The sequence below is a fragment of the Lotus japonicus genome, chromosome 3, assembly GCF_012489685.1.
Source record: "Lotus japonicus ecotype B-129 chromosome 3, LjGifu_v1.2".
NCBI classification, from domain to species: Eukaryota; Viridiplantae; Streptophyta; class Magnoliopsida; order Fabales; family Fabaceae; genus Lotus; species Lotus japonicus.
Genome location: NC_080043.1, coordinates 80,448,872 through 80,520,960, shown reverse-complemented (window position 1 = coordinate 80,520,960; position 72,089 = coordinate 80,448,872). Strand labels below are relative to the sequence as shown.

General features: G+C 35.6%; 4 protein-coding genes and 1 long non-coding RNA gene across 8 annotated transcripts in view; 4 read left to right on the top strand and 1 right to left on the bottom strand.

Moving 5' to 3' along the window:
- Positions 1–13,308: 13,308 nt before the first annotated feature.
- LOC130746334 (non-specific lipid transfer protein GPI-anchored 1) lies at positions 13,309–15,425 on the top strand. The gene is made up of 2 exons (XM_057598927.1): positions 13,309–13,775; positions 14,956–15,425. Exons 1-2 carry the CDS (start codon positions 13,442–13,444, stop codon positions 15,159–15,161), a joined length of 540 nt encoding a protein of 179 aa, XP_057454910.1. The 5' UTR covers positions 13,309–13,441; the 3' UTR covers positions 15,162–15,425.
- Positions 15,426–25,913: 10,488 nt separating this feature from the next.
- Positions 25,914–28,238, bottom strand: LOC130742762 (uncharacterized). 3 transcript variants are annotated; one of them, XR_009021264.1, is made up of 3 exons: positions 27,551–28,234; positions 27,203–27,339; positions 25,914–26,204 (listed from the first exon to the last, which is right to left on the bottom strand). It is a non-coding gene; the product is annotated as an uncharacterized LOC130742762 (long non-coding RNA). The 3 variants fall into 3 exon arrangements; XR_009021265.1 differs by lacking the exon at positions 25,914–26,204 and having other exon boundaries at positions 27,053–27,339; positions 27,551–27,656; positions 28,124–28,238; XR_009021263.1 differs by lacking the exon at positions 25,914–26,204 and having other exon boundaries at positions 27,053–27,339.
- A 10,954-nt stretch (positions 28,239–39,192) lies between these two features.
- LOC130746333 (uncharacterized) lies at positions 39,193–42,247 on the top strand. Of its 2 annotated transcripts, none has more exons than XM_057598926.1 (6): positions 39,193–39,846; positions 39,969–40,101; positions 40,569–40,689; positions 40,815–40,851; positions 41,017–41,263; positions 41,686–42,247. In XM_057598926.1, the coding sequence occupies exons 1-6, from the start codon at positions 39,646–39,648 to the stop codon at positions 41,781–41,783; spliced, it is 837 nt and encodes a 278-aa protein (XP_057454909.1). In that variant the 5' UTR covers positions 39,193–39,645; the 3' UTR covers positions 41,784–42,247. The 2 variants fall into 2 exon arrangements, with proteins under 2 accessions (XP_057454909.1, XP_057454908.1); XM_057598925.1 differs by having other exon boundaries at positions 39,198–39,846; positions 41,680–42,247.
- A 5,402-nt stretch (positions 42,248–47,649) lies between these two features.
- On the top strand, positions 47,650–50,994 carry LOC130746332 (protein IQ-DOMAIN 17-like). Its single transcript, XM_057598924.1, has 5 exons — positions 47,650–48,383; positions 48,463–48,783; positions 48,873–49,118; positions 49,325–49,462; positions 49,559–50,994. Exons 1-5 carry the CDS (start codon positions 48,252–48,254, stop codon positions 50,408–50,410), a joined length of 1,689 nt encoding a protein of 562 aa, XP_057454907.1. The 5' UTR covers positions 47,650–48,251; the 3' UTR covers positions 50,411–50,994.
- Positions 50,995–71,782: 20,788 nt separating this feature from the next.
- Positions 71,783–72,089, top strand: part of LOC130746330 (probable L-gulonolactone oxidase 6) — a 6,504-nt gene continuing 6,197 nt past the window's right edge. The window contains exon 1 of the mRNA XM_057598922.1: positions 71,783–72,089. This exon is cut by the window's right edge and continues 457 nt beyond it. Within this exon, the coding sequence (XP_057454905.1) occupies positions 71,854–72,089 (236 nt within the window). The 5' untranslated portion in view covers positions 71,783–71,853.

The window sequence follows — 72,089 nt, the reverse complement described above, 5'->3', positions numbered from 1 at the left end:
AGCATTTGTGGGACGTAGGTGTGGAGGTGTATGATGGGTATATGGAAGAAAACTTCACATTGAGAGCAGTGGCGGATCCAGGACCCCGGGGTCAGGGGGTTTAAATTTTTCAAATGAACACATGGATAAAAATAGTGAGATTTATACAAAAGAAAGAGCAAAAAAAAAAAGCAAGGCATGGCCGCATGGGTTAAATCAGCAGTTTAACTCTTGCTGAAGGGGAAAAGTAGCAATATATGGTAACACAAGTACACGACACTTAAGCTAAGCATCATCTGAGATTACAAAATTTCCAAGTGCAAAAATTGATAAACAAGATTATAATCAAAGTGACTCCCAAAACAGGATGTTCAAATATTTTACATGATTGGTTACAGTAAATCTACAATTTCTAATCATAATCTCCTACAAAAGAATTTTATACATCATATAGATACACAACAACAACAACATCATCTAAAAAATCACAAATCACATAACCTATGCCTCTAATTTTCATCATCTTTTGTATGCTTCTCAATAGACACATCAATTCTCTCATACCTTACATCTGCAGGGTGGAGAAAAAACAGCATGTGATGGACAAAGTGCAGACAAGGATACAATTCATGGACAAAGTGCAGACAATGATACAATTCATAGATCAATTCTCTCATATCTTACATTTGCAAGACTATACAAACAATAGGACAAAGCTGTGATGGACAAAGTGCAGAAAACGATACAATTCATAGAGGCTTCAAATCCATAACTAGCTAAAGGAAGTGAAGGTTCATTTTTTTCTTTTTGTTTATTCAATATAAAAAGGGAGGAGAAAAAATAATACAAAGATCCCAATACCATGTCCCCTGCCTACAAAAATTCAATTCTAAGAACCAAAAACAAGTACAAAAGTGACGATGTGCCTCTAATGTCCTCAAAAGCCCACCCTTGTCTAAATAGATATCAAACCCTCCACTTGCCTAGATGCCATATCCAAAAGCTCTCTACCACGTATGGTATATTCATAACAGCAAGGAAGCTAAATCTACGAAATCAATTCCAACATTGCCCACCACTGGCACCACATTGCCAACTTATGCCTTACTTTAAACCCAAGACCATGACAGCACCCACACTCCTTTTGCCCATGACAGAAAGCACTTCCTAACCAGCCAAGAACAACATAAACAAAGTATCCGTGAAAATTAACCAAAATCCCAAAAGCACTTCCTAACCAGCCACACAAGACCATTGTTTGTTTATTTATCACACCCTCCATAACCAAAATCCCATGAAATCTAAAAACAGTAGCAAAAATCAGAAAAGCTCCAACCAAAAAACACTGGCAAACAGCGAAACCAGCTCCATCCCCATTCCCCCAATCAGCACAAAAATTCATATCAGATCACAACACACCCACAAAACAGGTGAAGAATCCATCAAAATTAATGGGAAAAAAAATCAATCAACATCAAAATAGGTGAAGAATCATACCCACGAACACAGATTTGCGATTCCAGACGTTGAACAGATCAATGGGGTGAGAAACGATTGGATCTAAAGAACTGGGTTCACCCATTTTGCTCAAACGAACCTCCAACGTTTTCAAACCAGCCTCGTAATCAACCCATGCTTTGAGCTTTTCCCCATTGTTTACAACCAGCTTCAACACGAAGCATTCGCAACCGCGACGGAGGCGAGGCTACCAACATCGATCCCATTCTTGGTGGCGTGATGTCGTGGTGGTGCACTGGTGCTTGTGTGTGTGCTTGACCTAGGTAGTGAGAGAAAGAGGGTGAGGAGTGAGGACTGAGGGTACTGAGTGCGTGAGAGAGAAAGAGAGTGTCTTGGGTGCAAATTAAAAATTTCAGGGGGTTCAAAAACAAATTATACAGGGAGGTAAGTGAGAATTTTTTCATTTTCAGGGGGTTCATCTGAACCCCCTGAGTTTAACGTGGGTCCGCCCCTGATTGAGAGCTATGTTGTTTGGTACGATTAATGATTTTCCGACATACGGTAATCTATCAGGATATAACGTTAAAGGACAGTGTGCTTGACCTATATGTGAGGATGGTACAACTACCATGCGATTGGAACATGGTCAGAAAAATGTTTTCCTTGGGCATCGTAGATTTTTGCCTGTAGGACATCGTTATAGGACGTGGAGAAAAGCTTTCAATGGGAGTGCTGAACAACGCTTAGATCCTAAGGGGTTGAGTGGTGTTGATTTATTTGCTAAGGTGAGTGGCTTGAGTTGTAAATTCGGCAAGAAGTTTCAGAAACAGCTTCCCAAAAGCGGATGGAAGAAAAGGTCTATTTTCTTTGATTTGCCATATTGGAAGGATCTATATGTGAGACATTTTCTAGATGTCATGCATATTGAGAAGAATGTTTATGAGAGTGTTATTGGTACATTACTAAATATGCCGGGTAAGACTAAAGATAACATCAAAGCGAGGATAGACTTGGTTAGTATAGGTATGAGAACAGAATTGGGGCCGGTGAAGAAGGGGAATCGTACGTACCTACCTCTGGCGGCCTATACTCTATCTAGAAATGAGAAAATTATTCTTTGTGAGTTCCTTGAAGGAGTGAAAGTTCCGGAGGGGTTCTCATAAAACATCAAGAACCTCGTATCAATGAAAGATCTCAAGTTAAAAGGTTTGAAGTCTCATGACCTTCATATTCTCATGGAGTATTTGTTACCGGTGGCTATACGTTCTATTTTGCCAAAAAAGGTGCAGCATGCCTTAATGAGATTGTGTTTCTTCTTCAAAGCGATATGTAGGAAGGTGATTGACCCTCAAAAGTTACCGAGGTTACAAAAGAAATTGTCTTGACTTTGTGTGAGCTTGAGATGTATTTTCCGCCTTCGTTCTTTGACATAATGACTCATGTAATTGTTCATTTGGTGAAAGAGACATTATCATGCGGACCATGTTATATGAGATGGATGTATCTGATGGAACGTTACATGAAGATATTAAAAGGGTATGTGAAAAATCGAAGCCGACCGGAGGGTTGTATTGTTGAACGATACATGGTAGAAGAAGCTGTTGAATTTTGCACTGATTACTTATCTAATGTCAATTCCATAGGGCTTCCGAAGTCTCGCCATTCAGAAAGAACAGAAGGAGAAGGAATCATGGGATCTAAAATATTTGTCGTACCAACCAAAAAGAATGGGAGCAAGCACACTTGTATGTCTTACACAACACCACCAAGGTTGAGCCATATGTTGTTGAACACAAGAATGAGCTCAAGAGTTTGTACCCAAATAGAAGTGACAGTTGGATATCAAAAGAGCATAATCGAACCTTTATACAATGGTTAAAACATCATATTTTTAACAAAGTTGATGAAGATCCACCTTCAGTTTCAGAAAGGTTAAGATGCTTATCTTATGGTCCGGGTATACAAGCATTTTCCTACACTGGTTATCTAATTAATGGGTGCACGTTCTACACAAAAGTCCAAGATGATTGAAGTGTAAGGCAAAATAGTGGTGAGTCTTGTTGCTTAGTCTATGCATATCTCAAGTTCTAACGACAAAAACCCCATATATGCAAACATGTCATACTATGGGGTGATTGAGCACATATGGGAGTTGGATGACACTAAGTTTCGGGTGTCGGTGTTCGGTTGTAAATGGGTTGACAGCCAAAACGGTGTTAGAACCAACGAAATGGGGTTCATACAAGTGGATCTTAATCGGGTGGGGTACAAAGATGAACCTTTTATTTTAGCATCTCAAGCCCAACAAGTGTTCTTTGTTAGTGATCCAGCTGACAAGAAACTATCTATTGTCCTTTTTACAAACAAAACAAACAACAACATTGATGATCAATATGAAGAAGAAATTCCTATTGTGGATGATCCTTTTGTTGGGATGTCACAATCACTCTAAAATGATTCAATAGGTGATAATGGTTACTTCATGAAAGATGATCATCAAGAGGGGATTTTCATTAAGAAACCACTTCGTTTCAATGTGGGACAAACAATTGTCCAACTGAATAGGAAAAGGAGAAGAACTAGAAAATGTATGGATAATTTTTTGCAAAATATTTCATGCATGTTCATTGCATTTTTATTTATTATTTGTGTATCTTCATATCCTACTATGCATTGGTGTTTTACTTGTGTGTTCTAATTATTTTTACAAAGAATGACTTCTTCGCTCAATGAAAGTGTGCCTTCCAATGAGAAGAATTTGAGTAGAGATTTTAAGCGTGGAATGGCTTGCGCAAAGAAGGTCATGAACGCAAAAGAAAAAGGAGAAAATTTGGAGGTAATATATTTTGTTTTTCTATTGGGCAAGTGTTGTACTATATGTTCTTAAAATAATATGTTTTGTTATGTCAATTAGATTGGATGGAATATTTGGGGTCAACCAATAAACCCCAAAAAAATAGCTTTGTTGAACATATTGGATATTTATCTCGTACAAATGTTCCAATAACGTTCAATCATTGGTCGACCACTACAAGCCTATACAAAGACAAGATTTGGGAAGAGATTGAGGCAACTTAACTTACCTTGACGCTTAGTTCAGATTCTGGTTTTTATTATTCTGGTTTTTATTAATTACTAACACTCATTTTGTTCTATAGTCTGCTTTTGTAGTTGCTGAAAATCGAAAGAAATTTGTCCTTCAAAAAGCCGGTACTATATGCAGAAATTTCAGGTCATCATTAGGAGACTGACTATATGACAGATCCTTATGGTAATATTGTTGCGCGTCCTCCGGCGACGTATTCACGCGTCATAACTGAAAGTGCATGGATGGGATTTGTTAAGCATCGTCAAACTGATGAATTCAAGGTAAAATCAATGTTAAGTGACGCAATTTTTGCAACTTGCCCAACAAATACATTATGTTAACTACTGTGTTTTCAAACAGAAAATTAGTGCATCAAATAGAGAAAGAGCATTGAATCCCGAATTTCCATACAGAAGATCACACATGGGAGCTGCAATTGCTGAACAAAATTTGGTATGTGTATATAATATGCTTCAAGTCTCCATTTTTTGTTCCCTATTTAAGTGACTTATTTTGATTAACCATGTTAATAATATAGATAGTAGAATCAGGATCAAATGAGACATATTTGCCTCGTTCTTGTATATGGAAGGCTTGCCGAGTGGACGCAAGAGGTGTGGTTGATAATGAAAAGGTTCAGCATATTTGGGAACAATGTGTAAGTGTAATAACATTGTATTAAACATTTGTGAGTTTGTTATTTTCTTACATATGTATACTGAATAATATTTACATGTGTTTGTGTCAGGAAACATTAGCACAATCACAATCAGAGGCAGATGACCAAGGTCATGATGACATTCTTGCGAAAGCAATGAAAGTGTCAGAGCACCCTGGTCGTGTTAGGGGTATTGGATCTGGAGTCTCTTAAAAGAATTACTTCAAAGTAAAAAAAACGGTCAAAGAAGGAAGACAATAAGTTTAATCAATTACAAAGCAAGTTTGATGCTTTAGAGAAGAAGTTGGAGCTGTTAATGCATGCTAAAGGACAGATGAGTGAGGACCAAGAGCTTGAATACTTAGCATACACCAGTGGTAGGGATAGTTGCACTCCGCTTGAAGTAAACACCAATATACCTGTGGTAATTATTTGTTATGGTTAATATGATTTGTGCTTTGAAATTTCATTTGTATCATAGTTAAGAACATTAACATATATATTTCTTACTATTGTTGTAGGCCCCCACCATTTGTAATTTATGTTTAGACCACCCGTGTTTTCGCATTGTTGCTAAGGGAACGGTCTATAACCTACTAGGTGATACTTTGCATAATAAACCACTACCTCCCAACCATCTCAGGGTTAGCATTGACGTTGTAGATGAAGATGTGGCAGCATTGCCCGTACCTCTAGAAGATTTTGATTTGCACACTGTTGGTGATGCTCTTGGTACTTTTGTGGCATGGTCAATCTACTTGATTCAAGTCAATTTTAAGGTATATATGTCATTAACTTTTTACCTATATATATATATATATTATTTGTTTGTAATTAAACAATGTTTCATCAATGTAAATTTTTAGGCTCTCAATTCCAATGAGAAAAAGAAATCAGCCAAAAACACCGATGAAGTCTCCAAATTGTTGCTCAAGCAACACTGAAAAAAAAATGAACAGAAGCATATACTTTATGAGCCAACAATATTCAATTATGAATGTACCGACCACATTGGTTTACCTAAAATCATGCATATTGTCAATCATGAGAATTATCTGCATCTGTGATTTGTCTATACATGAGGTGGTGTATCACTTAAACTATCATTCAACCAGTGTATTCTCATTTAAGGTTTTTATATGACACTGTCATGCTCGAACATCGTTGGAGAGAGAGGTTCAGCTTTTTGTCTCCAACACAAACTACTAAATTCTCCTCTGAACAAGTTAACTATATACATGAGGCCTTCACGGCAATGGCGCGAAGAGATAAATTGTTTCTCGCACCATTCAATGCAGGTTCAGTCAATTTTTTTATTAACCTAGCTATGTAATTGTTGAGGAGTAATTTGTGTATATTGAACTGATCAGATTTGTTTGGTTGAAAAGTTTGAATTATTTGGTTATATTGTCATGTGTTGTGGAGTTTTTTCATGTATTGCTTTATCTACAGGGAACATTGGGTGTTGATAGTGATTGATGTGTTTAAAGAAAGAATATACTATTTGGATCATTTACGTCAAGAGCTGACAGAACGCAAACAAATGAAGCTTATGTTTGATACTTAAGTACAAGATTTTGTTTATTTTTGACATACGATATGATAAGGGAAATTGTTTACTTCTAAATCTTATTTTTTACTTGGATTTATTAGGGCTGTGAAGGTTCATCAGTCAACTTCTGGTATGAGTGTACCCAAAGCAAAACAAAATTATATTCCGTGGGATATCATTGAGGTATAATATTAACTCGTTATTACCGTTTAGTACGTTTATATATAGTGGTATTGATGCTAAGTGCTGACAATTTGGAGAAATTTTATAGTATTTAGGATTGAATGCTACCTGTCCTAATTTGTCATAAGTTTGTAGTGCTTTTGTAGTAACAAGACATTGTTTGCAGAACTATCGCACTAATCTGTAAGTACTGGTAATCTTTGTGATAGAGTAGCTGCTAAGTATCCTTTGTCTCGTGATATAGCTGGCAACCTATAACTTATAGCTAAGTTAATGTAAAATGGAGTAGTGTATGTTATAAACTTGTCTATTTATTTACATGAAGTTTTCTATATAGAACAAAGATATCTAAGTTTACAGCATTCATTTAGTGTTTATTCTTTGGCTTCTATAGTGCCCTCGTCAGACTAATAGTGTTGATTGCGGATATTATGTGATGAAGTTCATGAAAGATATCATCACTCACCAACAACTTGTGATCCCAACGAAAGTAAGAAACTTTGATATGCGTTCGCATTGGATTTTAAAAGCTCTAATTTTAACTTAACTCTATTTTTATGTTGTTTTGTAGTATTTTGAAGATTGTCAGTTCGTTTCCTACAATGAAGAGCAATTGCGTGAAGTTAAAGATGAGTGGGCCGCTTATGTTTTTTACAATTGTTTTTAGCATTTAATCTATTGGATAGTTATCTATGAGATGGTGGTAGATGAAGCTAAGGACGTGGTTGAGATATTGTGCACTTTAGAAATTGCTTCGAATTTACGAAGCTTTTGATATTTAGATATATTGGTTTTGATATGCTGAAGTTCAGAAAATGTTTATTTTATGGCTGAGTTGATATCCTGTGTTTAGAAAATGTTGATCTTTTTTGTTTGGAAGACTCAAATGGGGAGAGTGGCCTTATGATTTGGAGACTCAAGACACATTTCTATTGCAGAAACTCATTTATGGGAGTTTTTTTTTGCTGTCATGGAATTACTGTCCATATGCTTGCTATAAGAACAGAGGTTCTGTTTACATGAGATGTTATTGTGCTTATATGCTATACCTTGTTTTTGCTTATGAGTACCGTTTGGTGATGTGTATTAATTTTGCAGTCTTTCATAGCTTTTAAAATGTGTACCCTTTCGGTTAAATTATGATCAATATATCTTCTTTTCAAAAAAAAAATGTTGATCTTTTGGCTGAACAAGTGTGGTAATTAATTCAGGGGCAACCAAAAAAAACATTAGAGCGGTTCCGTGGTGGAATCGCTGTAATAAATTACCAATTACAGCGGTCGACGGGCTGAAACCGTTGTAAAAGAAGACTCAAGTACAGCGGTTATTCTAGAGAACAACTGTTGTAGGTCTGTATTTACAGCGGTTTTATTAAATCAACCACTGTAAATAATGCATCTTTTACAGCGGTTCGAACCGCTGTTAAGTCTTTTACAGCGGCGAGGTCCACAGCGGTTCAGGACCGCTGAAAACCGCTGTAAAAGGCAAAAAAAAAAACCCGGCTGTAAAAGTCCTTTTTTGGTGTAGTGATATTATTCGATAATTCATTAGCATACTTCAACGATATCAACAATCGAAACAAGCATGCATCATTATCATTTCCGATCATCACAACAATTGCCAACACTTCGCCATCTAGCCTATATCTAATAATAGTAAGTTGCCCTTACCTCGAATTTTTGCTCGTTTCTCCTTCCATTTGCGTGCTCGTTCCAAACTTGAACGTTCCAACTCCGCTTGCTCCAACACTTAAGAAAAATACACTTACTTAGTCACTAAGCGACTCACGCAACACAAGAAAGGTTCCCTAGACTCCAAGAGGTCATCACTTAACCAACACCTATAAATCTTACCCTTAAAGGCCTCATGCCTCAACACCCAAACCCCAAAAAAAGGCTTACCCTGAAAGGCCTCTCATTTTCCTTAGAGTTCTTATTTTCTATTAGGATATTCATTGAGATATTTTCAGAACGAAAAAGCAACGCATGGTAAGTAAGGTCCAAAAGAGTTTTTCCTACTCCAAAGCATAAAAATATCATTTTAAAACTCAAGATATTATCATCTCTTTCTAAAAAACAAGCAACCTTTGCACTCAAAATGCCAGATTTTGCTAAACGGTCATAAATTGTACAACAATGATACGCATTCTGCAAATACAGAATGCCCGAAGTAATATAAAAGATTGTCGAACCGCAGAGATTGGGGAAGAATCAGTTTATAGCCACAAAGGTTACTTAAACCCAAAGAAAAGCAAAAGACAATTATAATTTGAGTGATTGGTTGTGAAAATAGAAAACTGAAGTAAGAGGTAGAAACAATGTTTGTAAACTTAGCATTTGGGTTAGTTTCACAAAAACAAGTATTGTTTCAAAAGTCAAGATGCTTATGAAATGGTTCATATTCTCTCTGTTGTTGATATAGCCTAGGTCTCTTTAAGCCGACGCTCGAGTTCAAAAAGAGCTTTCAACCGACTTCACAAGATCATTTTCTCATGAGTAACCTAATTGAAGATTAAGTTCATTTTGTTTCTGGTCATCAACTACTAGTCGTTGCCCTTATCCTAAGGTGCAAAATTCTCTAACAAACAAACCCTCAGTTCCCATTTCCTATACCAAATATTAATTTGCGCATAAAAAGGCAAAACAACTTGCATGCATTCAAGTTCATATTATCACAGCAGAGAAGGTTCATAGAAAGGAAACTAATTTATTCCATAAGATAAAACCAGAAGGTTAAAACAATAACAAGTAAATGATCCACATCCCAAATGCTAAAAGAAACTTAGCCAAGAATGGCTAAGGTAAACATATTTCTAACATGAGAAGGAACTTTGGAAGAGCTCCTAACTCCTTAAGCAAGCTAAACTTCATAAAAACTAAGATCCTAAGATATGATATATTATGATCCACTATGATTACAAAATGGGGTATTTGATGGTATAGTGCACGCACATGCGTGCCTTATCCTCGAAATGCCACTTTTCTGACCCTGCACGCATGTGCGTGCACACGCTGACAGCTTTGATCTCTTTTAGTAAAATGGCATGTGTGGCTTCGTTAACCGTCAGATTGAGTTGAAATTTTGATATGTTATTCAAAACTCATAGATCTTCAATATGACCGGCCGGATCTTCAAGAAAGTATCTGAGCTATGAGAAACATGCCACACAATACACAACTCTAAACTTCCATCAGCTCAAGTTCTAGTCATTAATGCACTTAAGGGCCTTCATGAGCTCTGTAACTCCTCTCCAACAGCTCTTTTGGACTTCATTGCTCACTTCTGAAAACTTATATCCTTTATTCTTTGTCAATCCTTTGTTACTCTTCTTAAATAGGATTCCCTTGACAAGAGAATCACCATCAAAGGACCTTAACTCAAGGGCTGCACATTAAACACACATCAAGTTATTCTTTGAAACTTAAAACCTCCTAACTAATGCATATAATGCCAAGAAAGTTCATATTATAAGTTACAAGATTCCTTCCAACAATGCCCCTAATTCCTCTAACAATCTAGACCAAGGACTTAAATGCAAAAAGACTCAATTACTATGGACTAAAATGCAATGAAAGACTCAAAAGGGACTAATATGAAAATGACGACTCTAAAATACTAAAAACACTAAATGCAACTAAAGGCTCTATTAAGACAACTAAAAAGCTAATAAAACCTAAGAAAAATATAAGAAAATAAAGGGAAAAAGACCATATAAATCTATCATCATACTTCGGTGAATTTTTAAATACATCATCCTAGAATCATCCACATTTTTTGTAAATCCCTATAAATTTTGAAGTCCAAATTCAAAGTACAAAATACATGAAAAATCTGGGAACAACAGCAGGTCGGGCTGAGTAGCAGCCGGACTGTTGCTCGAAAAAAAGTTCATATCTCGAGCTACAGAACTTGGAATGTCCTGAAACCAGCGGAAGCTCTTTTCCAGATGCACTCGACAAAAGCCTCAGGCTTATATGGTCTGCTTGCTTTATTTAATCAGAAATTCTAGCATATTGTTAGGGACGAAGTGGTCCAGTTTTGTCTTAATGTGTTGCATGGCAGAATTTCACCAGGTACAATTAATCAAACACTACTTGTTCTGACTCTAAAAATTAAAAAATTTGTTCATGCAAATCAAGTTAGACCGGTTAATCTGTGCAATGTGTTGTTTAAAATTATTACAAAATCTATTGCAAATAGACTTATGCTTGTGCTTCCTGATATTATATATGGCCCCCAAAGTGCTTTTGTCTCAGGGCGGCTGATCACAGACAATGCACTATTGGCTTATGAATGCTTTCTCTCAATGAAAAAGAAAATGTCGAGCCGGAATGGCATGGTGGATTTGAAATTGGATATGTCTAAGGCATATGATAGGGTCAAATGACCATTTTAATTACGTAGTATTTTTCAAAAAATTGGCTTCCTTGTCAATTGGGGGCGTTGGTTATGGATGAACACTGTTCAGGTTTAGGTCATGTTGAATGGCAACCTCAGGTTCCCTTTGATCCAGGTAGAGGGTTGTGTCAGGGAGACCCATTATCTCCTTATATGTTTATCTTATGAGACAAAATTTTCTCTGCTCTCATCTAGAGGGAAATTGTTGCTTCCAATTTGAGTGGTATTAAAATTGGTCGTGTTGCTTCTGCACCTGTTATTTCACATCTCCTTTTTGTAGATGATAGTGTTATATTTGCTCGAGCTACAAGAGAAGAAGCTTTGTGCGTGAAAAGCTTCCTTGCTGAATATGAGAAAGTTTCTTGCCAGGTCAATAATTTTGACAAATCCATGCTCTTCTGTAGCCGAAATGTGCCTTCCCTGTTTCATTGAGCTGAAAATACTTTTGGATATAAAGGCAGTGGATAACTATGAATGATATTTGGAGATACTAACTATCATTGGTAAGTCGAAGACCCAAATATTTTGATTTGTCAAAAAACGAGTTTGGAAAAAACTTAAGGGCTGGAAGGAACGATCACTATCCCCCCGGGGGGGGGGGGAGATAAGTTCTTATTAAGGCAGTTGTTCAGGCAATACCTTCTTATATTATGTCTTATTTATTTTACCTGATGGTTTGTGTGAAAATATTGAGAGAATGATCAGTAAATTTTATTGCAGTGGTGTTGCTTCCAGAAAGGGAATCCATTGGCTCAAGTGAGATGCTCTTTGCTCATCAAAATTGAATAGTGGCATTGGTTTCAGAGATTTCAAAGCTTTTAACACGACTTTAGTGGGGAAGATTTGGTGAGGATCTTAAAGCAACCAGAGTCTCTCCTAAGGCGGGTATTTATAAATGTTTATTTCCCATGTTTTCTTCTTGTTCCCAGTGGTAATTCGGTGGTGGTTTGCCACTCCTCCAGGCCTGCAGTTCCAGAATGGGGAGTCCGTTCATGATTTTATGCTACAGATTTTTCACATTGCAGATCCTGAGGTGATTGGCTTGTGTTTGACGTTCATGTATGTATTTGGGAGATGAGGAGCACAGTGCTTTTCCAAGGGGACAAACCCGTGTTTGGAGGCCTTGCTCTAGCGGCTGTCCAGCCTCCATGGACCACCTGAGCAGCGGGCGACAGCCCCTTCCCGTGAGGTGCACGTGATGACAACAACTTGATGGAGGTGCCCTGCAGGTGACATGATCAAATTAAATTTTGATGTTTCCTGGTGTGCTTCGAGAGGTGTTGGGTTAGGTCTAATAGCAAGGAATTTTAATTACTGGAGATGTAATGGCAGAATCTACGACGGGTCCTTTGCATGCTTCTTCTTCTTTGTTGGCCGAGGCATTAGCTTTTCGCTGTGCTTTCCAGAAGTGTGTCTTGTGACTGATTGTTTGTAGCTTTATGAGGCTTGGCTAAGAGAGACTCTTCTTATTTATATTTTCTGTTTTGCAAGATTGTTGAGACATGGTCTCATCTTTTCTCTATTTTCATTTGTCTTTTAATCGTAGATCAGGCAATTATGTAGCTGATTACTTGGCCATAAACTCTTGATCAAGTTTCTCAAACATGGTTTCGATTGAAGAAGTGCTAGAAGTTGTTTCTTTAATTCAGTCTGATGTACTTGCCTCTATAGCACATTGATTCTCTTTTAATATTAAGAACACTTTAAAAAGAAAATAAAAAGGTATAATAAATCATAGCCATTTGCGGATGGAGTTGCTATTACTTTTGTCGTCCCGATTTGTAGAACAAGTGCAACGTCCAACTAACTAAGGAGGTGTTGCATGCAATGCCCACATGGGCAATATTAACTTCCAACGCCAACATGAAGCGTGTCTGTTTCATTCATTGCATTTGACAGACTTTTCCACCTAACTCCAAACAAATAACTCTTAATTACACTCCAACTTCTACCTATTTATTTAACGCTTGATAATGAACATTAAATAGAGAAGACAACCACCCATTTTACTTATCGTACAGCTGTTCTCATTCTTGGGGTGTGAGCCCAATCGTACCATTAAAACACACACTCAATCTGGGTAAACAACTCAAACCACAGGATATCACTGAGCTAGCTAGCTAAGATGAATCGATTGTTGTTGATGATGATGGCGGCGGTGATGATGATGATGATGGCAGCGGAGGGAGGGGATAATCTGGCGGAGAAGTGCGGGCAGGTAGTTCAGAAGGTGATTCCATGTTTGGGGTTTGCGACTGGGAAAGAAGCGACGCCAAGCAAGCAATGCTGTGATTCAGCGACGGTGATAAAGGACACCGACCCTGAGTGCCTCTGCTACATCATTCAACAGACCCACAAAGGTAGCGCTGAGAGCAAGAGCATGGGTATTCGAGAGGATCGGCTACTTCAGCTCCCTTCCGCTTGTCAAGTAAAAAACGCCAGCATCTCCAACTGTCCCAGTAAGTTTAATTTCTTTCTATTACTCCCTATGCATATTATATACTCCTACATGATCGATCATGGACTAAAAATACAATATTAGCTTTTCATTTCAAAATTATTGGATGATTCCGTGCCCTGCTTCTCACTATTCACCTTTTAATGGAAGGAATTTTTGTAGTTAAAACCCTAAATACTCACACATTAATTAGATAATAATGAGCCTTGCTATATTCAAAAGACTCATTGATTACCATTAATTAGCATTTAAACAAAAACAAAATTGGCCACAAGGAAACTCACATATGGTTCGGAGGGTTGTCTAAAAGACTCATGAAGAAGTTTGGGTTAAATAACTCATCATCCAATCACATTGAAGATATCAATCACATTGAAGATACTCACTTATCTTGAATGTGATTGGATGATGAGTTATTTAACCCAAACTTTACTTGCGTCATTTAGACAACCTTGTAATTTTTGTCGAACAATTCTCATTTTAAGTTGTATTAAGTAATTTAGAATATTAATTAGATCTCAGCCATATTTACAAGAGATATAGGGGGAAAATTAAAATCAAAATGAAAAATTAGTTGATTTGAAATTAAATAAAAAAATCCCTTGATTTTAGTAAAAATATGTACAAATTGTGATTAATTTAGAATTTTAAAATAAAAATGTGATAAAAACTGCCCATCTAAATTAGTTAGGAGGATGTTGCCATTACTTTCAATTAGATGACGGATCACTTAAAGCGGATCTGAGTGATGAAAACTGACCTGATACATGGCCTGGGGGCTGGGGGAGATCCATCCAAAGTGACAGTGTTTATTTTGCTGATGAGTCAAGACAAGATAAATAAATGTATTTACTATCCATCATAAATAATATCCTCTCTTCATAAATCAATTATTATTTCAAAAACATTAAAGAATCAAATTTTATTGAATTCATTCTGATTTACCGGTACATCCAAACATCATCTCAACTAGTTAGAATTGATTTTAAGCAAGTAGAATCGATTATGGTTTCGAAACATACCCTTATTAAAAAATTAATGGTTGATTTTTTTTTTTGAGAAGCAAAAGAAATGCATTAAAAAATGGTTGATATATTTTAAAGTTAAACCAATAATATGAATTGTGTTTAGGATATCATTTATGTGGTCTCTGGATATATAATTAAATTGAATGTTAACAGAGCTTCTGGGTCTTTCACCAAGTTCTCCGGACGCTGCTATCTTCACAAACGCTTCCAAGTTAACCCCTCCTAGCTCTGCAAATACAGAAACTGCGACACCACAGAGCCCAAACGGAAGTGTGGTTAGAGCTCCTCCTATGATCTTCGAAGTGATGGTGATGGCTTTGGCCATTGTTCTCATTACAATTCCTACTAGAAACTCATAAATAGAAGCAGGATTGAAAGCCACCTAACTGCATTCCATGCTAGTTGGTGGGTTTGGTGGTCATTTTGGCTACAACTTAGTTATGTTTCTGTAGGACTTTTGCAGTCTTGAATTTATTGGTTTGCATTCTCTGCTCTTCGATGTTTTCTCTTATTTTGGAAACTGCCATCCTTAATTTGATTCTCTTATTGTGTGGACTTGTTTGCTTCCGTCCCCTAATAGATTGTTGATGAAAATTTAGAAATTTTACGTTAATTGTTGCTGACTTCGAGTGCCGTAAAAATGCATGTCTATAGCTAGCATTTATTCATTCTTACCTCATTATTTATACACTTCATTATTTCCACTTAATTTTCTGTCAATCAATCTCTCTCTTTCTTTCTTATCATATCACATTTCATTTTTCTCTCAATTATTTTTTCTTTTTAACTATATCTCTGATTTCTCCTTTCTTTCCCACAATAAGAGGTGTAAACAAAAATACAAAATATTTTTGAAATGTCTATTGAATAACTGAACCAATAGTTATTTAATTATTAATAAATAATTTCATATGAGGGCTTCTGGTGAAAGTGTTTGATGAATTTAGAGTTTGATCACGTGTGGTGCGTACGTAGAAGCATTTGTTAGGAGAGATCAATCTACTCATTTAATTTGATCTTTGAGTTTTGATGAATTAGTTTCATAATTGTAGAATGTGGTGATACTTTGGGAAACGAAATTAAAAAGTATTTGACGAGTCTTTCATCTACGAAAGAGCAAAATGACTTGGCATAGCACGTTCCCTGATGTGAAAAAATAAATAAATAAGAATTTAGACCCTTAATTTGTGCAATTGTTATTTAACCCTTAACTTTTGTAATGTAATTTAGCCAACTCATGGCACCTATCACAAAATCATGTACTCAGCCAACGCCTCCTCCGTCAAACCAAACCCTCCATCGCCATAAACTTAAATCCTGGGTCCCTTAGTTGTTGTTGGTTTACAAATAAATTTAGAAAATGCAGCTTGTGTGGGTAGGTTGGGAAACCAACATAATGATTCTCTAATCAAACAATTACTCAAGGAAGAGACTATGTTCCTAAATGCAAGTTCGAAAGACAATCCAAAAAGCTCTTAGCGATTGCTATTAAGAAGTTTTGACTAAGTTAACTATGAATTAATTGAAAGGATGAAACATAAAGGCTTGAAAGACAGTAAATGAGTTAAAGTGCAAAAAGGTAAAGGCAAAAGACAAATGTGGAAAATTTGTAGATATGATTGATTGTTGCGTTTTGTTTTTGTTCAAATAATTATTCCCTCAGTTATAGAGGTATATTCGGCTAACCTACAATAGTTAATAAACACCTGCCACTACCCACGTTTCTCAATCTGTACAACGTTTACAGATTGTGAGGTGTTAGTTTTTGCTTCTCCTAGACAGTTTGAGAGCTCACGAGTCCTCACAAAACCTTGTCAGACCACAACGGTTCCCAAAACCAATCATATTAATATGCTGATGATTCCTCTTCCTCTGCTCCGTCATCATTCTTCTCTGAGCCCAACACGATTCCAATTCGGGTGAATTTACCTGTCGTTTGATGGGGGCCAAGGAACCTCAAGAAATTTGGACGACCTAGATATTCTAGGTTGTTATTTAACTAGTTAAGTATTTGTCAATCGCGATAAACACAATTAAGTATAAGTTGAGGTAGTTATTGTGCCTTGTGTGTTTTATATAAGCGTATATGTTCACAACTCATGTTAGATGAGGTTATGTTTCCCATGGTATGTTTTTAGGACAATGATCGTTAGATTCGTTCACTTTTCTAAAAAGTTCGGTAACGACGCTTCGTCGTAGGAACTGCACAAAACTCTAACTAGGGTTTGAGTGAAAATTTGACTTCTCCTATGTCCTTATGATGATGTACGCTTTAGTATGGTGAAGAATGACTATAATATGTCCATACTTTCCTTTTGGAGCTCGAGAAAGTTTTCGGCAAGTTACCGAGTTGTGTAGAAACTTCATTGTGAAGAAAATGGATATGCACGAGGCAGCTCTTGATGCAAGCTGCAACAAGGAAAATGATGTCATGGGTAAGGGTTAAGATTTGTCCTTGTCATTTTGAACACCGTGACCTAAGAAAGCTTGACATGAAAAGAAAGTAATCTTGACATGTAAAGTAAGCAAGTCTGGCATGTAAAAACTTTAGGAAAACCTTCTCAAGAGATATCCTCTTGGATGGCCAGTTAAAGGAGCTCAAGCAGCTCAATTTCCTTTCCTTTCATAAAAAGGAAAACTTCCCCGGGTTCCGGAAATAAACTCTATCTATATTATAGTCAAAAGTTTCGGAATCGAACACACATTCACAATCAGAACTTTTTTGGGTTTTATTCCCGCTCCAATTTAGAATCAGGGCTTAATTAGTATCTTTACGGTGAGAAAACACATTTCTAATCTTCTGAATTATAATCAAGTTGTGAATATGATTCAAACTTAGCAAGACATTAACTATTTAGTAATTCCAAAAATCCAGGTCTTACACACCTCATTTGAACTAGACGCGGTCGTTCAAAAACTGCAGACCACCACACCACCCTCCTATTCGCAATGCACGGACCAACCAATCAAAATCTCTCCAACCCTCAACCACCAAAAACCTCGCCTACAAGAATGTCACCATACTATAAAACCACCACGCCACCCGACCAAAAATTAAAACTTCAACTAAAAATTTGAAGCAAAAAAGGCAAAAAATTGAGCTTCCCTTCACTAATTGGTCTTATTCAATAAGTGTTTTGGATGGGCAAGGTTGATGGGAGAAATTAAAGTTTTGGGGTGTGATTGCTTTGATAGTGATTGGTCATGGATTTTAATGTTGGGGGTGGGGTGGTGAGAAGAAGGGTAGGATTACAAGGGCTTTAAGGAAAAACTTCTTGGAGAAGATGGATTTTTCGGCGAGCCTGTCGAGATGAAGCTTACTGAGGTGGAAGGTGACGGTTGATGTGAGTCTAAAATGCATACGTTTTCCTATATTTTTCATGGATTTATTTGCAATGACAGGTCTAAAAAGGAAAAAAAAGGTGAAATACATAAGATAACAGGTGAAAAGAGGGAAAATTGGTGAATTTAGCAAGTTGTGTACTCTAAGAACCGTCGTAGAGTGGCTTGTGTTGATTCATCTCTGCTAAGAGAATGAGCCTAAATATGCTGACCACAGTCATGCTCATCCTGCTGAATTTAGTTGACCACGATCGTGGCTATGTCAAGCACGACCGTGCCAAGGCCAAAACTCGTGAAACAATGTCAGAATAACCTTAAATCCATTTTAGATGTCTATATAAGGTTCCTAGGTCATTCTAAATTCATAGTATACTTCATTCTAACCTACTTAGGAATACCTGCGGAAGTTGTGGAGGCAAAGGAGTCGGGAAAATTCAAAGGCTGATTGAAGACAAAGAAGGCTCTTGTATTGGTTCTTCTCATCTTATTTTATCTTGGATGTTAGCCATGAATATGATTTCTAAACTTTTCATGTTTTTATGATTGGTTAAACATATTTCTCGAGGTTGTGATGTAATTGATGATGTATACCTCGTTTATATATTTTATTGTCTTAGTTTCTTTTTATAATTGGTGTTTCTTTTCTGCTATAATTATATTGTGACATAATTAACCACAGTATACATCTTAGTGGTTAATTCAATCTTGGAAGACTCTTGAAAGAGGGGTTAATTCAACTAAAAAGAAATTGGGTGTAGGTAATTGATAATGAATTTCTCCTAGCAAAGGTTTTAGGATTAGTTTTGTATGCTTCCAACTCGCTTATGCTTAGATAGTGGAATATCTCTTAGGTACCATCTCTTGTGCTTCATGCCTATTTTTTTATATCATACTTGCAACGGCGGTTTACTTGTAGGTAGTGCATTCAGGTAGACAATTAACAATAACTTGATAGTGAGTTGATTTCTTAATAGGTATAGTTGACTTTCATAAGAATCATAGATATAATATATAAATTCGGGGATTTAATTCAATTACTATCGTAACCTTGAGGCTTCTATTTCTCTGATATCATAATTTCTTTATTTGTTTTCTTTTGCACAAACATCCAACTTTTTAGTTTCCTAGACACTGGACTCATTCTTTTATACCATGTATTTACATAGTCCATTGGGTACGATGAATAGGACTTGCACATCCAATATATTACTTGAGCAGTAGAGTGCACTTGTTCTTTTACGTGCATTACTTTAAGGAAACAACGACGATGGGGTGAACATGCGAGTCAGGGAAGTTGGTGTCGATATGGACGAATAGGATAAGTGAGGACTGTGAGGGAAGTGCTTGAACTTACAGAAGCAGTGAGAGTAAGAGGGGTGAACTCGGGCAAGCTTAGCCAATGTCAGAAGAGGAGCCTCAAGTCATCAATTGGAAGCGAGAAAGATGGTGATGAATTGCAACTGGTCTAACCCTTCGACTAGAGGACCTGGAGTTCCACCTAAAGAAGCATGTGTTGCGATAGCTTCCGAATCTTCTATTGGTACAATCCTAGTTCATAAGAGGTCAAAATCGGACTTAAGAATGTTATTCGGAGGGAATCATTGTTTCTCAATCAATCATGCCTCAATTGAATAAATTCACTTATTTCACCCAATTACCCCTTCTCGAGTCCCCCCCACCTCCACCAGTTGGACTTATGACTTACCTGCTATAAGAAGCTTCTCGTACCACTCCTCTTTTCCGAGCGTCCATCAAGCTCTTAATAGAGTTGGGAATGTGAAAGACCTCGATGTCGCATATAACAAAATCATCCCCAAGGATCATATACGTATCAATTATGCCCACATGGTCTTTCTCTTGCTGGCTAGATGACTACTATGGACAAAGATTACAACTACTCCCAGTCTCTGGTCAATCCATATATTGATGCTAGAATCGCTTTTCACTCCATCCATATCTAGAAACCCCTTCAATGTTTCCAAAGGATGGTCATAAAGGCGATAGGTAGAAATCTTCTGAATAAAGACAGGGGTCATAAAATATGTTGTTACTTGCTATACCACTTAGCAACCGGTATTTCTTGTCACACAGTACCAATCGTTACGAAATTCTCGAATAACTTCAATCGAATTACATAGAGTGATTCAAAAATCAAACGCAACATTGCGCGGATCAAGTGGCTTGGCTTCTCCCTCACATACTCATTCCCATGAGCAACTCGGTTGGCTTCGTGAACGAGAACGTTGATCACCCTCACTGAGCACAACATAATGAAGAAGAATTTGTACCATTTCAATCCCTATTCTTATCGAAGAGAAGAAACAAGAAAAACTGATATCTTCCTACTCGGACAATGGCATGAGAGTTGTGTGACTAAGAGAGAAAAAAAGTAATTAGATCAAGGAGTGTTAATGGAGGAAATGTGAATGCTTGAGCAGCAGGAGGTGTGAGGAAGGAGGAGGCGTAATAGTAAGTGTGTATGTGGTTGAGTGCAAATTTGGTCATTTGGGGAGAGGGTGTGGACTCTTGTGTGGCTTGTGCTAGGAGACAGGGGTGTATCTAGGGAAGGGCTGGCAGGGGTCATCGCCCCCCCCCCCCAAGAATTTTGAAATGTTTACCAACTATAGGTATTTTTTCGAGCTAGAATGAAGGAATTTGCCGTTCCAACTGAGACATTATTATTCAGATGTTTCCCGAGATCTTAATTTAGGAAAAATTTACAGTTTATCCAAGTTTTACCAGAAGTTAGTTGAAACTGGAAAAAGCAACAATATTTCCACTTGTTAATAGATTGATATATCTTGTTTTGACACTCCCTGTTTCAACAACATTTACAGAGCGATCTTTTTCTGCTATGAAAATTGTCAAGACTCGGCTTCGCAACAAAATTGAAGATGATCTTCTCAGAAATTTATTAGTGGTATATATCGACAGAGAAATTGCTGAAAAAATCTTTATTGATACGATAATATTATAATAAATAAATTCAATAAAGATTTTTTTAATCTTATATTTCGCCCCCCAACAATAAAATCCTGGATACGCCCCTGCTAGGAGATATTGTTATCACGGGGGGAGATCAATCATTGTTGTTAACGGCGGGAGAAGCACATTTTCGTGGCGAAAGATTAGGCATGGTTGTCGGCGGTAATATCATGATTTAAAAAATAAAAACTCTAGGTGCTATCTATGCTTATAAGTACTATATTAACCCTTCGGAAACTAAAAGGGGCATACACACAGACATTTATTGCCCACTCTATTAATGGTACTTTGTATTGAAAGGCAAATGCTTTGTCCCCTCTTAATAGTTAATAACTTAATATAGTATGTACCTATACACCGTTCAAATAATAGTTATCAAGTAAATGACGGAACTTCTCAGGCTGATTCGTTCGTTAAATCTAATCGCACTCCTTTCAAATCAAAACAATTTTTTTTAATTTAAAGGAATAAGAAAATCTTTTGCTTTATGTCTGTTAATTAATTAATTAATTAATTAATAATTGTTTCTGTTCATGAAATGAAATAAAGAAGTCAAGAGAAATTAAAATGCAAATATTTTCAAAGCAGGATCCCGTACGCAACTCTTCATTTACTAAATAGTGAATTAATAGCGATGTTTGTGTCCCTTTTTCAGCTATGCTTTGAATAAGAAAAGCTACTAAAAATCTGGGTTTCTTTTTTCTTAATATATTTATTTTTATATTTTTATTCCTTCTCATATTTATCTTTAACTTAATTAATGTTAGGTTGAAGGTTAGTATTTTCCCATCAACTTTTTCACGACAAAGTACCACCAGAAGGTCTATGGACCTAATTATCTTCATATATATAGGACATTACCACTCAATGCCCACCACAGATTATCCGATTGGCTTTGTTAAGATTTTTTTTTCCAAGGCCAATTATCCATACCCCATGGTTTAACAATTAAATCAGAGGTTTACCTTGAATAAAAGAGAATCTAATCAACTTGTTCCAATACCATCATGATTCATGACTTCAAAAGTTCTCCCCTTAATTTTAGCTAAAGAGGCTGGCAGGGAATGTGACAAGTGAATATTACAATATTATGATATAACTAGTTAACAACAAAATTAAAAAATATATATATTGACACATATAATTCTTTTAAGGAAGAAATGAAAATTCATGATCAGAAGAGAAAGAGGCTTGGAATTAATTAGAAGATATGACTTGGTTTAACTAGTAATTATTTGCTTCACATTTGCATCCATTGAGGGGTTTAAATTGAGATAAATCTCGCACTTTTCATGATTTTTGAAATTTTAAAAATCCAACTAATAGTGTAGATGCATAGCTACAACTTGCAATTACAATCGATGCTAAGTTGGAGGGAGCCACCTTCATGTGTCCTGCCGTATCTTTTGTCTAATATGAGTACTTAGTTTCTTCTAGTTTTTCTCATTTATTTTCCCGAAAGCAGAAGAATTTATTTAATAAATTTATTTTAAGAACATCTCTCAGATAATATTAAGAAAGATAACCCCCTCCATCAAATAAAACACCTACCAATCAATTAAGTTCCCACCAGCTCTTGAAAGCAAACACTCCCAAAACAGCAGGGGAGGACAATACTAAAGAGATAGAGCACATAATTAAAAGGTGTTTGATGTGGTACCTTGAGTCAAATTAAGGTGTGATACCCAAAATGAGTTAAATTAGTAGTAAAACTTATATATCCGTTAAAAGATTGATTTTATTATATCATAGTAATATAATGTATTCCATTGTTAGAGACGTAAAATTTGTTAATTTGTTGTGTTTTTTAACCTTTGTTCTTCCGTCAAATATGGTTATATGACGCTCATCGCCACCACCATCGTTCGTCTTCACTACTTGTCCATTTTTCATTAAAAATGAATTTTATGGAATGAAGTTAATTAAAAAGTAAAATAAAATTTTAAAAATGTAAAATTTAAGTTAAACAACATAGTAATAATCTATTAAATAACTTATTGTGGGTATCACACTCAAAAATATTTATGAGTACCACAGAAATTTACCTAATTAAAAACATGCTATAATAAATTATCCCAACTTTATTCCTAACAATATTAAATACTCTATTCTCTTTGGCTTTTATTTCCATGCACCAAAAAGAAAAATAAACAGTTGTGGACCTCAATTCAAAATTAAGCATGAAAATAAGTAAGGTCGCTCGCATGAGCCTCTGGCCTAACTCTCATACGGCTTAGGTTAAGTTAGATCTCTCAACTAAACAAACTAATTTTTAGCTTTTATAGATCAGTCTTTTTTATTAACCATGTCAGAATTTCAAAACATGTATAAAACTTTCAAGTGTAGGAGGTTGGTCTATAAAATTAGAAATTTATAAATAATATAATAATATTTATACTATTTTAATTATTATTATATTACATTTTTACTATTATTATATCTTCAATTTTATATTTATTGGCATATTTGAAAATTTTAACATATCAGCCTATGTAAAAAAATGAGCATATGTAAGTTTGTTTAATTTAGAGATAAATCCATTATTCTTTAAACAATTAATTAAAAGTAGGCTTTTAAATATGTTTTCTAGTCAGACTGGGAAAATTATCTTCCACTAAGCTACTAGGTCAGACTCACGCTAAAGTTTAGAAAGTAGGTCAAACTTAGACCCTAAAAAGTTTGATCTAACCCAACCTACTTTCATCCCTGATTTGAACTTTACTCCTTATTACATAACTCATACACATGAACTAAAAATTTCTAACGGCTGCCCCACTTGTACACAAGTTGCATATTTCGGCCCACCCATAGGGTAGGGCTTCTCCCCCCGGACGGGGCTCCTCGCCCCATATGAAGTTTTTCTCCCTTGAATGAAGTGTTTTCTCCTCACAGTAGGTGAGTCATCTTCTCTAATGTTTCTTTTTTTCATATTCAACTAGTAAGTTACCCGTGCAGTCACGGGTCGCGGTCGGTTGACCGCGATCGATTTTACTTAACAATATTTTTTAATTATTTATAATTAAACATAAATTAAATTAGAGATAAATCAATTTAAAACATGTGTATATATATAAACATGTGTCTTAAAAAATACATTGATATTTGAGTTTATTTCTAATATGAGTTCTTGTAAAAGTTGGATTAAGTTCAAAAAAAAAGTTTATGAGAAATTTATGACGTGTGAATATTTTTTCGAGTTTCTTTTCATTATTAATCTCTATATAATATCAGAATTTTTTACGGAAGAATTTCAAAAAAAAATTATTATTGTTGTTAGCATAGAAGTTTGCCCCGTTGATGATTGAAATTATTTATTTAAACATTGAAAATTAAATTTATTTTTAAATTTAATGTAAATTAATTATGTATTAATGAAGATATAACTAATATCTATATAAAAATTTATTGTGTAAGAATTTAAATAAGTTGTTATTTTAGTTAGCATAAATTTTTCCCCGTTGATTAATGAAATTATTTATTTAAATATTGAAAAGTAATTTATTAGTTAAAATAAATTATAATGAGATTATTAATGTAAACATTGAACATTAAGTTTATTCTTCAAGTTAATGTAAATTAATTATTTATAAATAAAGATATATCACTAATCTCTATCAAAGTTATAAATATAGATAGCAAAGACATTTTCCCCGTCGATTAATGTAATGATTTATTTAAACATTGAAAAAATATTTAATATTTAATTTTTTATGTAAAAATTTAAAATCTATATTTTTGTGAGCATAGAAATTTTCCCCGGTGACTAATGAAATTATTTATTTAAACAATGAAAAATAATTTTATACTTTAGTTCATGTAAATTTTTTTAGATACATCGGAAAGATAAATTGCACCCGCCAGGAATCGATCCCTGGACCTCCCCTAGTAAGGTTTTAATGAGGCCCTCTCTCAAAGTCCCCATGTGTTCATTGGGTGGGGTTTTTTTTTTTTCGTAAGTGTCTTGAACATGTACCTTGATGCTTGCCTATTTTTGGAGGCTTTTTAATAATATGTTATTCAGTTTTCAAAAAAAAAATCATTGGAATATTTTCTTAATTTTTACAGTCATGCAGATGAAAATATAAATTTTCAACTATCAAATTTCATTTGCTAAGAACTTTATTTGAATTTCATTCAAAATTTACTATTTTTTTATACATCGGAAAGTTATATTGCACCGGCTAAGGATTGATCCATGAACCTTCCCATCCCCAATCCATATGTCACCCACCTCTTACCACTTAAACTATCAAAGGGACTCAAAATTTACTATTTAGATAACATAGATATTTTCCCGGCTGAATAATGTATCAATACGCTCACATATATATATATATATATATAAATATATAATTTAAGTCAAATTCTCATTTCTAAACAATATAAAAAATAATTTTCCCTGTGCTTTATACATTAATAAAGTTTCATATAAATTTAGTCGTATAAAATTTGAATCCATGTGTAGTACTACAAATAAAATCTAATTTAAAGCACTATTATATGATGAAAAAAAAACACATTCATATTAAAAGGAAAATAATAGACTCTTTTTCATTAAAAATTGAATTAATTTATTAATTTATTTATAGTGATTCCCCTTGCACCGACCATCAGCAAGGACCCCCCACAACATTCAATGACAAATCAATCCACAAAATATGTAGCTCAGGCTTTGATTTATGTGCTAAACAGACCATCAAACAATCTTTACAGAAAAAAAAATTGAATAACAACAAATCAAAGTGTAATTCTTTTAGGAGACAAACATTCAAGTAAATCCCAATTCATTTCAATTTAGATATGTAGTACAACATCTTACAATTCCAAAAACACATTCTATTACAGCAAAAACAATACACTGAAAATCTTATTCTAAATTATATATCAGGCACCCCATGTACAAAAGACTGCAATTAGAGGATAAGCATTTTCTTAGTTATCGCCTACCCATCTCTATCTCTGCAGCAAGCAGTTCTTGTTGTGTTATCTTACATAAATATTAGAAATTTCATTATCTTCAACATTCCTTGTATCACTGCTAAAGGTTCAGGTATATGGTGGCTAAACCATTTTGCCTGCAAGTAAATATGGAGGAAACAAAGCAAGTGATGTATTGCAAGTTCTGCTTCGAGTCCAGAAAAAATTGGTTAATGATGAGCGAAAAATGTACTCACTTTGTATACAGAGCACAAGCTGCTAGTTTGCTTTACTATCATTGTAATGTAATGTAAGTTAAAAGTGTTATAGTCTTAAAGCTCAACTCAAGTAAATCTAAAGGTGTAAGAAATTCTTTTGTTTGGATGTTCAGAAAAATAATAAGAAAAAAATCCATTGTTCATGATTTTGCAAAGCATGTGAATCAAGTCCTTAAGAATTTCAATTCATGGGTAATATAAATTGCAAAGGCTCTAATTTTTCACCAACACCTACACTTTCTTTGGGTTTCTCTTGAACTTAACAGGTCATACAATAAAGGGGAATTAAGTCCAATAAATAGAATTACAATGTGTAGTCTGAATAATCAAAGCACAGCAAGGAGTTTCACCGGACCTTTCTATAATCAAGGGATTAAAATCAGTGACTTTTCTAGGTGTGATAGGAGCAAGCATATCAATTTTCAGAATTCAGAATACAAACTGAAGCTTGAAAAAGAGCTGACAATAGCAAGTTATAACTTAAAGAGGCATTAAGTATAAAATGTTCCAGAACTGGTGTTTATATCATTAGGGGGCTTACAAAATATAACTATTTGGTTGATAAAAAGAATTGAGAAAACAATAATAGAAAAAAGATACCAAAGAAAACCAAGGAGCTTACTTACAAACTAAAGCTCTTGTAACAGCTTGTGTTTCTTCATCAAGTTCAAGAACAAATAATCATGAACGGGAAGAAATTTAAAGAAAAATGGTAACAGGAAAAACACTTCACCATAATTAAGCAACAAAAAATATAATAACACCTCAACTTAAGGAAGCAACCTTGATACAAATAGGCAAAAATGCAACTATAACAGAACTTTCATAAGAAACTTACACACCTACTCAAATAGCTTGTGGTCATTAGGAGTACTCACCACAATTAGATTATACTTTCTAACTTAACTTGCTTCCTCCTTCATGCACTCACCAAGACCATGCTAATCATCTTAAAAAACTCAATTTTTCTCATATTGAATAGAAAGTATGATTTCAGAAGAACGTACGGCTCATCCTGAAACAAACAACAACACATATTAAGATTGTATTCACTAAAATAATGAAAAGAAGGTCAGACAAATTTATATGAACAAAGACAACATCAGAGAAATACAAAGCAATTTAGCAACCAAAAGCTTTGAAACAACAGAATTTCTAATGAGATTGAGTAATGAGTAGACACTTCAAAGCAATATCCATCAAGGTTACAAAGACATGAAGTGTACCTTACATGATCTGGCTACCTCATATGCAAATCCGTCTGTCCATTACCAGATGGAGATAGGGGAACAAAGCTTTAGGACTAAGAAGATGTGCATCTTCGTCATTATCCTGAAACCATCAAATTAAGTCACTAAACTCACAAATTGTTCTTACCTGTTGTTGCAACAAACCCTGCAATTTAAGTTTAAAATGGTATAAATTAGGATCATAAGATCATAACAAACAAATAAAAGATCCAGTTTGAGCACAAGGTAAACAATTTGATGTAGAAAATAACACATGGTCATAGCAGAATCCAAAAGTAGAAACCCTTTAAACAAAATCATGCTCAAACATAGTAATGAAAATGAACATAAAAAACAAAGGAAGACCCAAAAGCAAAACAAAATCTGAACCAAAATCCTCCAGCAAAATTAAAATTAAAAACAAAGAAATTTATGAAAGAAAACATTTACTTTCAAAAAGAAATGACGCACTCGAACCCATGAGCCAGATCGTAGCAAAGAGAAAGGGAAATAGAAAAAGAAAGGAGGGTTTGGGAAGAAAGAAACACCAACAAACAGAGAGAAAGAAACCTGTGTAGAGAACCAAGAGAGAGAAGGGTCTGCCAATTTTAGGCTACTTTCATGTCAATAATTTGAAATGGTTCAAAACTCAAAAGCAACTAATTTGGAGCAAACCATGAAAATTGGAGCGGGAACATAAAAGAAAAGGAAATTTTTTAAGCAAAATAAGAAGCTGAAAATTGGAACGGGAACACCAAAGAAAATAAAATATTTATAATAAGCAAAATTAGGAGAAAGTGACACCTGTCCAGCCAGGGTATTCTTTTCTTAGAGTATATTGATTATTTGTGTGCCACTAAAGCTGGAACACACACAATTGTAAGTTGTAACGTTGTCAGAGTCGTTTACTAAGTTGTGAAGTAAGAGCAGTGAGAAAAACAATTTTTCGCTCAAAATCATCAATAGATTAATTCAGGAATAAAGATGGCTCTAAGAGTTTGTGGCAACTCGATTAAGTACTTTTTTTATCCGTTAAATTTTCCCTCTAAGAATTTGATCATGAACCTTCCACTGCCTAACTTACATGTATCTCATCTTTTACCTCTTAAGCTATTCTTTGGGGACACAACTCAAGCAAGTATACATGTTTCTTAATTGACATATCTTGTAGCATTACAGAAACATTATTTGAGATTTTTCATTTGACATCCTTTGGTTTTAATTATTGACATACTAGAAAAAACAAAAAATTAAATTTGATTATTTAGCCCAAACTCCTATAACTTTTTTTTCCTAGATTATCTCAGAATCTTTTTAATCATCGCAGGCTATAGCATGCCCCATTACAATTACAGCATGACCCACATTAACCATGGTGAAGCTAAAACTAGGTTGGAGGATTCACCGACAAACTTGGATTAGCAACTGGCACTGGCTTGATTAGGCCACAGGTCTCCCCTAAATGTCGCAGTCCTTGTTGAGGCCATCATGCTATCTAGGAATATATAACATAGTTGTTGGCTAGGACCTTCTGATTTTGTGGTTAATTCTTCTTTTTTCCCTCCCTCACTGTAAATGTGTACAGGGCATTTCACTGTCTGGCCAAGATGAATATATATAATTAACTATGGTAAAGTAACATATTAAGGCACGTGAGATGAAAATTGAGCGAGTTAATCACGGTAGGTGCATGTAGGGTCAAGTTTGCAATGTGCAGGCAAGTTGTAACATCAAAATCAAAACTGAAGAGATTCAATAATTCTAATTAGATGGGTATAAAGGAGTTTAATTAGCTTTAGAAGAAGCCTCATCTTTTTCGTTGAAAAACAAGAAAGTCCAAAAGAATCGAATCTAAAAGTGATACTGATAAGATTTAAAGATAAGAAAAGGCTATTGCCTTTCTTTGATAAACCTTTCAGACCGAAAACGCTGGCTAACACAAACATTTATTCTCTTTTCACAAACATCCAGGTAATTACAGAGTATACATGGGGTGGTGATATGGAGATCTCCATACTGGGCTGTGGATCGAGAGTAAACCTCAAGTGAATTAAGGGCATATTTTTCATCCAAAATCTTAAGACATTGGATTAATGAGTCTCTCACTACTGCTAACACTTTCTTTTTCATCAAATGTGAAACTTTTTATTCAGACTTAATATCTCAAACCCAAATGACAAGACTACTCTCACCCTGCTTTAATCCTCCATGTGATTTCTTGGAGATTCCTTCTTTTGAATTTTTAGCCATTCTGATTAGTACTGGCTGGGGCAAGCAACCATTATGATGCATTTGATATTATAATTAATCAGAAAATGTAAGTTTGATTCTATGGCTAGCTTCCACAATCATTTGAGGTTTCTGATTAGACATTTGTATTATTAATATTATGATTACTATAGCTAGCCCTGTAATGTTTTGTAACATAGAAAAGTTAACCCCATGAGTTACGTATCAACCTTTTCCTCCTCTCTTCCTGAACATCACCTTTTTTTCTTCCTTCCTCTTTTCAATGATCATGGTTCAAGGAGGATTCCCACCACAAAGTTCTCAATAAAAGGGATACATAGCAAAGATGAGGTACCCTTTTACTGTCAACATTGATTGTCATTGTGCGCAAAATCAAGTTCATTGTCACACTCTCTGGGTCCTTGTGTCTCCATTGAATTCTTAAAAAATGTCAGCAATACTTTCTAACCATGTTTTTCACAATTGATTCTCATGCTTTTCCTCACAAAGAACTGCATAATCTAAGTCTTAGCTAGATTTGGACAGCTAAGCAGCAGAGCTTTTTGTAAAATAATTTTTTAGAAATTTTAAATTCGAGACTTTTTAGGATTTAGGTGAGGTCTAACTCACTATAAAAGCTAGCTTAGAGGTGATAATTGCTATATATGCTCTTATTTAGTTATATCTTTAATCAATGTGAGACTTAATTTCAACCTCTCACGTTTATAGTTGGACATTTGGAGCGTGTAATATGCAAGAATGAACACAATGGGCGACCTCAAATTAGGGGTGTACAAGACCCGACTCGACCCGCAAACCCGTCTCGGCCCAAGTCTTTAGGGTCGGGTTGAACCCGGTCCGATCATTAAAAGAGACCGGGTTTGAGTTGATCTTTGAGTTACCCGACTTCGGGTAGGGTCGGGTTCGGGTTGACACTCGGGTCACCCGGCCCGTCCCACATATATATTTTATAAAATTTTAATTTGTTATAATGATTAAAATGTGATACATGGTGCTCAAATTTATCTTACCATGTAGATGAGATTAAAATGTCTAACATCTACCTTATGAATTAAATAAACGTTTGTCAAACTATGCACACTTTCATGTTCTAACAAGATAAAATCATGTGTGTGTATTATGCATATGTGAGACAGATGAAGAAATGATCAAACAAAATGTAAACCTCAAGTGCAATAGATTATGAAAGAATTCGATCCTTTCAAGTTATTTCTTCCAAAAAACAGTTCCAACTTATAACTCTTTTACTATGTTATTATCTTTAAATTTTACAATTAGTATCAAATAGTCTTAAACTTATTGTCCCTCGGGCCAACCCGGTCTCGTCCTACATAAACTCGTCCTAAATTGGACCCGCATAATGTCGGGTTGCTTCGGGTCTTGGGACGAGTTAGGGTCTATGAATTGGCCCGAACAATATTTAGGGTCAGGGTAGGGTTAACCAAAACTCGTCCCAACCCGTCCCTTGTACACCCCTACCTCAAATATGACTAGTCTCCAATAAAAAGATCTAGAATAGACTCCTATACCCCTCTTAGAGTTTAGGTTAGACTCTGAAACAGTTTTTAAGGTAGAATTAGGCTTACCAATTTTAATAAACCCAGTGTCTAAGACCCCTATATATAACAAGGACCCCATAAATAGTGATTAATAAGGGAGAAAGAGTCATGTAATTACAATTATTTGGGAAGGGGAATTGAGCAATCCCTTTTAATAAGCATTAATGAATGTGTGGAGGGATGAATATGGTCGCTAACTTAGATGTATTTATTAGAATTCGAGAGATCTAATGAAATAAAAAACTAGATAAAGAGTTGAAGGTTTTTCCCCTACTTATAAATACTTTAATTAGTAGTCATGTCTCTAATCGACATGAGATTTAACACTCCCTCATGCCCAGAACATCTGGAGCATGGAGGTCAATGATCATCCTCATAACCTTGTCCATCATGAGATATCTTCAGAGGGTGATTTGAGTGACCCTAGAATAAATCTAGGATAGGATCTAATACCATATTAGAACTTAGAAGTCTTATTTCAACCCAAAAGTTAGCTTAAGAGTTGAGGATTATATTGTCTTCCCACTTATAAACATTGTAGTAATCATGTCTCTTATCAATGCGAGACTTAAGGGATTGAGCTAAGATGTAACATCCCGATCTGACGACTGGCCTCACGGTAACAACACGAGTCTTTTCAGTGCGCTTTGTCCTCACTCGCGCACTTCCCGGGAAAACTTCCCAGGAGGTCACCCATCACGATATTGCTCCAAGGCAAGCACACTTAACCATGGAGTTCTTATCAGTTGGGCTCCCGAAAAGAAGTTGCAACTTGTTGTTATGGGTAGTACAATCAAATCATATATGCCTTCCTCAACTGTATAGTCCATCCCTACACAGTCTCGGAATACCTCTTGTTCGGGTGTGGTGCGTCCCTCCACATAGAAGGCGATCAATCCTCGTCCTTCTCAGCTCAGGGCGTCACATAAGACTACATAGGCAACCCTAATGCAATCCAGTTTGCCAGCAAGTAATCCATAACAGTCCACATTCCCCAAGATTTTGATCAAGAAATGAGAAAAAGAAACCATAGAATATGCCCAAAACTCTATCGGCTAGCGCTAGTCTCGGTTATGACTTCGGTGAACTATGGTGACAAACAACCACGATCGACTAAGCATTTAAACTAAAAAATGCCTTGGGAAGCTTATCCCTTAGTAAAAAGGATTGGCCTCAAGGTAAGAAACATATTTTTTTTTTAGATAAGCCAAAATTGATATAAATGGGAGTACAATGGGTACTCCAGTCATGTGCCTTTATTTCTCGAGAAAGACCCAAACCACATAACTTCTTGTATTTTGTAGGGTTAATTCTCAAATTGGTCCATGCCTTTGTGTCGCCGTCTGACCTAGGTCCATCGCCGGAAAAATTATTGAAATAGTCCATCTTCTTTGTAAATCATTTGGAGAAGGTCCTCGCCAGAGTCAAGAGCTCCGGTGAGTGATGATTTGGATTGCTGACTGGGACAAGTGAGCTTACATGAAATTTTAAAAAGAAAGCCTAAAATCAAATTGTTTTTGTGCACCAACATGTAAAACATATGAAATACAACACCTAATAAATACCTGCACAAATTGCAGGATAAACCCCAAGCAACATTGACAAGGATTCTACAGCACCAAACAACTAAAACCAGAAGGAGTGACTGTCAAGCATAAGCCCCTTACCCCAACAAAAACATAACCCATCTCGTCATTGGAGGAACGCAAATCAGGACGGGACATCAACCGGAGAGCGAAAGCATAAAAACCTGTCCACATAATCAAACGCACTATTGATTCGGTCAGACCAGCATACCAAACAATGAAATCAAAGTGAAGTCAAAATCACTTAAACCCACCCCAAAATCAGAACTACCACCGCCAGCCTCAACACCACGACCCAAAACCGCCACCGTTTACAAATTTATTTAAGTATTTTACATACTTTTATATTTGGACATACTAGCTACCATCATACACACTAATCAATTGATACACGGAGTATTGTATTTGGTTATCAACACATCCTGTTGAGCTGATTGGGTTTATTTTCTCAAGAGTTAAGAAACGTTTATTCTAGTTTAAGCTATATTAATAATTAGCCATTAAGGCTAATTTGGAACTTGGCGGGTAAGTAGCTAGCAGACTCGTTCTACATTCCTGTCCCCAGTACAGTACAATTAATTACCTCACGACTCACGTCACCTACCTACTACCGTTGAAGGAATCTGGCAACTTAATTCTGTCTATATTTCTATTAGTTGCATTTATTAATCACCTAACTCCTCCTATACGACCAAACAATGTAGTTAGGTTACAAATCCTGAATTAAAATAATTAACATATATATTGAACCTGATTCTAATTAATGGAAGTGGGGTTTTCATATTATTATTAGATTTTAGTTTTGGTTGAAAACTGAAAATGATAGATGGTGTATGTCGATCGAATTTCCAGCGCTGATCATATAATTAATAACGAACACCACACGTACGTGCGTATGTACCTCAAAAACAACAAAAAGAATAAAACAAATACAAGTAAGCGGAAATATCTTTTTCATATTATTATTATATTGGCCATGCATTTGCGAAGCAGGAAGAGTGGTATGTGGATCAAAGTCATCAAACAGAATTTATTTGCGTTTTTTCCTTATGAACATGGTGGCTTTTCCCACGTTTGTGGGTCCTTCTCACGATCTTCTACTCTTGAAACTCCATAGATCTCAACCATTAAAATGTATTTTAAATAAGTAAAATATCAATAAAATAAAATAGTTAAATAATTTTCAATGACATGATCAGTAACCGCACACTCTGTTATATTAGGTAGGATCAGTATAGACCGTAAACAAAATTAATGGAGCTTTATTCACATGAACTTAGATTTCAGATATTTGCTTAAGCTGGAACAATTTCCCGTCAGTTGACATAGTAAAATAGAGGAAGAGAAAGCGAGTAAATATAAAATGGAAGAGAAATTGAAGTGTAAACGAATTACACTACTAAAACTCAAATTGTTTTTTAGAGGAAAAACTTGCAACATAGCCAATTTCCACGTAGATTTTAATTTTCCGTGCTACTAAGAGCGTGAACAATGGTAGTTTCTTTTTTAATCTTACTTTTTTTAAATAGTTATAAATAAATTTTGGGGACTTGTGTTTTCTGGTACTGACAAGGAGGCTCTTCATGCTTGTGTGGAGCATCTCAGTGCTACTCATCTAAAGAAGTATGGAGCGTATGGGAGTTTGCGTTGATTGGGTTGCGTAGTTTTAGTATGCGTTATTTTGATGGTCTTTTTGTGGGTATATCTTGTCGGTTGACGTTTGTTGCTTTCGCTGTGTTACATTCATTTTTGCTTTGCTTTGTATTTAATCTATTGTCGAGAGAATCTATATCTCGACTTCTTTCGCATTCAATAAACTTTTGCTTTCTAAAAAAAAATTGTGTATGAAACTCCTTTTGATTCAAATATTTCTAAAAAATATATGTTAGGAATATTAAATAAGAAAATTAAGAATTAAATCACTAGCAAAGTTAAATATTATTATTTAACCATTATTATAATTTAAGTACTTATTTAATTATGATATCGGGGAAGCTTCGGAGTCAAGTTCGGGGGGCGAGTATTAGCACCCAAAACTCATCCTCACCTCTTATTAGAGTGGGTTTTCCCCATCAAATTTAGAGTCGGGGTTAGGAATACCTACATGTCGGTTTAATTGTTATGTCTAAATGCGATAGTACATCCTATAGCAATTATAAATCTTGAGCGTTGAGACCCCTATCAAGATTAAAAGCGTGCTAAATGCTTATCTTATCATCAAATAATACATTAGAGATGTACCAAAAAATAATACATTAGAGGAAAGAAAACTGACTATGAACTTTTTTTTTTTGGTCAATTCTGACTATGAACTCAAAAGCAAAAGCTTCGTGTTTTTTATTTTTCTTTCAGGCTGTTTGTTGGCACATATAATGGGCCATATTGCATGTCAAATGAAAATGATGACAAAAGAACACGGGTCAAAGGATCTATTGTTGCAAAATATAGGATTCAGGCACAGAGAAGCCAGATGGGCCATTGTCAACTATATTGGGCTTTTGAATTTTTTTTGTCAAAGGCTTTTGAGTTAAGAAAACTATGCCCGTACCAGATGATCAGTATAATGGCCCAAAGAAAAAATGAAAAATAATTCCCCTATGGTCCACAGATATGCAACACACAAAACCAACAAAAAGCATGTGCTACAAAGAAACTTTTTAGTTAGTGGACCTAAAACAAGGGTGAAAAAACATAAACTCTTTAAACTAAACAAACACGGCATTTGAACCAAAACAGAAAAATAACAGCCATAAATTTGGTTCCAAAACATAATTAGTAGGAGGGGATTGTTATTTTGTCCTTTTTTATTGCAATCAATGAATATTTGATGAATTTTATTCGTACATTGAGCTACAATTGTAATTTAATTGGGTGAATTGATTGCCTTTTATAATATTGTACTAAATTGGATCATAATATTAAATCGTGTTTAATTTTTTTATTTTTAACCATTGATGACTACAACTTGAATGGAGAATTTATACATTATTGTCCAAAAGTCTAAGACAGAATGCTCATGCATCTAATGAATAGTCTAGATGGAACAAAATCTAGACCAGACGTTATAAATATTGGAACTTGCGCCTAGATTACGCGTATGGTGAACTGTCAAGTCTGAACCTTTGTCCTTTCTACAAAATATACATTAAGCTTTACTACTTCAAATTCAATTTTTGTAAGATGGAAAAGCTAAAGAAAATTTAGCAACTTTCATGTTGATCTCAAGAGCTAAATCATTCATCTGAGTGAAAAATAAAGAAAATCGAGCATCTTAGCTAGAGCATTTCATGGTATGGTAGTTGAACACTTGCGTTAATCAAAAGTCATCTTTTTCTTTTTCATTTAGTATGGATTGGAGAGTGTCATCTTTTGTCGTGGCCTTGTCATCTTTTTTTCCCTTTTGATGTAGCTTCGTAAGTCATCTCTCCTACAGCTTCAAAAACCGTTTATATTTTATTTTCAGCTACATATGACGAAATTTGAGCTAAAGACATTGAATTCACTTCATGTGATTCTTAAGAGCTATCCATTCTACAAACTAAAGGAGAAACATGTTTTTTTACTTGTAATGTAGGACCAAGTGTTGGCTTTGTGGGTTTTATCTCATATATACTCTTCAATATTTTTTAACTTCGATCCAATACAAACACATACTTGATTTTATTAACATTCTCACCTCAAATGTAAGGGAGCCGTTTACTATGGACCAGTTTTTTCTGGTCTATAGTTGCACCACCTCCCTTTTGACTTGCTATTGTAGGTTTCCCGGTTTTAAAAAAAAATAAAAATACATATTTATTAATCACAAAAATTAAAAATGATAAAATACAAAATTAGGTTAAATCCTTCTTCTCCAGAATTGCTGAAGCTTCACCATCCTCACCCACTTTTCCCCCTCCCTCGCCGCCGCCGGTGCCAACGATTTCTCCGGCCTCCAGATCCTCGACCACCCCCACCGCTCCCTCACCTCCTTCCTCGCAAACCCTAACCACACCTTCGTCGGCGCCGGCATCGGAGGCGATGTTGAAAAGCTTCGCGACCACTACTCCCTCCGCGTGGCTCGCCGCTGATGTGATGCGCGACCGAGATGCGGTGGAAGACTAGGTGCTTCGAAGGAAGCAACTATGTTCTGGTTCAATCGATGGAAACACAACCTTGCATGGCTTCGATCTACTTCACAAAACCTCCATCCTTGTTCAGATCTGAAGCCAAATCAGAGAAAAGGTAGAAGCTTGATGATTGATTCACCCAGCCACACCCCAGAACCACCGGGAATCCACAGCTGAGGCTTGCAAGGGAAACTGAACCATCTCTGCAACTGGGTCTGTGTTGTGGTGAAGAATGTTGTGTTGCTGAGTGTGATTTCTGGGTTTTGAGGAGTGTGGTGGTGGATGTTGTGTGTGATTTCTGGGTTTTGAGGGTGTTGTTGTGTAGCTTCTGTTGATGTTGGATTTGGGTTTGCAGGGTGGGTTTGGAATTCACCCATCTTCATCATTGTCTTTCTTGTTTCAAACCCATCATCTATTGACGTAGGTGGGTTTTGGTAAAGATTAAAGATCAAATTAAATGCTATTTGTGGTCATCGAGTTCTTTCTCTTTTGCTGATTTTGATTTTGAAATATATGAAAAGTTCAAAACATGCTTCAGTTGCAACAAGCATGCTTCTGATTTCTGCTCAATCATGTTGTGAGAAAAAAGATTGTGGGAAGATTATATAGTAGATAGTTTTAATTTTTTATTTATCAAAAAGATGGGAAGAATCTGCAATAAAAACTCAGATCTAAATCACAACATTGAAGGGACAAAGGGAGATGTAGAGAAGGGAGAGGTAGAGAGAAGGTCTTCTTCCCCAGAAATCTCTCACTAATTTCTGTGTTGTGAAGTGGTTTTGGGTTGGAATGGAGAGATGGAGAGATGGAAAGAAGTCTGATGAAGATGAGTGAAGAGTTTAATTTAGGGATTAGTTTATTTTTAATAAACCAGGCTTAGATAATTAATTAAAGATTATGAAAAATATGTTTTTTGATTTTTTTTTAAAAACCTACTATTGTCGGTCAAAAGGGGGTGGTGCAATTTTACACCACCAAAAAGTGGTCCATAATAAATTTTTCCAAATGTAAGTAACACATTGTCATCTTTACACTCATTGGAAGCTACCGGTTAACAGGGTTGGACACTCAACTCTAATGTCGGGTCATTATTCACTAAGGTCATCGAGATCGCACACTCGACTCTGATACCATTGTTGCTGTCATGAGGGGAGCACATAGATCTCTCCACACACTAGATTGGACTAATAAAAAGACCATCATACTAACACCATATCTTTTGCCCAAGTTGAAAAGTCAAGGTTCGAAGCACATAATTCATGAATCTGACGAGAAAGGGAACTTGAGACGGACTTGTATATGGAATCTGAGCTCCACAGAAATATTCCATGCTCCTCTATTTTTCCTTCTTTTTCTTTCTTCCTCTCTATCAAGCACAAACAAGTTAATAATGGAGTTGGGTACCATTCCTCTTTAGACTCCACAGTCCGCACATTGCTTGCTCTTTATGGCCTTGTTTTTACTTTATACCACCTTAGCTGTAAACACAGAATTGTTCTACTTTTGCCTTGCAATTTGACAGAAGAAGAGCAGAGGTGCCTCATTATCAAAAGACTGTTCATAAAAGGAATAGCATAGCAGAAGAAGAGAAGACTTGATGCTTCTTTTCTTTAACTGATCAACAAAGATCAATTAGATAAAGAACTTTCCTTCCCCCTTCTAACCATGCTTGTAGTGGAGGACTAATCAACTAATTAAGCATAGTATTAATTAGTTTATCTCTAACTTTGTTGAGTCTACAAGTTAAATTTTTTCTTTTCTTTTCTGAGTGTCCGAGGTTAATTTTTGGTTGGCCGTTGAATGCTGCGCAACAATGTCATAGATTTGGAGGACAGGTTGGATCCAATCAATTTGGAATAGAAGATGAGATCGAATAGAGACCAAAATGGTTTGATTCGATCCACCTCACCAAAAAATATTGTTAATTATGTTTAGTGTAATAAAGAAGAGAAAGTGGATTACAACAAGAAAGGTTGGTCTTTTGGTCTTTGACATTTCATTGGAGACAGCTTATGCACCCTGCTATTGTCGTGGGTGCCCCACTGGCAGCTTTTTTGCCTCCTTATTTTAGCATTTTTTTATTCTTAATTTATAATTTTCTCTTCTTCTTCAATTCTTCTCCAACAAAGCCAACAAGGCTGTTTGAATATAAGTAATAATTTTCTTCAACAAGGGTTCTCTTTTTCATTTCATATTTTAATTCCTTTGAGAGTAATCATTTTCTTTCTGTTAGGGGTGATAGTGTTGTGGAATCTTAGGAGGTTGTTGTGGTTGTTTTGAATGTATAAAAGGTGCAATTATAGCTCTAGAACAAATAAAACTGTTAAAGTGAGAAGGACGAGCACGAAGAGAATCATGAGTCCACGAGTGTTTTCATTGATGGGTTTTTAGAAGATACTACAACAAATTAAAGAGCTTCTTTTCCAGCCTTTATTAACCGTTTCCTTTTCCTTCCTTCCTCATCCTCTCATATATTAGTTGTCTTTGTTCTTTTTTGTTTAGGGGGTTCTATTTCTTCATTCTATTTGCTTCCCTTTTGTATTTGGGATTTTGGGGTTTGTTTGCTTGCTTGTGTTGGGAATTTCTTGATGTCTCAACAAAGGCAAACTCAGATGATGTTTGGCGGTGGTTACAATAATGACACAACATTTACCAAGCTCTTTGTTGGAGGGCTAGCTTGGGAGACTCAAAGGGAAACCATGAGGAGGTACTTTGAGCAATTTGGAGAGATCTTAGAGGCTGTTGTCATCACAGATAAGAATACAGGGAGATCCAAGGGTTATGGCTTTGTAAGTTCATAGTTTATATATATATATCTTCTTGTTTAATGTTCATTCCAAGTTCCAACATTTAGTTATTATCTAATTTAATCTTGAAAAATGAATGTGTTTATGATTTTTTGCTTTTGAAGGTCACATTCAAGGATCCAGAGTCAGCCATGAGAGCATGTCAGAACCCATCTCCAGTTATTGATGGGAGGAGGGCAAACTGCAATCTTGCGTCTCTTGGTGCAAATAAGAATCCGCCACCAACTCTTCACAATGGTCTCAACTCTCAATCCTTCCATTAATTCTCCTATATCTAGTGCATGTTTGGATAAAAATACCAAAAGCGAAACCAAAATCATGGTTGACAGAAGCCAAAGAAAGTTGCTTCGGACCACCATAACTTTGGCTCACCGGTTTTCTACCATATATTCAAAGATGCCTGATCTAATTTTTTTTTTCTTGATGTCTTATGATTATGATGCAATGTGCATTTTTTTTTTACCTATATTAGCTATAAATTATAATATATTCTTCAACTGCAACAAAATTTCTTTTGTTCTGAATTTGCCCTGGGATTTTTACAAAAAGCTTGAGTTCCTTAGTTTGTTCATCCTCAGATTTAAATTTAACTCATATTAGGTCAAAGCTACCACCCTTAATGCTTGATTTTACTAAATTAAAAACAGAATTTGAGTCTATTTGCTATGAGATTGAAAAATGACTGAAATGTAAACTCACTTTAGGTGCAGGAAGATTCAGGCCTCAACCTGCAGTGGTAGCATCACCTGCTTATCATGGTTCTTCTTCATCTACATTTTTCTATCAACCAACTAGGCAATACACATTTCCATATTCAGCTTATGGGTAATAATTACATGAAACTTGGCTATGCTCATTTTTATGGGGTGCATGTCATTTTCTACTAACATTTTCCCCCTATCTTTTCATTTTCTGTCTTTTTCTCTGATGTCCCTTCTACCTACTCACAGATATTCTGGATATTCACAAGAGACCATGTATCCTACGGTAAGTGTTAATACAATAAAGTTCGTATAGTCAATGCATGTTTGGAAACTCTTCTACAATTGATTTTGAAGCTAGAATCAATTTTGGGGAGAAGCTTCCGAGTTTCTAAATTAATTCTGATAAAAGAGAAACTTATTCAATCAATTTTTTCCCTTTATTTTTCAGAGTTACTATGGTGTTTATGGAGTTCAACAGTTTCCCCAATACTACCCATCCTCTGAGGCAGGAGGGTTGATACAAAATAATTATATCTACCCTTTCTATGGTCAATATGCACAGAATATACAGGCTCATGGTTATGGAGTTCAACACCCCCAAATGGCACAGTTTCCATTTTTGCCTCAGCATTATGGTTCCACAGGGATATTATCACTTCCTCCTCCAGTGGTGGCAGTGCCAACTACTGCAGCAGGTTATAATTCTAATTCTGAAAGTTGATATTAGGCCTATTTATTGGTGTTTATTTTGTGAAATAATCACTTATTTGCAAAAAATAATCACTTGTGTATTTTTTAAACTGTTGTGTATGCTTTGATAAAAAGCTGAATTAAAAAAAAATCTGATTATTTCTTGTAACTTTTACTAGTAGCTTTTGAAATAATTAATTATTTCTAATAGATTTAACATGAAAAACAATTTTTATATTTATAAACAAAAATAAATTTCTGGTTTTCAAAAAATCTTGTAAAATAACATTAATTTTGTATTCTACTTTAAAGTTAGTTATTTTGTAAGCAGAGAGACACAAACAGACCCATTGTCTTTTCACTTCTGTGCATAGATCCTGTTGTAATTGTGTATTGAAGGCTAAAATTGTAACCTTTTCAGCAACAGCAACCACAACTACAGTATCAACAAATGTGGTAATAGCAGAAGTTGGTACTTCACAAGCCTCTGGAACAGCATCTGAACAAAATTCTACTACATCTTGATCTCTACAGGGATAGAGAACATGACAAAATTCATCACCATCAATCATCATACATGTTTGTTTTAGAGAAAATAGGTTTCCTTTTCAATTAAGTAGTTTGTAGAAGTAGGGGAAGATCATAGTAATTCATTATTCATGCATATTTCAGCAAGCATTAGGTGTAGGTAGAATCTAACTATTTGAGCTTTGGATTCTACCTTGGAGTAATTCAATTCAACCAAATACACTTTTGCCTAGGGTGCTGGGAGCATCCAATGACATTAATAGTCCTTTGTTTATATTTTCAGTAGTTGGGTTCAAAAGATTGATTTTGTATCTTTGAACCCTTCATTGGGTGGCCAATTAGGAAGAAAAAGTTGAGCTTGGGTAGCTCAATATTCATGATTAGTTGAAATTGTTAACGGTCTACATGTTTCTTTCTTTGCACATATAATCATGGTTTTTACCATTCATCTTTCGCTGTCACTTTACATTCTTTCTTTTTTCTTATAGATAAGAGTATTATTATTCTTGTGCATCAATTAAATCTCTTTTGCAAAACGTATATGGAATCCAATGGAGATCTCGTATGTGGTGTCAAATATGGCTGTTGGCATCTTTTGAATCCTTTTTTTGATCTTACTATATGCGGATGGGGTGATCATTGGCATTTTTTTTTTTTGACCAGTAAGGTTCATCTTTCAATTCAGAGAGAACTTACCAAAATCACCTTTATGATAATGGATTGCATTGATGCTTCGGCATACCACTATTCTGGATGAATACCACTAGGTTCTAACGAGATTCTTCCCCCACACCCCCCACCCCCAATAATTTTAGTCCAGATGCTAATATTTGTTCGGTCCTGACATTTTAGAGGCCCTGAGCAAATAATAAAAATGAACCCCTAATAATTTTTTTTAAAAGAACATTATCTATTTAAATTGTAAATAGCATCAACAACTTCAAAAATATGTTACACTTATTTATTTAAGAAATTCAGCAGTTGATAATTCGTCGCTATTTTTGTGATAAAAGTTTCCGTCACTAAATATTTAAAATATAAAATTTTAAAAACATCATACAAAATGTAGCAAGTTGGATTCAAACCTGGGCTTCCAGGGAGGAGAGGTCCTAACCAGCCTCAATGTTGCCAACAGGGCTAACATCTCTTACTTTAATATTTTAGCGTTTTTTTTTTGTTATAAACGTTTAATGATTTTTTTTTGGCCCCTTCTTTTTGGAAGCTCTAGGCTGTGGGCCTGCTTGCACAGGCCCAGGGCCGGCCCTGTTCATAATTCAAGCGAGTTTGAGTATTAGTTAAGAATTTGTAAGGTGGATATAGACATATAGTGTAAGAAATGTGACCCATTAACCCAACGCGTAAGATTCTGAGTAAATTCTCTTGATATCTTGTTTCTTAAGCCTATAAACTCCCCTTATCTCTCCATCAATATTTAAATTCAAAATATATTTTTCCGCAAATAGATATCTAACCCTTCAACCGCCGTCCGCAAATTTCTCTGCTAGGGTTTGAAGAGTGAACCAGCTACCACTGCCTTTAGGGTCTCCTCCTCTATGGAGGCTTCTTCTCCTCTTATGTAAGCATTTTCCCCCACAATAGGTGAGTTCCATACTTCTGTTCCACATTAGGAGAATTTGTTACTCAAATAAGTGAGATTTTCCTTTCATTCTAGTGTGGTTTCTTCTCCTTCCTATGTCTTGGCCATCAAAGAGGCCATTATCTTCGTCGCGTAGTCGCCTTCTAGCAGTTCTGTCTATCACTACTTCACCGTTGTTCCACCACTACTCACCACCACACCACCACCACCTCCCATCGACACCGCTGTGCCCTTTCGTCCCACGAGCTACGTCCTCCTTTTCCTTCACTGTTGTGGTCAAGCTCATTGTCCCCTCCACCTCGTTCACATCCACCACTACTGACTTCGTTCCACATCTCAGTTTTCAACCGTAGTTCTATCCTCATCTTGGTGTCGTTGAAGTCTTCCTTTTGGCTTTTTAGATTACTGCACAACTAGTAATTAAATAGTGCTACTAAACTAGTTATTAAATTGAAAAGTGGAAATCACGTAGTTTTTTAAGAATGTTGCAAAGTCAAATTTGAATCAAAACATATTTCAACCTAAAACTAATCCAAATAAATCAATATAATTATAATCTATCTTGACATATTTGTTGTTCTTACGACTCATCATGGCCAAGCCACTCTAAATCACAAGGTGAGAGGAGGATTCAATCCTATGGAAAAAGGTGAGAGCATTTAGGTTTTTTGGAGTGATCATAGCATGCAATTGAATTAGAAAGAGAAGAGTCAGAGAGAACAAACAAAAGAAGGAACTGAGGAGCAGCTGAGAAAAACACACCCAAGAGACATGGTCAATCAAGGAGAAGGAGCTTAATTACTCAAAAAGCATTACAGAGTAAAGGAAGGTAGCAGAGAGCGATATCTTCTTTATATTGTTTTAGAAGTAAGTTGGATACATCATATACAAGAGTAGAGACCAAACAGCAGTAATGGGTAACTATTTTATTCTCCCCTTTCATTTATTTTATTTTATTCTTACCTATTGAACCTTTGGTCCATTTAATTAAACTATGTGTAATTTTAATACCCTAATAATTTTTTTGAGTAGATTTAGTCTCTCGACTTTTTAATTGTTACCTTTAAATCAGTCAATCATCATCATTCTTTTTTTTTTTTTTTAGTTTTTGACCCAAATGTCTTCAACTGATCGAGAAACTGTAATTGTATCTTTCAACAAATGTCGACTTTCAAAGGATTCAAACTTGTATTTTTATTTTTAAGGAGGTTATGTTTGCTTAAAATTAGGTCAACATATTGTTAGTTCAATCACTATCATTCTATTTTAAACTCTCAATTTCTCATTTTCTAAAAGAATAATCACAAACTGAGCCATGAACCAATTTAATCATCATAGACATTCTTCACATCAAAACTCTCTCATCAAAATATTAGATTTTTAAATAGAGATTAAGAAAATCTCGATTTCTCCCTCTTACACATATATCTGTGATACAAAGCGCGAAGTGGGCTTAGTGCAATTGGGCTCAAAGACTCAGCTAAACCGGGAGAATAGGACCACTACCAAGCCCAGCTGGATGAAAAAAAAATCAGACTATTTCTTTTATTTAGTCACTTAAGCCCATAGTATTCCAAAGATGCTGACACATGTATAGCTAAAGCTCACCTTGCTTGCTGAGGGAAAATCAAAACCCTACTATATTTTGAATTTCTGCAATGAATGAAGTACTCGAAAACTAATGGGATAAAAAATACAATTAATCATTATTTTTGGTATGCTACACCTTATTAGTGTGAGCTGATATTCCAAATGCCTGAGCAACAAAAAACTGTGTTAAGTAAAAAAATAGTTTTTATTTTGTACATAACATTTTTTTGGCACATAAGTAAAAATATAAGTTTAGTTTTGCTAGATCTGGATTTTTGGGAGCGGTGGGGTTGGGTTTCCGGGAGGGGTTGTGATGGTTGGTTCAGAGAGTGGAGAAAGATGATGTTGCTCTTGGAGCTCTCCATTTCTGCATAATATTCAGAAGGGAAGGGAGTTGTTGGTGGCTCTATGGGCTGGGAAGGAGAAATGTGAAAGTATGAAATTTAATCATGTGGAAGGGGTGGGTGAAAGTGGTGAAAAGATGAAGATCAGGATGAATTTCTGGTTAGGGTGGTGGTGGAGGAGAGAAGAGGCGGCAAAGAAAATTTCATTTTTCAAGCAATGACTAAATTGAGATTGAGTTGAGAATATTGGGACCAAATTGAAACGGATGTGACACATAATGTGACACGTGAGCTTTTCCATCCCAAGAATTAACGACAAAAATGAAAAAGGACCAACGTGAAAGCGTTTTGCAAGTTGAGGGACTTCTGAAGCTATTTTTTAAATTGCGTATATACTCTAACACTACACCAACATAGTATTATAAGGACCTCCAAATTTTGAAACATGCAATATGGCGTGTTAGTATAATTTTTTTTATAGGCAAATGTTAGCTGTTAGAAATGTTAGTAAATTAATCCCTTCTCCAAGTTTGAACCCAGGACCCTTCACCCTTCATCCCACCCAACCCTTATGTCCCTACCTCTTACCACTTGACCTATCTTTTAGGGACGCTTGATGTTAGTATAATATAAGGCTATGTTTGATTTTCTGTTGAAGAAGACCAAACTCAGTTTGTCTCATATCTAATGTTGTGTCATCGTGTTCAATAGAAGTACATTCACTAAACTCAATTACACTCCTAAACCCACATTCATCTCAACGCAACTTCAGAGTCACATTTCCATTGACCAAACCTAGTTTGAATTGTTCTTACATTAATGACTATATTAGCTCACATCCCTAAATTCACATTCATCTCAACCAACTTTATCTTTTTTTATTTTTTTACACATTTTAAAGTGTTTATCACTAATATTATCTAAACAAGATTAATTTATCAAATTTCCTATTAAAATTAAAGTATTCACACATAAATCACAATACAACACACTCATACAAACACTTAAGTACAAATTTACATTAATTCAAACATTATTTTCCAAACTGAAACATGGACAATTTTTGTTTTCTCATAATTAACTCAAAAATTCAATTCAAAAGCTTGTCGCATATGCACTCACCAAAACAAAACATCTTGCTTATGTCTTTTGCGATAGAAGCATTTAGCTCAGTTGACAGTAGTTTTTTTTGTCCTGCTTAATAAGTGCTTGGCAAGTGACTCGAAAGAAATGGAATTTCAATTGCTCCTGCTTTCCTCCTCCTCCTCCTTATCACAAGGTGGTAAAAGGACAAAGCCACCGCATACAAAACTATGCAATTAAGTGAGTTCCGAGAGAATCTATAAACAGTTTGACCAGTCTTCGGGTAAGTAATTGTGCTGTTGAAACCTTCAAGTAGAAGTGGACACCATCATGCTCAGACGAGGACTTGGACATTAGCTGCATTGATTCATGTGCCGTCTTATTTTGTAATTAAAGCCACATGTTGTATACTTGTAGTTCTATATTCTTTCATGTAAATGATCATGTTAATACTAGCTTTGTACATGTGTTTCGAGGGTTAGCTCAAGTGATAAGAGTTATGAGACATAAGGGTTAAGAAGAGGAAAGTTCAGGGTTCAAATCCTGAAAGAAAAATTTTAAGGGATTTTCTAACTTAGTAACAACTAGCCACAAACATTTACCTATAAAAAGAACTAGCTTCATACATGTTTGGTTCGACGTTAGAGTTAAAATTTACTACATTAAATTTAACATGAACTAATATAGTCAAATTTTAACATATTAACTTTAACATGAATCAACATTAAACTCTAACATAAGAGTTGGATGAAATGAAAGATTTATGATTTTAACCTGAGGAGAATTAGTTTAATAATTAATATTGCTAACAACTAACATTTCCCTATAAAAAAACTTTACTCTCTTCGAAGAAAAGAATTATTATTCATGAGCCTGGTTATTTGAAAGAGAGGTCCACGATGGACCATCACCCACCTGATATGTCTCGACCAGCTCACAGCACGTGACACCATGAGAGAGTTGCTCAGCTTCAATTAAATTTTAATTTTAATTTAACAAAGACAGGATGAACCGCTTCACAAAGCTATTTTTATTTCACCCCTAAAAAGAAATAATAGCTTATTCTGATTCCCTTATAGAAAAAGCCACTTTTGGCTTCTCTCAACTTGCTTTATATCCTCAGCTGGTTCACCCCCTCACTCTCACATTCCTATATTCAATTATTATTCATTAACATTAAAAGCTGCTTAAGGTAGCTTCTGACACTCCACTCATGTCCACCCCACCCATGCCACAAAAATCCATAACCTTTACCCATTTAGATTAATCTCCCTACAAATTATTATTCTATTCTACTCACAGGCTGTCTCTGACTGCCACATTTTAATACTATATCAATTTTCGTGTACTTCAAACCATGTCCTCCTCTCCTCAACCAACACCATCTCGAACCTTGTTGTTAAATGACTACTTTATGCCATGTTGGTCAAAATAATCTCATGATCATCATTCTTTATCCACACCCTAATTGATCTTAATCAAGAGTATCTAGTATTAATTTATGTAGAGTATCTTATAGTGAAAATTTCAAAAGGCTTTGACACATGGGGTGGCCCAGATATATCAGTGGCAGATGAAGAAAGATTCATTTATTTGCATCATTGAGGGCAGGGGTGCATTCACGACAGAGCCATAGCAGAACAACGTGTAGTACTAGATAAAAATAACAAACATTGAATTGGAGATCCACAAGTGTATGCTTTGGTTCTCCTTGTTATTCTTCTTTCTCTCAATTTTCTTTTTCCCCCAAACACGGTTAAACAACTTGGTTGGGTGCATTTCCACCCAACCCACGTTGTCTTCTTCTTCTTCTCTGTCTTTGTATATCAATTTTGCTGTAAATGCTTCTCTATGGGGAAGAAAGGAAGTAGTACCTCATGGTTAACTGCTGTCAAAAGAGCTTTCAGATCTCCCACCAAAGACACTGACAAAAAGAGTAGTAGAACAAGGGAAGATTATGATCATGAAGAAGATGAAGAGAAGGTAAACTCAATTATTTTCTATCCCTCCATTTTCCATCCTTTCACTTTCTCTTTCTCATCCCACATTTTTCTGTTTGCAGAAGAGAGAAAAACGAAGATGGATTTTCAGAAAACCTGCGAATCATGAAACAACAACAGTGAACAACACTCAACAACAACAACAACAGCAGACACCAACGAAATTGAAGCATGATGTTGTGGCGGTTGCTGCTAGTGGAGGTTCAAGGACAGAGCAAGGTCAGAACCACGCGCTTGCGGTGGCGGTGGCAACTGCAGAGGCGGCTATGGCCACCGCTCAAGCTGCGGTGGAGGCGGCGAGGTTGACCAAGCCAAATACGAAGAATCATGCTCGGGAGCATCATGCTGCTGTTCTGATTCAAACTGCTTTCAGAGGCTATCTGGTGAGTCGGTGCATCCATTAGATCTGAGATTTCTAGCGTTGATTTTGTGATTTGTGTGAATTTGAATGGGAATTTGTATGATTTTGAAGGCGAGAAGAGCGCTTCGTGCGTTGAAGGGGTTGGTGAAGTTGCAGGCTCTGGTGAGGGGGCATAACGTGAGGAAGCAGGCGAAGATGACGCTTCGGTGCATGCAGGCTTTGGTGAGGGTGCAAGCGAGGGTTCTTGATCAGCGTATAAGGTCTTCTGTTGATGGAAGTAGAAAATCCACCTTCAGTGACACTGGTAGTGTTTGGGAATCACGGTATCTTCAGGATATTTCTGATAGGAAATCACTTGTAAGTTGATTTTATTCAACTAGCTTCAATGATTTAACTTTGTGTACTTTTTCATTGCTTTCAGAATCAGTAATCATGTTAGTAAGAAAAGTACTTTTTTGCTTACAAAAGTAAAGGAAACTGTTAATTATGACTTTGAATTTGGGGGTTTTGTTTAGATGTATATGAGTTGTTTGTGAAATGGTTTATGTGGTTGATTTGATTAGTCAAGAGAGGGAAGTAGCATTGCAAGTGATTGGGATGAAAGACCACACACAGTTGAAGAAGTGAAGGCCATGTTGCAGCAGAGGAAGGAAGCAGCTATGAAGAGGGAGAGAACCTTGTCACAAGCTTTTTCCCAACAGGTTTCAGTTTCATTTTCATCCTCTAGAGTGTGTTTTGTTGAGTTTCTGAAATTGAGAATTTTCTAGGCTGATTGGTTGTGTGTGACATTTGTCTAGATTTGGAGGAATTGTAGGACATCATCAATTGGAAATGAAGAGGAGATGGAAGAGAGACCGAAATGGCTTGACCGGTGGATGGCGCCGAAGCCGTGGGAGAATAGGGGAAGAGCTTCCACTGATCAAAGAGATCCCATTAAGACAGTGGAAATTGACACAGCTCAGCCTTATTCATATCTAGGAGCTAATTACAGAAGATCACATCCTAATTATCAGTATAACCCAAACAACCACCAACACCACCACCACAACCATCACCACCAACAACAACAACCACAGAGACATTCCATTGCTTCCCCAATCCACAGAACCCACCAAAATGGATCCCTTCACCAATCCCCTGCAACCCCTTCTCCAGCAAAATCAAGACCCATCCAAGTCAGGTCAGCGAGCCCCCGCTGCGTTAGAGAGGATAGAACCTACCCCACCTCTCAAACACCAAGCCTGAGGTCTAATTACCATTACACAGGGAACTTGTATCAAAATGCCAGGGTTGGAACAAGTAATGGTGCTGCTAGTGCTACAATCCCTAATTACATGGCAGCAACTGAGTCTGCAAAGGCGCGAATTCGGTCGCAGAGCGCGCCTAGGCAGAGGCCTTCGACACCGGAGAGGGACAGGGCTGGATCAGCTGCAAAGAAAAGGCTTTCATTCCCTGCTCCAGATCCTTATAATGTAGGAGTGGGTTATGGAAATTATGGGCATAGTTTAAGGAGTCCAAGCTTCAAGAGTGTGGCTGCATCACATATTGGGTTGGAGCATCAATCCAATTACTCCTCTTGCTGCACTGAGAGTCTTGGTGGTGAGGTTTCTCCTTCTTCAACTGGTGACCTTAGAAGGTGGTTGAGATGATTTGTTGCTTACTTTGATTTATGAGGAAGTGTCAGAACTATGACCCATTAGGATATCAGTATCACCATTCACTGCTTATTTTAATTAGGCTTTTGTCATGTTAGAGTTAATTTAGCTAAGAAGGGGAATCTTGGCGCAAGAGTAAAAAGTTGTTGTCATGTGACTAAAGTCACAAGTTCAAGTCGTGAGAACAGTTTCTTGTGTGAAAAACAGGGTAAGACTGTCTATAATAGACCAAGTGGTTGGACTATTCCCCGGACCCTTAGAGTTATTTTAACTAACCCTTTCACCCCAAAAGAAAGGAAGTTACCCAGGGTGACCTGAACCTGATCTTAGGAGCAGAGAAGAAAGTACCTTCTTGCAAGTAACCATTCAAGTGTACGTTTATCATTCATTTTCCACACTTTTGTAAGGATGCCAAGATAAAAGTGAGCCGTATGTGGTGGCCTACCTCACTTGGGATGTTGTATTGATGTTGAAGGAATTGCCTAGACCCATTTGAATAGCCTTTAATGGACTGTGCTGTCACAATAACTTGAAATATTTTGTATTTTAGTTATTGCCTTTACAGTTAGTAATGCACACCATCCCTGCCTCTTTCAATTAAATAGATATATTACAAGCTACTATCAAGAGAAGATCATATAATTATGGACATACTTCATTGTTCACAATTAGCAGCATTGAAGTTTTCTGGTCCTGTCATATTCTTAGACCCTTATAACCCAACATGAGTAATTGAGTTGATGTCCTCTCAATTCTCTTACGTACTGTTCACCCTCCAGATCTCGTGCACTGCTACAGTACCACATGTTAATAATGGTATGTGAGTGTCACTGCAATCTAACCCCTTTTTATCGTACATTATAAACATTTATTGTTAATCCATTATATGAAAGTGCGATTGAAATAGGATAATGTGCATAATTAGAGCAATTCTAAGGAATAAACTAAGAGGTCGTTTGGTACGTCATATTAGGCATGATAGTATAAGCTTATACAAGACATTATAGACTTATCCATTGTTTGGTGCTCACATTGTATTGTATAAACTTATACATCAATCTCCTCTTATACATCAAAATGATGGATTATTTAATCCACCATGTAGATGATGGATAAGGCATGATAAAAGTGCAATGTATAAACTACTTAATATATTTAATCAACCGCTACCACAATCACCCTCCACCACCACCACTGTCATTATCGCCACCTCCACCACCACCGTCGCCAACACCACCACCACCACCACCGTCGCCGTTTCCGCCACCACAATCACTCTCCACCACCACCGCCTCCACCACTACCATCACCACCACCGTCACTACCGCCGCCGCCACCACCACCACTATCGTCGTCACCATCGCTGCCGCCGCCACTACCACCGTCACCATCCACCACCACCGCCTCCACCACTACCACCACCACTGCCGCCACCACTGGTGGCGCCGCCACCACACTCTAGTCATCGTTATCGCCACTACTACCACTACCACCGTCGCCGCCTCCACTCTCTACTACCATCGCCGCCACCACCCTCTACCATCACAGACGCCCTACCACCGCTACCACCACCACCACCACTGTTGTCGCCGCCACCACCATGCTCCACCACTGCTACCATCGTTGATACCTTCATACCACCATTGTCGCCGCCCCACCCTCCACCACCACTGTCACTGCCGCCACCAACACCACCCTCGACCACCACTGTCACCACCACCCTCCACCATTGCCACTACTACCACCACCACTGCCACCAACATCATCACCTTCCAATACCACCACTACCACACCACCAATGTTGCCACCAAATTATACAGTGTATCACCAAACAATGTATAGTATTAAAATCTTATCAGGTCTCATCCTATCAGGTCTAATACAATCAGACCTTATACTATCAAGTATTATACTATACAGCGTATCAAACGAGCCCTAAAAAACATATTTTCACATACAGAAGTTTTTCTTTGTAAGAATAATTTTCAGATAAACACTTAGTACATATCTCATATATGGTAGAGAATTATTGTAAAGTCTAATCAAGGTGATAAAAAGCAATTTTTCTTAGATTTTGTGCAGTCCACCATGATTTTGGGTACTCGTTGTAGCTTCCATTATATAACCAAATATGCACTTTCTTGGAGAGAAAAAAAAGAGTGATTTGCACAGTTTTTTCCCTCTATTAATTGCTCTAGCCCATGAAACTTTTTCATGCTTCTACTTGGCCTGCAACTGAAAAGGGTAAAAGTAGATACTATGCGTGCATTTAATGAGAGAAGACCATGAACGTTTCTTACATTCTGAAGTCTAAAAATCACAGTATCTTTTGTATTTTCTTACACTCTCGGGCTTTATGCGGCTGCTTCACGCAGGAGCCTTAGCTAGATTAGGTCATAAACGTTTTGTGCTGTTCTTCGAAACTGTAAAAAGGTGTAGAACTTACTGTATTTCATTTCTTCACTGAAATTCATAATCAGAGGTTTCTTAGAATTATGAGCTGTTTGGGTTCCCATCCTACTAAATACTACTTAAATACTACTTGCTTAGAGCATATAGCATCTCACCAATGGAGATCTTAATAAGCAGAGATTTTAAAATAAGATTTGGATTTAACAAGATTTTATTATTAAAGTTATCATACGTACATGACATGAGATTTTAGCAAAAGCTAAAATTCAAGTCTTAGGTCCCCCCTACCTTCAAAAGTGAAATATTAAATAAAATAATCATTGTTTCTCTCTTATTCAATATAAAAATTGTAAAATAAATGATATAAATATAGTGGGTATTTTGGGAGTTCAACAAAAAAAAAGTAAAATCTAAACCATTAAAGCGAAATGTGCATCAAAACCTTATGAGTGCGTTAAATCCTATGTGGCAGTACGAGATCACAAAAAGTGAATTAAGTCTAAAAATAAGATCAACTTGTTGTTGGAGATGCTCAATGGATCTTATTTCTACAAATAAAATTTTCATAAAATTTTATTAAAATTAATAAAATTATTTGCACTTATTAATATGTGTATTTCTTCTATTTTCGGAAAATTAATAAGTATAAAATATGAGAAAAAGTTTGATGCACCGACGGTTTAAAGTTTTTTTACACCGTCAACCTATCAGATTTCAAGGATGTGAGAAAATCTCTCTTTTTATTTAATTTCATTAATTGACATGACACATCCTTTAAATCTAATTGGTTGACGGTGTAAAAAAACTTTACACCGTCGGTGCATCAAAATTAAACTCATAAAATATATAGTATGAGAAAAAAAAAGTTCTTCTAAATAAAACAGTTAATACTTATGTAAAAAAAAGTTAATACTTAATAGTTTTTTTTATAAGAATAAATATATTGAAATGAAGTACAAGATGCACTTCAACCCAATACAAAGAGAAGAGAAACAAGAAGTAAGACAATACATAAATTGCAACTAGGAACCCCCTTAAAAAAATCTAGTGAAGAAAAAAGGGTACACAGATATAAAGCCAAAGCAAAACTCCAAGAGGGCATTGTTAGGTTTTAATAACTGAACCATTCTTTTTCCTTCCAAACATGGATAAGTTTTGATGAACCATCTAAACGATGCGGAAACTAGGGATTTATAGTTCATACAATATACAATAAGGTGAATTTTGTGGTACTCATATTTTTTTTTGGTGTGATACCCCATATGATATTTTAAATTATAACTAGATATTATACCCATGCGTTGCACGGGTTTACTTATAATATTTTTTAACATTATATAAAAAATATTATAGTTTAAATAAATTAAAATTAAAATATTTTTTAATTATAAATAAAAAAATTGTGTTAAGACATTTAAATAAATATTATTATAATTCTTTTTTTATAAATAAATAATATTACTCAAATTTAATTATTAACATAGAAATCATTTAAACAATTAAAATTTTTATTTATTTAATAATATGAAAAATGATTAATTTAATTTGAAATATTTAAATTTCGTAAAAAATGTTAAGTAATAAATGTTTAATGTCATGTTGAGTGAGTTGTTTCTCAACATTTCATATATATTATATATATTTTGCTTTCAAAAAAATGTTTAATGTCATAAAATAAGTTTTAATATCATTTTTTATATTTTTTACCTGGAAAATCATTTAATCTGACATGTCAAGACCAAGAAGTGATAACTTAAATGGCCTTTTGATAATAAAAAAATAGTCTAAAAGATTATCTTATGAATTTAATTTTTATTCAACTTATTTGGTTTACGAATGTTTTCTCACAGCCAATAGTCATGATAGTAATCCCTTGAGGCTCTACGATCACGCTAAGTGAATAGACCAGACCTCTCACAACAAACATTTATTCAACTTTGAACATTATTATTTTTCTCTATTATGCTTCCTCGAGTAATATATCATAGATAGAAAATATATTTAATTTTTTTTAATAATGCACATATATGTTATAGTGAATATTAAATACCTTTTAGCGGCATTTGTTTTTCAACTTTAAAATTTTTATCCATATTATTTATTACTAAATAACTTTTATTTTTAATATTTGTCAAATGAAAAACTAAAGATAATTTCATATTTTTTTAAGTTGTTGAATGTTGTTATTTAATGTAAATAGTTGAATATTTTTTGACAACACAATTTTTTTAGTTTTTAATTATTTTTTAATATATTATTACAAAGAAATTTTATTATTTCTTAATGTATTTGAATACAAAGGTATGAGAGTTTTATGATTTAATGTAAAACTCAAGTCTCCTTTACATATAAATATAATTTTTTTTAATTTTAAAACTATTTTATCTAAATTATTTGTTAGTAAGAATTATTTTCTTATTCAATTGAATTTTTAATATTTTTTAAATACAAAACTGAAGTAAATTTTAAGTTTATGAATGTTTATTTAATGTAAGTAGTTGAATAGTTTTTGACAATATAATTTTTTATTTTAATTTTTTTATTGTTTATCATATTTATTACAAATTTTTTGTTTTGTTTGGATGTTTTTAATACAATGCAGCGCTTAAGTTTTACTTATGTATTTATAGAAGATAGATATAGGTGGATCGATAGATATATGGAAGATAGATAGATTTAAAAGTATTTTATATAAATTATTTATTAATAAATATTTATTTATTATTAATTTTAAATTTTAATATTTGTCAAATGCAAAGCTCAAGTCAATTTTAAGCTTATGAATGTAGTTATTTAATATAAGTAGTTGAATAGTTTTTTATTATATAATATTTTTTCAGTTTTTAATATATTTAATATTTTTTGTTATTTTTTAATGTATTTAATATAAATGTATGAGAGCTTTATGGTTTAATGCATTTAATACATACAAAAACTCAAGTCTCCTTTACATATATATATATAGATTTTGTTGAAAAAATGCGAAAAGTTTTATTATTGCGATTTATAAAAGTTCAATGATCGACTTAATGAATTAATAACATATACTTCTTAAGTTTGTTTATGTTATGTAATGCCCAATTTAAAAATTATAATTTTTAGTTTAATTGAAACTCTGAGAGATCATCTACATTCATTTCATATCAGGATCCTCTTCCTTCATGTTCCAACTATATTGAACCTCCAAATCTTCCTCCATCATCTTCTCTAAGTTTAAATTGTATGTTTTCTGTTGTCTATATCATTTAGGGTCCGTTTGGTGACCAGGACAGGATAGGATAGGACAGGATAATAATCATATCCTGTTGTTATCTGTTGTTTGTTGCGCCAGCAGGATATGATAACACTATCCTGTCTCCTATCATATCCTGTCAATCATGTGTAAAAGTTATCCTGAGGGGGGACCTAGGATAGAACAGGATAGGATACCTGTTATATATTTTCTTATAGTATCCTAACTCCAAATTAATTTATTTTAATATTATATAATTTATAATTTATAATATTTTCATATCCTATTATTTAAAAATTATTTATCTACTTATATAATAATTTAAATATAAAGTATTTTTGAAATAATAATATTTTTAATTTAGTTAATTTTTATTGTTTATCACGTGTCACAACTAAGTGAAAAACATTGATTACAAATATTGATTTTTTAATAGTAATAGATTATTTTTTTATTTTCATCTTCTATTATAAAGTACTTTTGAAATAATAATATTCTTAATTTAGTTAACTTTTATTGTTAATTATCATGTGTCACAACTAAGTGAAAACCAATCGGTTAACTGCATAATTTTATTTAAAATATAGGGCATCTTCAAAACAATAAAATAGGCTGATTAATAAAATTTAAATTAATTTTATTTATTTTAAAATATAGTCTCATTCATGAAAATGTAAAGAAATTAAATTTAATAGAATGATCAATTTTAAATGTATTTTTTATTCAAATATAAATCTGATACATTTTTCCTTATCATATCCTATCATTATCATGTGCACCTCAAACACAGGATATGATAAGAGTCTATCCTGCTCTTATCATATCCTGTTGATATCCTGTTCACATATCATATCCTATCATATCTTATCCTGACCACCAAACGGACCCTTAAGGTACTACACTTGATATGGTTTAAGGTACCATATTAAGCACCTAAAAACAATTACAAAAATTTGTAGAATGCTTGGGTAAACCGATTATTAACTTTTGTTTTTGTTTTTTTTTTTTTGTCAACACTGTTTTTGTTGTTGTAATGAATCGGTTATAAACTACTTTAAAAAATTGGGCATCTAAATGGGCCTGCAAAATATATACGGGTTGGTCCATTTATTCTCAAAAGCGGGTTGGGTTAATAAAATCAGATATGGATAATTCTTAATTCGGTTACTAGAACCGGTTTTTTTTTTTTTTTAACATCAGAAAGATAAATTGCACCTATCAGGGATTGAACCCTAGACCTTCCCCACCCAACCTACATGTCCTCTAGCTCTTACCACTTGAGCTATTATTCGGGGACTAGAACTTTCAGATTATTCTTTTTGTTTTCAGTAAACATTGATTATTATATTTTAGTTTCGTTTTCTGATTTAGTTGATGATTCTTTTGTGCAGCGAGAGGTAATTCTACTATTGATTATCTTGTAAAGAATGTATCATCCTTCACTGAGTTTGTTTAGAAGGAGGAGGGGTCTCCGGGTTTGCTACTTTTTTAGACTTTGATGTTTTACCTTCTAGCCTGCTTGACTTAATATATGGTTATGTTTCGTTCAAAAGAACGGAAGAGGCGAAAGATAAAACTCAAATGTGATGAACGATGTGGTGAAAAAAAGCTGAAAAAAGAAAATAAATGAAAAATGTAGAATGAATGAGTGAATGAATCAAAATAAATAAATAAAAAACTTCTTTTTTAACCACTCACACTCACCATTGAGTGCCTTTCACACACACGCACTTCACGTGTCATACACATACTCAGAATGCATTTTATTTTGCATCATGTATCAACACCTTATATTCAGTGTGATTGTGTTGATTGAACTATACCTCAGTCGACAATATACATGATATCAGTGGTGGTTTGAGTTCGTCACATTTGTGTTTCATGTTTTTCTTTTATCTTTATCATTAAAAACTGACTTTGCTTAAATGTATAATAACACTAACGTTCAAGAGTTATTTTACTAATGAGAGAGGGGGAGGGAGGGAGAGAGTATCTTTATTAGAATAATTATAAAAGTTAATTAGTTATGTGATACTTTTATGGTTTAATTAACTACCGTGTTCAACAACTTATAAAAAATTAACATATTCGACCATATTAGGAGCGCTTCTCGTACATGCACTTTACCTATCATGCACACATACTCACAATGCATCACGTTTTGCATCGTTGCTCAATACCTTATATTCAGTGTGGTTGTGTTGGTTGAACCCCACATCAGTTGAATATACGTGTAACGGGTGGTGGTTTGGGATCGTCACAATTATATTTAATGTTTTTCTTTTAACTCTACCACTAAAAAATAGAATATTTTAAAATCTCCAATTGCACTGGCGCTCAAGAATTATTTTCCTATTCTCTGTGTGTGTGAGAGTGAGAAAGTATTATCATCTTTACTAGCTAGAATAATTGCAAAGGCTAACTAGTTATGTATTTTTTTTTCATAATTTAATTAGGAGCGCTTCTCACACATGCATTTCACCTATCATGCACATTTATCTCATAACGCATCACGTTTTGCATCATGCTCAACACCTTGTATTCAATGTAGTTGCGTTGGTGGGAGAGCTCGTCGTTTTGCTTCTGCTCTGGATAGTTGTGATTTGATTGACCTTGAGGCAAAGGGGGGTCAGTTCACTTGGCATCGGAAGGAAAGGGGAATCCTTCGTATGTCTAAGAGATTGGACCGAGCCTTTGCTGATAGTGACTGGAGACTTGCTTTTCCTGAGGCTTATGTAGAGGTTCAAACAAGGATGCATTCTGATCACAACCCTATTATAGTTAGATGCAATGTTCCTGGAGAGGGTCCAGTTGAGAGGCCATTCCGTTACCTTGCGGCTTGGGCTAATCATGATGGCTACCGATCTATTGTTAGCAATTCTTGGAGGAGCCCGGGGGGAATGCTGCGTGATAAGCTCTACCGTGTCCAAAATGACTCGATCTCCTTTAATAAGCACACCTTTGGAAATATCTTCCAACGGAGGAGACATGTGGAGGGCCGGCTTCGAGGAGTCCAGAGAGAACTTGATGTTCGGGTGACTTCTAGTCTAGTCCAGCTTGAGGCTCAGCTTCAGGCGGAGTACCGAGATATCTTGCGGAATGAGGAGCTTCTTTGGTACCAGAAGTCCCGAGAGCAGTGGGTTAGATTTGGTGATCGTAACACTGCTTTTTTCCACACACAAACAGTTATCCGTAGGAAGAGAAATAAAATTCATAGACTTCAGTTGATGGATGGCTCTTGGAGCTCAGACGAGGGTGTGCTTCAGAGAGAGGCCCAGGATTTTTTCATGGATTTGTTTTGCTCTAGGGGGGATACTTTGCTTGACCACTTTCAGGTGCTGAACTTTCCGTCTATTCCTGAGGATTGCCGGTTGGATCTTCTTGAGCCTGTCACCATTGAGGAGGTAAACAGAGCTCTTATGTCCATGAAGTCGTTCAAAGCCCCAGGGCCTGATGGCTTTCAACCTGTGTTCTTCAAACAGTATTGGGATATTGTTGGGGAGGATGTTTGGAGGGTGGTCAGTGATGCGTTTAGTACAGGTACTATCGATCCTTCTCTAGCTGAAACTTTGATTGTTTTGATCCCCAAAGTTGATGTTCCTAGTCAGATGAAGGAGTTTCGCCCCATTAGTTTGTGTAACGTTGTTTATAAAATAATCACGAAGGTGCTGGTCCTTCGTATCCGCCCTTACTTGGATCAGTTTATTGGCCCCCTCCAGTCTAGCTTTATTCCGGGGCGGGGGACCACTGACAATGCTATCTTGGCTCAGGAGGCAATTCACTTCCTTGATCACTCTAAAGCAAGAAACGGCTCTATGGCTTTCAAAATTGATTTGGAAAAAGCTTATGACAAGCTTTCTTGGGGGTTCTTGGAGGAAACTCTGAGGGAATTTGGGTTTCCAGACCTCATTATTCGCCTTATCATGAGCTGTGTGTCTTCATCCAGGCTTGCTCTCCTTTGGAATGGTTCTAGGCTCCCTTGGTTTAGCCCTGTTCGGGGTCTCCGCCAAGGGGATCCGTTGTCTCCCTACCTTTTTGTTATGTGCATGGAGAAGCTTTCAGTTCGTATTCAGAATGCAGTGGATGCGAGTTTGTGGCATCCAATATCTCTTTCTAGAGGTGGTCCTCCTCTTTCTCATATTTTCTTTGCAGATGACGTGCTTCTTTTTTGCAAGGCCTCTAGATCACAAGTTGAGATGGTTGCTGAAATTTTGGAGGACTTTGGCTCGGCATCAGGTTTGAAAGTTAGTGCTGCGAAATCAAAGGCTTTGTGCTCTAGAGGGGTTCCCCAAAGTACCCGTCGAGATATTGCAGTTGTATGTCCCATCAGAATTGTTCGGAACCTGGGCAAGTACTTAGGTTTTCCAATGATCAGTGGCAGAGTATCTCATGGTGATTTTGATTTTCTTATGGACAAAATTGAGAGGAGATTAGCAGGCTGGAAGAGTCGCCTTCTCAACACAGCAGGAAAAATTTGTCTTGCTAGGTCTGTTATCACAGCAATTCCCACTTACTATATGCAAGCGGTCTGGCTCCCCAGGAAGACAATCCATTCGATTGATAGAGCGGCTCGAAACTTTATTTGGTCTAACTCCGCTGCTAACCGTGGGTGGCATCGAGTGAAGTGGGAGATTGTTACTCAGCCCAGGCATGCCGGAGGACTTGGGATTAGAGATGCAGCGCTTGCAAATACCTCTCTGCTTGGCAAACTGGTGTGGAACTTGTTACAACAATCTGACAAACTATGGGTCCAAGTGCTTACCCATAAGTATATAAAAGACCATTCTTTGTTGGAAGTCTCGGCCAAGCCTAGTTCTTCTTCCCTTTGGAAAGGGGTGTTGCGTGCTAGAGATGAATTAAAGGACGGGTTTGGTTTCAAGTTGGGGAACGGTGAGTCCTCTTTTTGGTACCATGATTGGAGTGGTCATGAAAACTTGGCAAATCACATCCCTTATGTGGATATTCATGACATCCATGTGTCTCTTAGAGATTTGGTGATTGGAGGGGATTGGGTCACGACTAGTTTGTATACTGTTGTCCCTTCTTTGATTCTGCAGAAGCTGCACGACATCACTCCTCTGGTGGATGATAGACTCCATGATCATTGGACGTGGAAGAAGGGGAGACAAGGTGTGTTTACTGCTGCTGCTGCATACTCCTGGCTTCTTGAGTCTTCTTCCCAGCTCCCCCCCTCTACACCCGATTCCTGGAAATGGATTTGGAAAATTCAGGTTCCGGAAAAAATTCGGGTCTTTGTCTGGTTTATCATGCAGGGTGCGATCCAAGTCAATAGCTTTCGGTTCAGATGCAAGCTTGCAAATTCCCCTGCTTGCCCGCGCTGTCAACATCAATTCGAGGACATCTTGCATTGCCTCAGGGACTGTAGAATTGCGCGTGATGTCTGGGTTCGGCTTAATGCTCTCGGGTGGCCAGGCTTCTTTGTGAGTAATGCCCAAGCCTGGGTAAAATCGCAAGCTCAAGGTCCTCATGCTTCTCTGTTTTTTACAGCAATATGGGGTATATGGAGATGGAGGAATAATGAAGTCCTAGGCGATAACGATTGGACAATGGTAAGCACTGTGAATTGGATTATTACAGAGCACAGGGATTATGATCTATTACTCACGAGAGGTCTGTCGTTGTCCATGGTCGACGATGCTCCAGTCCGTTGGGCTCCCCTGTTTCCGGTGAGTACAAAATGAACTCAAATGGGGCGTTTAAGCATGATGATGATCGAATGGGAATGGGTGGCATTGTTCGGGATGCCCATGGTTCTTGGATATCTGGTTTCTATGCAGGTAGCCTAGGAGGAGATGCTCTTCGGGCGGAGATTGCAGCTCTAAAGCATGGTCTAACACTGTTGTCGAATGCCAATGTTAGGAGAGCTACTTGCGAAGTTGATTGTTTGGATATTGTGGAAGCTTTGGAGAATGATCGGTATCAGTTTCATGCCTTGGCGTCTGAGCTCCTGGATATTCGTCTTCTCCTGGATCGGGATTGGACTGTTACTCTTGCTTACGTCCCTAGAGAGGCGAATGCAGCAGCTGATTGTCTCGCAGGACTTGGAGCTAGCCTCCTTTGCCCCCTGACTTGTCTTGAGAGCCCTCCTCAAGAGCTTCAGCCGATTCTGGCTAGAGATTTGTTAGCTTTGTAGTTTTTGTTTCTTGCCTGTTTAATTTTCCGATGTACCAAAAAAAAAAATGTAGTTGCGTTGGTTGAACTCCACCTCAATCGACAATATACGTGAATTTGGTGGTGGTTTGGGTCTCTGACAATTGTGTTTAGTGGTTTTCTTTTAACTTTACAATTAAAAAAATAAATTTGCTTGAATATTCAATTGCACATAATTATTTTCCTATTCTGTGTGAGAGAGAGTATTGTATTTATTAGAATAATTGCAAAAGTTAGTTTGTTATATGATATTTTCACTGATTTAACTAACATATTCAAATACTTTTTAAAAAAATATATTCAATTATATTGGGAGCGCTTCTCACGCATGCACTTCATCTATATCAATGCATCATGTATTTTATCATGGCTCAACACCTTGAGTGTGTTTGTTTGGAGATATCTTAAAACTTCATGAAAAACGTGTGTGTGAGAATGTCGTAATGCCGAATTTGGTACAAGTATGCAAAATATTTCCAGGCATAAATTATTCAGGAAAGTTAATTACACACATTGTGCAATGCTTCATTCAAAGGTAAATGATGAGAACCTAATATTTTTATGAGAATAGGAGTTATATTTTAAAATAACTACCCGATTCTAAATCCCATCACATGTTTTTCTATTTTTATAATTTTTTAGTTAAATTAAATTTAAAAATATTCCTAAGAATATAAAATATCTACCAAGCACATTTGACATTTTACTAGGGAAGAAATTATGCCAAAAAATATAGCATTTTCGTGAATGTTGTGTCATACATTCAAACAAACACCCATTTGTATTCAATGCAGTTGCGTTGATTGAACCCAACCTTAGTCGACAATCTATATATATATATAAAACACACTTGTGTTTTTTTAAGCATTAAATGTGTATATGTACAAGAGACTTCATCATTGTATTAAATACAAAGATTGAAATAAAATAATAATCTACATTAGTAATTTTTATAAGCATGATAATCCACATTAGTAAGTTGGCATATGAGGGAGTAAGGATTAAGAAATCTATATATATATGTAAAGCACACTTGTGTTTTTTTAAGCATTAAATGTGTATATGTACAAGAGACTTCATCATTGTATTAAATACAAAGATTGAAATAAAATAATAATCTACATTAGTAATTTTTATAAGCATAATAATCCACATTAGTAAGTTGGCATATGAGGGAGTAAGGATTAAGAAACTGACAGAAATGAAAAGTCCTCAATAATGGTTAAATAAATAAATAGATGAATATGTATAATCAACATATAATGAATAATGTACTCCTAGAATGTATTTGTGTTTTCTGATGTATTTGCATTTTTCTTTTAATGAAAGGTCAATGAAATGAACTCGCTAAAAATTATACTACATGCATTTCCATGGAGATGTAACCGACTAAAAAAAATTAAGTATCAGTTATTAGAAAATAATGAGATTATAATCTGAAATCGTGTGGGATACCACAACTCTACAAACTTAATAAAATTGCAATGTTTAAAGCCATTAACTAATTAAAAAAAAAACAAAATTATAAGACAATAGTGAAGGAAATAGTGACTCTTCTTCTATTTAATATATTTCTTATATTTATAAAAAAGGCTTAAATACTCTAGGGGTCCCTGAAATTGTACCCCGTATCAAAATAAGTCCCTGAATTTTTTTTTCCGATTCCGGATCCCTGGAATTGTTTTTTTAATCAGAATAAGTCCCTACGCCGGAGAAGACGGTGGTTGACGACGGCGGTCATGGCGGCGCTACGACCAGGGTGTTGGGCCGGCTTCGTCTCGTCCTCAGGAACTCAGTGGTGGTGGTCTCGTGGGCTGGGTCGTCACAGTTGAAGAGAAAAGGTCAGTCGCAAGTTGATTTCTTCTCGCCGGAATTTATGGAGCTTCTCGGTTTCTTCGTTTTAGCTTTGTTTCTTGCGATTTCTTCGCCCAGATCAGATATATGAAGGTCTAGGAGTGTTTTAAACATGTTATTTCATGGTTTGTGGAAACAATGAGGAGGCAACCACTGTCTTCTCCGGGGTAGGGACTTATTTTGATCAAACAAACTTTTCAAGGGACCCGAAATCGGAAAAAAAAAATTCAGGGACTTATTTTGATACGGGGTACAATTTCAGGGACCTACAGAGTATTTAAGCCTATAAAAAATTATAATTTATAAAGATTTTACAATCAAAAAATACAATTAAAAACAAATATGTGCATTTGAGTTTATATGTAAAGGAGACTTGGTCCTTGTATGATAGCTCAAGTGGTAAGAGCTGGGGACATATGGGTTGGTAGGGGAGGTCCAGGAATCGATTCCTGGCGAGTGCAATTTATCTTTCCGATGTACCAAAAAAAAAATGTAAAGGAGACTTGAGTTTTACATTAAAAACATTAAACCATAAAACAATAAATATTTATTTGCATTTGACAAATATTAAATATTTATTTAAAATTATTTAAGTTTTGCATTTTACAAATATTAAAAATTAAAATTATTTTAAAATTGAAAAATGCTGCAACAAGGTATTTAATATTAACTATAACATATATGTGCATTATTGAAAAAAAATATGTTTTTTTATCTATGATATATTAATAAAAATTACTCAAAGAAGCATAATAGAGAAAATAATAATGGTCAAAGTTGAATAAATGTTTGCTGTGAGAGGCCTGGTCTATCCACTTCACGTGATCGTAGAGCCTCAAGGAATTAGTCTCATGGCTATCGATTGTGATAAAATACTCTCAAACCAAATAAGTTGAAAAAAATTAAATTCACAAGATAATATTTTGGGTTTTTTTTTTTTTGTAAAAAGGTTATTTAAGTTATCACTTATTATAATTCAAAAAGTTAAAATTAATTTATTCTTCTTGGTCTTCACATGTCACACCAAATGGCTTTTCCAGGTAAAAAATATTAAAAAATGATATTAAAACTTATTTCATGACATTAAACACTTACTACTTAACATTTTTTTAGTATTTTAAATATTTCAAATTAACTTAATAAATTTTCATACTATTAAATAAATACAATTTTCATTGTTAAAATTATTTTATGCTAATAATTAAATTTGATTAATATTAATTGTTTATACAAAATGAACTATAATAATATTTATTGAAATGTCTTGACATAATTTTTTTATATTTATAGTGAAAAATATTTTTATTTTAATTATTTAACTATAATAATTTTTATATAATGTTAAACAATATTTTAAGTAAGCCCGTGCATCGCACGGGTATGATATCTAGTATACATGTAATAGGTGGTGGTTTGAGATTGTCATTGTTTTTAATGTTTTTTAACTTTACAATAATTATTTTTTATTTTTGAATCAAATTAAATTTTAAAATATTCCTTGAAATTCTTACCAAACGCATTTAAAAATTTACTAGAAAATAATTATGTCGGAACATAGCATTCCCAAGAATGTTATGTCATACCTTTAAAAAAAACTTGTATACGTGTAATTAGTGGTGATTTGAGATCGTCATAGTGTTTAATGCTTTTCTTTTAATTTTACAGTTAAAATCCGATTTTGCTTGAATGTACAATTGTACTGACGTTCAATAATTATTTTCCTATATTTAGAGAGAGAGAAAGTATTATCTTTATTTGAATAATTGCAAAATTTAATTATTTATGTGATATTCTTTTTAGTATAAATAACTAACATATTTAACCACTTATAAAAACTACTCTCTCCGTTCCAGAAAATTTGTAGTTTAAGGTTGTGGAAAAAAGAGTAAGAAATCAATTATTGATAGTATAATTTGACTGGATTGTCCTTAATTATTTAATTTTACTAGTATGATATGCAACTATTAAATTATACTTAGATAGAGAATAATGTAATTAATAGAGAAGAGTTGTAGTTGGTTAATATGAAAGGTGATAAGTGAGATAAAATGTATTAAATGAGGGTATAGGTGGAAAAAAATTGGGAAAATGCATTGGCAACACGTTTTTCATGAATACATACTCAATGCATCACGTTTTTCATCATGGTTCAACACCTTATATTCAGTGCGGTTGCGTGTGTTGAACTCCACCTCAGCTGCGAACATAGGTCAAATAGGTGGTGGTTTGAGATCGTCACAATTGTGTTTAATGTTTTTCTTTACTTTACAATTAAAAACTGACTTTGCTTGAATGTCCAATTACACTAACGTTCAAGAATTACTTTCCTATAATTCGTAGAGAAAGAGAGAAAAAATATTATCTTTATTTAAATAATTGCAAAAGTTAATTAATTATGTGATATATACTTTTATTATTTTAATTAACTAACATGTTCAACCAGTTATTAAAAATCTAACCTATTCAACCATATTGGGAGTGCTTCTCACAGGCATGTGCACATCATCTATTGTGCACATCATCTATTGTGCACCCATATTCACACTGCATCACGTTTAGCATCATGGATCAACACCTTATATTCAGTACGGTTGCACTGGTTTAACTCCACCTCAGTCAACAATGTAGGTGAAATTGTTGGTGGTTAGAGTTCGTTACATTTCTGTTACATACTTTTTTTAGTATAACAATTAAAAATCGAAAATTGTTATTCAGACCCCCCCAAAATAGCTATTCAGACCCCCAAAATTCGGGAAATGTCAAAAATACCCTTAATGAAAAGAGAAAATTTGAAAAATACCCCTCCCTCCATCCTCACCTTCTTCCTAATGCTTTGTTCAACCCCCCCCCCCCCCCTCACCCCCTCTCACCACATTATCTTTCTTCTTCAACTGCCAAACCCACTCTCAACTTCCACACCCACATTGTTGCTGGCCACCGCGTCCACCACCCTCGCCACCGCCGCTGTCGTCCTCACCCAACACCATCACCAACGTCGTCGCCGCCGTCGTCGTCCTCACCCGACTTCTTCTCCCTCATTGACGTCGTCGTCTGTGAAGGTACTGCACTAATCCTGATCTAGATTTATTGCACTTATATTAAGTGTTAGCACCGTACTCTTTGTGTGCGTTAATGTCGCACTCTGAAAGTGCGACAGCGACGCACACTGAGAGTGCGCTTTTCTGTTATTATTATACCGACGCAATGTTAAACCGCGTCTCTGTCGCACTTATAAAGTGCGTTTGTGACGCGCTTTATAAGTGCGATTTATACAGTTCTGACCTGTAACAGAAACAGTAAACAATTTGCAATTTTCGTTTTGCATTTCAGAATGAGTCTCCCTAAGTCATATGAAGTGGACATGCCACAAGAAAGGGTGGAAGAAATGCAATTAGCCAATGTAGAAAATCGACATGATGTGGCAATTGCAGCGGACTACACAGATCAATTTACCACATACAGGGTATTTTCATAACCAATGAGTGAGTTTATGTCAAATAAGTTGAATTTATATGTGATGCGTATATGTGTTAATATTCTGTAGGTTTTTGCTACTCAAGATGAGCTTTTGGATTGAGCTAAGAATGTAGGAAAGCAACTAGGCTTTGTGATCATTATTAGAAGGTCTGATTGTGGGAGCAATGGTCGTGGGAGTAAAGGCAGACAGTTGACTATTTTGGTGTGCGAGATGAGCGGCAAGTACAAATCGTACAAGCCTGTGTTGATGCGGAAAGGGGACAGGAACCAAGAAATGTGATTGTCCGTTCAGGCTCAAGGCGAGATACACATCAGAAGATGGTTTGTGGAGGTTGACTGTAGTACGTGGAGACCACAACCATGCGCCAGCCGAGACTCTGGTTGGCCATGCCTATGCCGGTCGCCTTACAAGTCAAGAAAAGGATATGGTGGATAAAATGGTTGACAATAAAGTCAAGCCAGGTAACATGTTGCTGGCATTGAAGGATGTCAACCCTCAGAATCTGACTACCATAAGACAAGTGTACAATGAGCGTATGACACACATTAGGGCCAAGAGGGGGCAATTGTCAGAGATGCAGCACTTGATGAGGTTGTTGGAGGAAGACAAGTACACGCACTGGTCCAGAACTGAAGAGGGTTCCACGGTGATCCGGTCCTTATTCTGGGCCCATCCAGTTTCCATCCAACTGTTCAACCAATTTCCTGCTGTTGTCTTGCTTGATAGCACATACAAGACCAACAAGTATAGGATACCATTGCTGGAGATGGTTGGTATGACATCAGTTGGATTCACATACACCATCGGTTTTGGCTACATGTGCAATGAGCGTGAACCTGAAGTTACATGGGCACTTCAAAAACTAAGGGGGTTGCTACTTAGGGAGGAGGACATGCCTAAAGTCATGGTTACTGACAAAGACACTGCTTTGATGAACGCAGTTACAGTCACATTCCCATTCCCTACCGCAGCTCACTTGCTATGCCAATTCCATATTGCTAAGTGTGTGAAGGCAAAGTGCAAGCTCGCTATTTCATTGACGGCAGTGGACCAACATTGGAGGATACTTACATCAACATCTGCACCTGATGAATCCCAACCTGTTTTGGGATTGAGCATTGCGACAGAGTTAGAGGTCATTGCAAAGATGTTTGAAGAAGCTAATGTTCCGAGAAGACAAGCTATCAAAGAGAGGCTTCGGGAGATTGCATACCTGGATCAGACTTCTATGTGTCCTCCTCCAAACAAGTTTCCTACAAGGGGTCGGCCCAATGAACCTAAGGGTTCTACCAGACGCATTCCTTCATCTTGGGAGAATGCTGATGCAATAGCTGGGTCAAAGCAAGCTAGCAACTCATCAGCTCCACAAGGCAAGGGGCGTAAGACCCGGTCGGCAAAACGGAAGAGCATTGCTTTGAAGCAATCTGCACTTAAGAAGAGAAGCAAAATGATTGCAAGCAACTCAGCTAAACTCCCGCCACAGCACCCGAAAGGCAAAGTTTACTCGGCCATATTCAACGAACTCTATCGAAAGGCAAATGTAGACATACATAAGATCGATGGAATCATAAACCTCGCTGAAGATTAGTTTCGTGATGTTGTAGTTGTCCATTTGAAAATTTTCATATTAGTTGTAATGTATCAATGATAGATTATAATGTAACATTTATGTTTCTCTTGAAGTTTCTGTTTCTGTCGTGTTAAAGTTTCTGTTTCTGTTGGAGTTTCTGTTTCTGTCAAGTTTCTGCATAATTTCGCCCTTTAAGACTGCGTGACCAACGCACGTTCAGTGTGCGATGGTAACGCCTTTCCAAAGAGCGACGCATATTACGCACTTTGTAACTGCGCGCCTAACGCAGTTAACTAAGTGCGTATATGTGCCTTTCCTATGTATAGTCAGGCACTGTGACATCAACTTTGACACTACTTAATCGCACCTTGAACGTGCGCTCGCAACGCATGTTCAAGGTACGTCTACGTCGCTCCATGGGTATGTGTGATAGACACGCACTACAAGAGTTCGTTCGAAAGAGGCATTTTCGGATTTCCGATTTTCCATTGGGTCTGAATAGCTGTGGGGGTCTGAATAACAATTTCCTTAAAAATCGACTTTGCCTGAATGCCCCAAATGCACTAACATTCAAGAATTACTTTTCTATTCTATGTATATTAAAGGGAGGGAGGGAGGAAGGGAGTATTATCTTTATTAGAATAATTACAAAAGTAAATTAGTTATATGCTATTTTCCTTAATTCAATTTATTAACATGTATTCAACCATTTCAATTCTAAATTAAAAAAAAATACTAACATATTGCATGTCTAAATTTCAAATTGCATATTAGCATGTCTTCAACCATTTTATCTTTATATTAACCTCTAGAGTTGGTAGACCGGAGCATGATATAATCTCTTATTTGACATATTGCATGCTCGAACCTCCAAATCGTCTTTCTCAAGATGAGGTAAAGGTAAATAAGTTTATTATAAGTTTTTTTTGTTTGAACAGCAAGTTTATTATAAGTACTTTTTGAACCTGTTAATTTTTTCTTCCTTGGACTGAGGTGTCATTGCCTTAGCCAATTTTTTAACTAATTTTTTTTAATCATTTATGTCTTTTTTTGGGTCAAATTTAATCATTTAAGGCTAACTGAATATTTCAGTAAACAGTCGATTTAATTTGACATAATATCATGTAATATTGCTGGTTAAAGTAGAGGAGGGATCATGAAATAAACAAGGTAATTATCGTTTCTTTTTATTTACACAAAGGAGCTAGAAAGCTTATAGAGCATGATCGTCAAAAAAACTGATCATCCGTATTACAATTTAACATCTAGCTAGTAAACTTTTTCCAATAAAGTAAAAGTTCCAAAAATTAGTAAAATGTTCGAATTAAGGAGTTATGGCGAAAGAAGATAGCTTTTAAATTGGAAAATTTATAGTGTATAAGTCTTCTTTAAAAGAAAAAGAAACTTACAATATTTCTAATAAAGTATTCTGATTTGATATTACAACCCCTTCACGGGTAACGTGCTAGGATGCATGCCTTCATTGCCTTGTATCATTTCTCCAACTTCTATATATCATTCATGATTTCATGTCATGGTTCTCTCTCAAATATTCTGTCACATATTGTGTTTTTCCATTTGTGGCAAGCAGATCGAGACTAGCACACAGTCACACCACTAACCATTAGTTTGGTTTCGACGCAAATGAGAAAACATACATTTCAACGCATTAACGGGGAAGCAAAATTTTACCATATTAACTCAAATATTAATCGAGATTAAGTTCAATGAAAATCTAATTAAACACTAAGTATTTTACACACTGTCAATACATTTGGCAGTTTCCTTCAATTATTTAGCTGTCATACTCCAAATTCCAGCTTGTTATAATTAAAATTTAAAGTAATAAAGAAACGGGGAACAATGTAAAGAAGACTGAAGAGCAACGAATGACATGAATCTGACGCCACAGTCCATAAAAATAAAATACAAGGAGTTAAATATATATATATATATATATATATATCAGAATTCCTGGCACACATAAATATTATGCAGATTTCATAAGGTCTCCACTGACAATAAACACCATAGAAGTGGCAAGAATCTGTTGAAATTAAATACGCCTGGTGTGGTGTGGATGTGTGTGTTGGCTTCAACAATGAGTAAGTGGCCAAAGTGGAAGATCATTTCCCAGCAGCATACATTTCAACCCTTCAGCTCAAAGGCAGCACTGACCACTGAGCAAAGATTAAAAGTTTAGCTGTAGTTTTATTAATCTTTAAATTGTTTTCCTTATTTTATATGTCAAGTAAAGGACAGGTGTGTTTTCAGCTGCTTGAATCAATGCCAAACAAACAAAAGTCCATCATTTCAAGTTAAAACAGTCATGACCCACTAGTCACGTGTACGGTGTATCAAATACAGAAGCATCCTTCTTTAATAACAAATAAGCACTATTAACTATTTACAAATAAATAAGTTAGCTGTGGCTTGCGGATTACTTAATTTATCTCTTAATTATCAAGTAGATGGTTAAATCCTCACCTCTAAAAATGAAGTACATTTTATGGTTTACTGATTATCGCTTAATGCAAGTACTTGCAGTGAGTTAGTTAGTCATTGTCGTCGGCGGTCGAAATGTTGCACCAATTTTTTTATAAAGTAAATCTAAAACAATTAAAGCTATGTACTAGTTTCCTTGCCCTCTACTCCTCACATAGCAAAACAGCTACATAAACATGATACACAAAACTATATGGTCTTAGAACATACCAACCATGCCTTTGTTATGCTTGAAGCTAGGGGGGATGAGGATATCACAAAAAGCCTTCGCATTAACTCTGTTTTTCTCTATTGTGCTTTGCACTCCACCAGAGGATCCAATCAAGTGCTCTTCATCACAGAACACAAGCTGCACCATCACAAACTCCTATGGCATGTTCCCTGACAGAACCATCTGCCAAGCTTCTCAAGTTTTGTACCCAACTACAGAGTTGGAACTTGTGTCAATGGT

Excerpts from the sequence above, each read along its gene's own strand:
- LOC130746333 (XM_057598925.1), top strand. The coding sequence starts at position 39,646 with ATGTCTCAACAAAGGCAAACTCAGATGATGTTTGGCGGTGGTTACAAT. Across the intron at positions 39,847-39,968 it reads GATCCAAGGGTTATGGCTTT|GTCACATTCAAGGATCCAGA; the intron begins GTAAGTTCATAG and ends TTGCTTTTGAAG. Across the intron at positions 41,264-41,679 it reads AGTGCCAACTACTGCAGCAG|CAACAGCAACCACAACTACA; the intron begins GTTATAATTCTA and ends TAACCTTTTCAG.
- LOC130746332 (XM_057598924.1), top strand. The coding sequence starts at position 48,252 with ATGGGGAAGAAAGGAAGTAGTACCTCATGGTTAACTGCTGTCAAAAGA. Across the intron at positions 48,384-48,462 it reads ATGAAGAAGATGAAGAGAAG|AAGAGAGAAAAACGAAGATG; the intron begins GTAAACTCAATT and ends TTCTGTTTGCAG. Across the intron at positions 49,119-49,324 it reads TTTCTGATAGGAAATCACTT|TCAAGAGAGGGAAGTAGCAT; the intron begins GTAAGTTGATTT and ends TGATTTGATTAG.
- LOC130746334 (XM_057598927.1), top strand. The coding sequence starts at position 13,442 with ATGAATCGATTGTTGTTGATGATGATGGCGGCGGTGATGATGATGATG. Across the intron at positions 13,776-14,955 it reads CAGCATCTCCAACTGTCCCA|AGCTTCTGGGTCTTTCACCA; the intron begins GTAAGTTTAATT and ends GAATGTTAACAG.